This window comes from Danio rerio, chromosome 15 (genome assembly GCF_052040795.2).
Source record: "Danio rerio strain M-AB ecotype USA chromosome 15, GRCz13ab, whole genome shotgun sequence".
NCBI lineage: Eukaryota > Metazoa > Chordata > Actinopteri > Cypriniformes > Danionidae > Danio > Danio rerio.
This window is the reverse complement of record NC_141035.1, coordinates 11,979,691-12,051,779: the sequence shown is the minus strand read 5'-3', so window position 1 is coordinate 12,051,779 and position 72,089 is coordinate 11,979,691. Positions and strand designations below refer to the sequence as shown.

General features: G+C 38.8%; 3 protein-coding genes and 1 pseudogene across 4 annotated transcripts; 3 read left to right on the top strand and 1 right to left on the bottom strand.

The window, feature by feature from the left end:
- Positions 1-17,726: 17,726 nt before the first annotated feature.
- On the top strand, positions 17,727-21,238 carry LOC141377777 (G2/M phase-specific E3 ubiquitin-protein ligase-like). The gene is given in 9 exon segments (XM_087284821.1): positions 17,727-17,736; positions 17,877-17,979; positions 18,527-18,611; positions 18,613-18,732; positions 19,464-19,539; positions 19,731-19,878; positions 19,880-20,000; positions 20,559-20,612; positions 21,158-21,238. Coding segments are annotated over 9 exon segments (798 nt in total).
- Positions 21,239-21,843: 605 nt separating this feature from the next.
- On the top strand, positions 21,844-32,778 carry LOC147840515 (G2/M phase-specific E3 ubiquitin-protein ligase-like). The gene is made up of 3 exons (XM_087283735.1): positions 21,844-21,940; positions 22,021-22,183; positions 30,363-32,778. Exons 1-3 carry the CDS (start codon positions 21,846-21,848, stop codon positions 30,468-30,470), a joined length of 366 nt encoding a protein of 121 aa, XP_087139861.1. The 5' UTR covers positions 21,844-21,845; the 3' UTR covers positions 30,471-32,778.
- LOC147840514 (uncharacterized) lies at positions 30,363-71,387 on the top strand. Its single transcript, XM_087283723.1, has 2 exons — positions 30,363-30,466; positions 69,455-71,387. Exon 2 carries the CDS (start codon positions 69,466-69,468, stop codon positions 70,324-70,326), a length of 861 nt encoding a protein of 286 aa, XP_087139849.1. The 5' UTR covers positions 30,363-30,466; positions 69,455-69,465; the 3' UTR covers positions 70,327-71,387.
- On the bottom strand, positions 31,001-40,016 carry LOC147833599 (uncharacterized; annotated as a pseudogene). The gene is made up of 6 exons (XR_015509063.1): positions 39,424-40,016; positions 38,873-38,918; positions 33,847-33,938; positions 33,664-33,774; positions 33,101-33,376; positions 31,001-33,021 (listed from the first exon to the last, which is right to left on the bottom strand). The product of XR_015509063.1 is annotated as an uncharacterized LOC147833599, transcript variant X1 (transcript).
- Positions 71,388-72,089: the final 702 nt, after the last annotated feature.

Sequence of the window (72,089 nt, the reverse complement as noted above, 5' to 3'; positions counted from 1 at the left end):
AGGTGGAGTGGGGTTCAGTTAGTGCGATAGCGCTGAAGTAATTACTCTAATTATATGACCAATGTTACTGCTGCAAAACAAAGATAATCAGTTCTTTTATTTTGCAGCTCCATACACAAATCACAAGTAGAATGCTGCACAGTGATAGTATCTAATCCTCCATAAAGGAGTGAGTTATCTTGTTGTATAAATCTTCTTGTCTTAAGCTCCGAGCACTTATGGGGCTTCTTCTGGAAAATCATTCTAAATTTCACAGCATGAAGATCGTATGGTTATTTTTTTTTAGGTGTAAGCACTTGTGCTAGGATACAAAATAAAGCATTCGCACACTTGTAATGTAAATACTATTTCTACATATGGCATAAACCAAACTGCCAATGCATTCACTTCAAATGAAAGTCTGTCCATCATAGTTTATTATATTCAATTAAATTCACCTTTATTTGTATAGCACTTTTACAATGTAAATTGTCAAAGCAGCTTCACATAGAAGATCATAGTAAAATAAAACAGTGTCTGTCCAGTTTTCAGCGTTTAAGTTCAGTTCAGTTTAGCTCTGTTCAGTGAGGTTTATTAATCCCTACTGAGAGTCCAAACTAGGCGTCTAGGCGCCGGAGGCTGGAGAATGCTAGACCTCATCGAAGACTCGTCTGTCCCAAGAGATTAACAGGAATCAGTCTCACGCTCTTCACTCCTCCATGATCACCACAGCAGTTGCTCTGTATACAGCCTGGTCCTGGGGCCTCATGTGTCAACGCTGCGTAGGCACAAAAACTTTGCGTACATCAGGTTTCACGCTCAGAATTGCTCACGTTTGGATTTACTAACAATGAACTGAACGTGGGAATGTGCGCAGCTCCATGGCAGCTTTATGGCTGGCGTATGCACATTTTTTTGTGTGTGTCTGTTTTATTTCCATTGGCGACTCCTAGAGGCAGTTGTGTTAAATTCCTCTCTACAAAGTGTCTGAGCCTTGCAATGGCAGCTGTATGAGACGGGTTCATCTAGCAGGTATATAAGGTTTCCATACCATACAGTTGATCAGCTAAACATTAAAGCACAATTTGCAGCGGTCGCCTGTTTTCCCAATGTAATCTGAGCTATCGACTGGACGCACATTGCTTTAAAGACACTATCTGTAGATGAATTTGCATGCGTGAATCAGAAACATTTCCATTCACTAATTGTGCAAATAAAATATGATGCACAAACTTATTAATGATTCCTACTTGTCTTGCTCGTGATAAATAGTAGGCAAAATCTGATATGTAACGGGGGGAGAAGGAGAAAGAGTTCATCAGATGCTGGATTCAAACCGAGTTCATGATCGAACGTGTCAAAACATGTTAACATGCGTCTTGCAAGCTGCGCCACTGAGACTGTTATGGTTGGCGCAACATTTTACACCTGTAAATCACACTATATCTCTTTTAACTCCACAGTGCGATGTTCAGACCCAACTATGTTAACCGCATGAGCAAAACTCTACCCATTCTGTTTTTTTCTTTTGTTGGTAATTCCGGAGGACAAATTTGCAAATAACACCGCTTTTCTCCGGTCTACCTCTGAAAGCAGCACCTCCAATTCACATTCTGTTCAAAGTTTCTCTTCTTGCTTGCTTTTTCCTTTGCTTTTTCGTTGGGTTTTGCCAAAGTAGAGTCATTTGCATATTCATACAGGGGAGGAGGCAGGGAGGGGTTTTGTGCTCGTGCATGTTGCGCTCAGTCTCACGTTCATTCAGATGTACAAAAGAATATGCGTCATACATGTGAATTTTTTTCTGCGTACGCACATTTACAGCTTTGTGCGTACGCAATGTTTTAGTATGATTTCCACGCAAGTCTTAGTACATGAGGCCCCAGGATTGTGGAAATCTTGGGATCATCTCGCTGCTGGTCTTGGATCAAATCAGTGGCGCTGCATAACCTGAAGCCTCAGGATGATTATCCCCAGGTGGAAATAGAGAATAAAGGTAATAATTAGCATAGCTGCTGTTCATAATGTATATAAATGAGATGCAAAAACTTGCGTGGGGCACATTAATGTATCATACCGAAAAGTGATGCACTGAGTGTATGCTTTACTAAAAAGAGAGGTCTTTAATCTAGTTTTGAACTGCGAGAGTGTGTCTGAGCTATGTTGATTGTAGCGAGACAGAAGGTTGGTTAGACAAACATGAGCTAGATTATTTAAAGCTTTATAGGTAAAAAGCAATATTTTAAAATCAATACAAAACAACAGGTAGCCAGTGTATGGAGGATAAAATTGAGGTGATGTGATCATATATTTTCTAGACCTGATAAAAATTCTGGCTGCTGCATTTTGTATTAACTGAAGTTTATCAAGTGGATGCTGGCCAACCAGCAAACAGAGCATTACAGTTGTAGGGCTTCGCACACGTAATACACAATTAAGTAGTGTGTTAAGTTTAAATTATCTCAAAGGGAATATAACAGAACTTAAAGAAAAAGAATAAACTCTCTCGAACTGAACAAACAAATTGTCCATCGCTCGTTCGAACAGACAGGGCTGTTGACTCAACAATGATTATTGCTATTCGAAATAAAGTAAAAGCACTTTAATATTTAAGCAGGGTAACAAGATCTAGGTATAAGGCAATAGATTCATAAGTATACACAGGCGACTTTCCTTTAAATACAAAAGAGACTTTATTGACTACAAACAAAACTAACACAAACACACATACACCCATTCATTTTGGTTGCAGACAAGGAAAAGAAGAGTTTCAGAGAGATGTAATGTATAACCCTTAAGATTTAAAACCTAACCAAAGTGAACCAAATAATCAATTCAACCTTCACTGTTTCTCAGACAGGGTTATCTATCATTTACATGATTAGCAGATCATACACCAGTTCAGCAAAGGATCTGGAGATGTACTTGCGTTTCTTAGGGATGTGGTGAAATACCTCTGTGGAGCTGGATTCCCACATGAGTTCACTGATGGTTGGTTTGCTGTTGAAGTGGCTTCTCTAAGGCTGCTGATAAAGTGAAGTCCAGAAGTTCAAGTTGGAGAAGGCGAAACTGCAGTTGTGTTGACTGGTTTCTTAGCGCAACTTAACTAGACTCTCGACTGAAAGAAAAGAAAAAAAGAGTTAACGGAAGATGGGAAGTTTGAGGTTGGTCTCATCCCATCTTAATGTCCAAGTCCACCTGGACTGGACCTGGAAAAGAGTTGTCCTGGAAGTGGAGCATCTCCACTCCTTAAGAGCTGCTGCTAGTGCGACTCTGTTGGACTCGACTCTACTCTTTTCTGCTGTACTCTGCTCAACTCTGCTCAGAGAGTTTTAGGGTGAAGGGTTTTAACTATTAATGTGTCCGGCCCCTAATAGAGCTGGATCAAAAAGGCATTGTCCATGGTTCTGCGGGACAATCTCATGTTAGCACATGCAGCTTTGGCGTGACTCACTCACATGAGCCATGGAGCTTAGACATATAGTGTTAAGCATACATTCATAATATGAACATGATACAATTTACATATCTATAATTAAAAGAAATGAAAGAAAGGAAAAGAGTTTCACTCATTCATCTCACATGACATACGCATAATGGTACATTAGGGATAAATCAAAGCATAATGGTTACACATGATTAATGCATTGTTAACATACAGGATTCAGGTGTCATATAAGAGCATTAAAATTACATTTATTAAAAGTCTGCTATCATTGTTTCGAGGATGATCTAATGAACTTTAACCATTGGGTGATAGTTTATAAATTTCAGAGAGGATTTTGATTCTCGACGCAGTGGTGGTGCTGTTGCCTCACAGCAAGAAGGTCGCTGGTTCGAACCTCAGCTCAGTTGGCATTTATGTGTGGAGTTTGCATGTTCTCCCTGCGTTCGCGTGGGTTTCCTCCAAATGATCTGTTTTCCTCCAGTCCAAAGACATGTAGTACAGGTGAATTGGGCACACTAAAAATTGTCCATAGTGTATGTGTGTGAATAAGTGTGTATGGGTTTCCCAGTGATGGGTTGCAGCTGGAAGGACATCCGCTGCGTAAAACATATGCTGGATAAGTTTGTGATTCATTCCGCTTTGGTGACCACAGATTAATAAAGGGACTAAACCGAAAAGAAGTTAAATATTTTAAATAATTGTGTAATTTTTGTTATTGGTCTTTAATTTTTAAAGTTACATATACAAATAAAAACAACTAATTGGAGATAATGTGTGCCTTTTGAGAAATAGTTACTGTTTACTTTTTACTCATGAGTACATTTTTAATGCGTTACTTTTTACTTTTGCTTGAGTAGACTTATAGACATGAAACTTAACTTACTTGAGTGGAAGATTTTATTACTCTTTCCACCTCAGCTGTTTTATCTGTTTAACAGAAGAACAATGAAGAAAATTATGCATGTATTCTTTTATTGAACTCAATTGAGTGCACATATTGCACACATTTATGTTTAAAAATGTATGCACATTTGCCATTTCTTACAAAGCTTTATAAAGCTGCATTCTAAAGCTTTAGAAATGTGTGGAAGAAAACACTGTTTACAATATTGACTAAAACATCACTTCCATTGGTTAATTAGATTGTTGTCTTAACTGTCATAATTAAACATCATAGTCAACAGGTTAGGGTTAGGTTAGGGTCACTGCCTTGGTTGGGTCAGTTGGAATTTGCATGTTCTCCCCGAGTTCACATGGGCTTGCTCCGGGTGCTCTAGTTTTCCCCACAAGTCCAAAGACATTAATAATACACCTAATAAACTTGTAAAGTTTTAAAATGGAAATGCAAATGCAATGCAAAAAGTTATCTCATATAATACATAAAATAAAACATTTCAATTTTAATTCATATAAGAATTATAATTCAATAATTAAACTTAAGCAAACATTGTAGGTTCAACTGAAACAGTTACAAAGCATATGCTATGCATTTATATTTATTTTATCATGTAGCAGTGTTTTTAAACATGATCCTATCTGGCTTGGAAACGCTCAGGTTATGGAAGTAACCCTCGTTCCCCGAGGAGAGGAACGGAAATGCTATTAGTGGATTTGAATTTAGAAATCCACGAATTGCGAAAATTTGGTTTAGAAGCCGCTTGTCTGAAAGAGTATTGAACGGGCCAATGAATGCCAATGAATTGGCAGCGTAAGCTTGCGCAGGTGTGCTTCATTGTTAATTAACCCAACATATAAGCACACGTAGAGCAAGCAGACACCATCCTTTTTAAGCTGAAGAGACTTGCTAATAGCTAAGGGACAGTCATTAAATAGATGACTAATGGTAAATAGCCTGGCCCTAACTTATCCCACTTCAAAGGAAGTTTTACGGATTGGGTATATTTTTTGGGAGTCGCTAGCGGCTAGATAATTCTAGAAAATACAACAGTACGTTGGGAAGCGTGCAATCCCGAAAGGGAGGACGCTGCGCAGACCATCCGCACCCAATGGGGGAGATAAGATGGCAATACATATGGACTAGCCCTAAGAAGTGGGAGTGCGCATAAGAAGGTGGTTAGTGGAGAGGGAAGACACGGGTCCACCCAAGAGGGGGGACTGAACCGTGGCGGAATAGGCATATGGGATCACCTAGTGGGGATCATGCATAGCAGACACCTATACCCAAAACACGGGCTGACGAACGGGCAGACCTACAACGTAGTGGGCCAGCAAGTGACTCCTCCACTGAGTCAGTGCTGGGGGCCATGGAGGAATCTGCAGGGCTCACCTCACGGGGAACCTACTGACAGATAAGAAGGTACACATCTCTCAGTTTTAGGGAAAATGGCACCGCAAGCGTGTTACAACACCCTACCGAGTTGTTTCCTCAATCACCAAAGGGTTACCTAATACCCTTGAGGAAATCGGCTCCACTCACAGATTGTAAAACCTAGCAAATGTGTTGGGTGTCGCCCAGCCCGCAGCTTTACAGATGTCTGTTAGAGAGGCACCGCGTGCACGTGCCCAAGAGAATGCAACGCTCCGAGTGGAGTGCGCACGCACTCCCGGGGGACACGGCTCACCTCTGCTCAAATAAGCAAGTGAAATGGCCTCCACAATCCAGTGGGATAATCTTTGTTTCGATAAGGCACTCCCCTGCTGCCGACCACCATAACAGACAAAGAGCTGCTCAGATGATCTAAAGTACTGAGTACGGTCCACATAAATGTGCAGGGCGCGGACTGGACAAAGTAAGGAAAGGGCTTGGTCTGCCTCTTCCGGAGGCAGCGCTTGCAGGTTTACTACCTGGCCTTTAAAGGGAGTGGTAGGAACCTTGGGCACATAACCGGGGCGGGTTCTCAGGATAACATGAGAATAATCCGGCCCGAATTCCAGGCACGAGTCACTGACTGAAATGCCTCCAGGTCCCCGACCCTCTTAATGGAGGCCAACATGACCAGCAGAGCTGTCTTCAGGGACAGAAATCTTAAGGATACTGATTCGAGTGGCTCGAAGGGATCTGTGCGCAAGCTCGTGAGAATGAGGGCAAGATCCCAGGAGGGCATGAGAGGGGGGCGAGTTGGATTAATTCGCCTAGTGCCTCTGAGGGACCGGATGATGAGGTTATGCTTTCCCACGGTGCCGCCAGCTACCGCGTCATAATGAGCGGAGATGGAGGCCACGTAAACCTTGAGAGTGGAGGGCGACAGCCTCTCTTGAAGGAAAGAGAGCACAACACATCTGGCAGGTTCGGGGGTCTTCTCTGCGAGAGATACACCATTCACAGAATAGACTCCACTTTAGGGCGTAGGCGCGGATCGTGGAGGGGGCTCTAGCCTGAGTGATAGTATCAACCACCGCAGTCGGTAGGTTACCCAAGTCTTCCTCACGTCTAGGGACCACACGTGGAGGTTCCAGAGATTGGGGTGAGGGTGCCAGATAGTGCCTTGTCCCTGAGAGAGTAGGTCCTCTCTCAAGGGGATCCCCCAGGGGAGGGCTGTCGCGAGAAGGGAGAGCTCTGATATCCAGGTCCGGTTGGGCCAGAGGGGCGCAACTTGCAGAACCTGTTCCTCGTCCTCCCTGACCTAGCACAGTAACTGCACGAGCAGTCTCACTGGGGCTAGGTGTGGGCCAGTGCATCCTTGCCGAGAGAGCCCTCGGTCAGGGAAAAGAACAACTGGCAATGAGCGTTCTCGGGGAAGCAACAGATCGATTTGAGCCTCCCCGAATCGCGCCCATATCAGCTGGACAGACTCGCGGTGGAGTCTCCATTCTCCAGAGTGTATTTGCTGCCGTGAGAGCACATCGACTGCATGGTTGAGCATACCTGGGATATGAATGGTGCGCAGCGATTTCAGCCGCGGGTGACTCCAGAGGAGCAGACAGCGGGCGAACTGAGACATGCAGCGAGACCGCATACCCCCATACGGTTGATATACGCTGCCGCCACAGTACTGTCCATCCTGACCAGCACGTGTTGCTGCTACAGTACCGGAAAAAAGTGGTAGAGAGCGGGGAACACTGCCAACAGCTCTAGGTGATTGAATGCCAATGCAGCTGGGCACCCTTCCATAGGCCCGCAGCTGCATGCGCGCAACACACGGCCCCCCAGCCTGTGTTGGAAGCATCTGTTGACAACAACATGACTGGACTCTTGTCCCAGAGGCACACCGGCCTGCAGGAACGAGGTATTGTTCCAAGGGCTGAGGGCGCGGCGACACAGCGCAGTGACAGAGACTCGGTGTGTGCCCTCATGCCATGCGCGTCTTGGGACTCGATTGCGAAGCCAGTGCTGAAGTTGTCTCATATGGAGTAATCCGAGTGGCGTGACGGCTGCTGCAGATGCCATATGCCCCAGGAGCCTCTGAAAGTATTTCAGTGGGACCACTATTTTGCTGTCGAGCTCTCAGACAGTTCAGCAACAGGTGAGCGCGCTCTCCGGAGAGGCGTGCTACCATGGTGACCAGTTCCAGTTCCATCCCGATAAAAGAGATCCTCTGCACAGGGATGAGTTTGGTCTTCTCGGTTGACCTGCAACCCCAACAGGCGGAGGTGCCGGAGCACCTTGTCTCTGTGCATGGTCATTTGCTCCCGCAAGTGGGCTAAAATCAGCCAGTCGTCGAGATAATTGAGTATGCGGATCGAAGGCCGAAGTGGCGCTAAAGCACCCTCTGCGAGTTTGGTGAAGACCCACGGAGACAGAGAGAGCCAAAAGGGGAGGACCTTGTATTGCCATCGACCTTTGAACGCAAACCGCAGAAACTGGCAGTGGCGTGGAAGAATGGAGACATGAAAATACGCGTCCTTAAGGTCTATGGCTGCAAACCAATCCAGAGGACGAACGCATCGGAGGATGCACCTCTGCGTAAGCATTCTGAACGGCAGCTTGTGCAGTGGTTCAAAACGCACAGATCTAGGATTGGCTGTGACCCACTGCTCTTTTGGGCACTATGAAGTGCGGGCTGTGAAACCCGCTCTCCATCTCGGCTGAAGTGGCTCGATTGCATCCTTTGCCAGGAGGACAGCAATCTCCTCTTGCAAGACAGGGGCTGACCCTAGTGAATACACACCCGTGAACTTGGGAGGCCGTTTCGCGAACTGAATTGCATAGCTGAGTCTGATTGTTCATATGAGCCTCCGCGAAGGGCTGGCCTGGGCTAACCAGGCAGGCAGAGCTCTCGCTAATAGACTCATCGCTACAATCGCTGACGTACCAGCAGTGTGGCAGCACAGCGTGCTCTCAATCCGCACCCAAGCTCCGGAGGGCAGGCTCGAGGGGTGGAAGAAAGGAGACCGTCCTCCCAGAGCTCGTGAGCCACTGGCGAAACGCACCGAACCTGCGAGCTAGAGAGCACAGTGTCTTAGACTGGGAGATTTCGGGCTGTCACATCTGGGGAAGTAGAAAAGTGCTCTTACATTGATGTTTTCATGGCAGTAAAAAGTGTCGTTGGAAATGGGGCCCCGCCCTCCAGCGGGGAAAGAGCAAGTTCCCTCTTCTCCAGATGACCTGTCCCAGAGACGCTTCGCGGTCCATTGCCGGACTTAGCAGCGTTCTGGGTAGGGGGGCGCTGCCTGCTTCCAAGGTGCTCAACGCGCTCGCCTAGCCAGAGGTGTGTGCGGGGGCGGTGCAGCTCTCGTAGGCGGACGCCTTTGGCGAGGAGCAGATATGGATGGTACGGCAGGCGGAGCAGGCTTACGGCTCCGCCGAAGGTGACATCACTCATCAGACTGCTCTCTCACTGCCTCGAACTCCTGGGTGAATTCACAGACGGTGTCGCCGAACAGGCTAGCTTGGGATATGGTGTCAAGAAAGCGGACTTTGTCGACTTCGCACATATCAGCCAAGTTTTAGCCAGGGGTGGCGCTCCTGGACCACTAGTGTGGACATCGTCCTCCCCAACGCACACCCAGCGGACTTAGTAGTTTGAAGAGCTTAGTCGGCTGCGGTGCAAAGCTCATAAGCCTGGGTTGGACCCATCTTCCAGCCTAAACCACGGCGAATGAAGCTCTGCACAAGACTTTTGGCCAGCGGAGAAATTAAAATGGTCGTGCCCAACTGAGTCTGGTTCTTTCATGGTTTTTTTTCTTCACTCCCATCAGGTGAAGTTTTTTTTCCCTCTCCGCTGTCGCCACTGCCTCGCATGGTTCAGGATTGGTAGAGCTTAGCATCGATGAATTGGCTCTTCAGTGTTTGAACTCTCAGTAATGATTAAATCAAACTGAACTGAGCTAAACTGAACTGAACTGAACTTAAACACTAAAACCTGAACCACACTGTTCCAGTTACTGAACCACACTGTTCCAGTTACTATGACCATTTATGTGAAGCTGCTTTGACACAATCTACATTGTAAAAGCGCTATACAAATAAAGCTGAATTGAACCCTCGTGCAGCTCGGCCAGTGCCTGCGCTTGGTAGCGCTGGTAGGTGGCTATTGCATGCAAGGCGTAAGTAGCCTGGCCCGCAGCCTTGTAAGCTCTAGCTCCGAGGGAGGCAGATAACTTACAGGCTTTGTATGGGAGATGAGATGGACCCTGCCAAGAAGAGGCGCCACGCGGACAAAGATTGACTGCAATCTCGCTCAACCTGAGGAATCGCCACATACCCCCTGGCCGCTCCACCGTCAAGAGTGGTGAGGGTGGAGGGACACGCAGCACGAGCAGAAAAAAGTGCCCTTCAAGACCGTGTGAGCCTACTGTGCACCTCCGGGAAGAAGGGGACGAGAGGCTTCGAAGGCTTTGCCCTCTGGTCCTCTACGTAGCACCCATCTAGTCGGCCCAGCCTGGGAAAGCACGGCTAACATGTCCGTTTCAGGATCCGTTTGCGAGCGGGTCTGGATCCTCATCGGACAATGAAAGCCTACCCTCCGATGCCACGGTGGACGTCTGGTCTCCGGTGTCATCGAGTGCAAGGGCTACCATCTATTAGATGGATCGCTTCCCCCGCCCAAAGCTTGGATGGATCGCTTGGAGGAGCGGGAGGTCCATGGGCCCGTGGGCGACGGATTATCTCTCGCTAAAACCCTCAGATCTGCCCGAGTGCCCGCTGCAGAGCAGGGGACAACTGGGGTGGTTTGCCCTTTTGCAAAGGCTAGCCGCGATCTTTACTGCTCAACAGTCATGGCATCGCAATGACGACATGAACTGCCCGCGAGCAGCGCATTAGCATGCATTCATTGGCCCGTTCAATACTCTTTCAGACAAGCGGCTTCTAAACCGAATCCTCCCAATTCGTGGATTTCTAAATTCAAATCCACTAATAGCATTGGAGTTCCACACCCGAAGGGGAACATGTATAAAGCTAAAAGTAACCTAAACCTGAAGTGCAAATGCTGATATAAAAATACTGTTTATTTATTTGTTTTCAACTTTTTTAGTGGAAAAACACTTGTAGGTAGACGAGGTCACAAGAATATGCTAGATGTCTAAACTATTAACTAAACTATCACTAATTAAACCCAGTTCTAATCATGCAACTAAATAATCACGTGATTATTAAAACTGTGTTTTGAAAGGTTTGCATTTTGTTTGTTTGAAGTCCTTGTTTGTGTGCTGAATTCAAGGGACATTTTTTGCACATTTCTTATAATTACAGGGGCTGTAGCAAGTGTCCAGCATTTGTTATGATTGAATCACTCAAAACTGAAAAAAAATGTGTTTTAAGTATAATTACTGTTTATGATTAAGAATAAATTAATGGCAGTGCGGTGGTGCAGTGGGTAAAGCTGTCGCCACACAGCAAGAAGGTCCTTGGCGGGATCAGTTGGCATTTCTGTGTGGAGTTTGCATGTTCTCCCCGTGTTCACTTGGGTTTCCTCTGGGTGCTCCAGTTTCCCCTAGGATATTTACCAGTGATGTGTTGCAGCTGGAAGGGCATCCACTGTGTAAAACATATGCTGGATAAGTCGTCAGTTCATTCCATTGTGGTGATCCTTGATTAATAAAGGGACTAAGCTGAAAACAAAATGAATGAATGAATGAATGAATAATATTAAAATATATCACCCAATACTCACAATCTTGTTGTGAATAGTATAAAACAGTACTGTACCACACCTAAATGTATCAAAAGCAACACAGTTCCATTGAAAAACTTAATATCTAGATATTGCATAGCATAAATCATTTTTAGTCATTTTACAATCATGTTATTTTTAGATCAAATGTTTAGTTTATTTACTTGTTTATGTCCTGTTTTTGCTTAAGTTCTTGTGCACTTGTAATGGTTTCTGATTAGTTCTGTTTTGTTAATTAGCTGTTTCAGTTTGCTTAACTCTCAGTTTCCTCAGTTCTAGGTCTTAATTTAACAATAGTGTACTTTTTGTATAGTTGTGGTGCACATAATTAAAAAAAAAAAAAAGCATCCACCTGCTCTCAAGATATGTGTTAATCTAGCTCTCTATCACTAGTCAAACCTAGCACTAGCATACAAAACATACAGCCACATTACCCTGCAGCCCAAGACTGGATGCTCACTGAAACTTAGCCAGGCTAATAAGAATGGTTAGTCAGTTTATAGGAGATCACATGGGAAAACTGTAATCCTGGTGTCCTGGCATTATTACCCTACATTTTTACCCTAGGCTAGAATTTACTTTTTAAATGCAAAAAAACTTGTAGTTAGACAAATGCAAAAGAATATGCTAGATGTCTAAACTATAATGTCACTAATTAAACCCAGTTCTAGTCATGCAACTAAATAATCACGTGATTATTCAGGCATGACCTTCCAATCATCCTTATTTACTGAATAGACCCTTTTCACAATAACATCCCTTCACTTCCGCAACGCAATGTAATTTTACTTCTGGTTTACCTTTGAATTAATGGGATACTTTGCTGGAAAGAAATCTGTGATTTAAGACCATCAAAGAATTAGGCATGTGTACAAATGTAGATGCTTTGTTCAGTCTCTACATTTGAGTGACTTAAGATCTTAAGACAGTGTCATACTGCCACCTGCTGGGTGGTTTTAAATGTGATATCTGTATTACCTTTTATTAATAAGTAATAAATTATTTCAGAATCTAATAATAATTAGTAATTCAAAAGTGTTCTTGGTGTTATTTTTGCTATTGTAATGTATTATATTGATTTAGTTTGATTAGTAAGAGTCACATGCACCATTGGTATTCTTTTTCCTATAATGTGAACATTAAATAGCCATAAATGTTATATGCTCATGAATAAAATACCTTTGTATAGAAAAATAGCAAAGAACTGAGTAGCAAAATGTGAATGATATAAGATGAATGTGTAAATTAGCTGTCCACAGTTAACAATCACAGTAAAATTACCCACATTACTTATTCTTCAGGACACAAAAAAGTATTTAAAAATTTAACATAAATGTGCAGAATATGTGTAAACATCTGAAATATTTATTTGACAAATGCTGACAAGTACATCAACTTCATCTGCAGAAAACACACCAACATAAAGCAATACACTCTCTGTTTAAAGTCCCATTTTTCTCAGCTGAAGTGGAAATCTGGCTGATGTGTATGTTTTATTTAGATGTCAGATGTCTCACCTTGAATGCAGACAACAGAAAACAGTCATAGTCACATCTAACAGTATCTGTAGAAAATATACAGCTGACCGGGTGAGTTCTCTATGGGGAGTTCTGTGTAGGCTGAAGTAACGATACACTGCATGGGGTCAAACTGGTCTTTCCTTCACCTGCTGTTGGTTTGTGGTGAGCACACTGGCTCTGTTGTCCTTAGGCTGTGTCACATCACACAGGTGAATGCTGCACGCATGTGAGATAAAACATAATAGCAATGCGATAAATGTTAGTTATACTACATAATAGTGACAGTAATGTTAAAGGGAAAGTTTACACCCCTACAGCACAAAAACTAACAAATAAATCAGTTAACTCATCCCTCACATAAAAACCTGTTTTAAGTAAAACCTGTTTACCTGTAAAACCTGTTTAAGTATTTTTTTCTTCTCTTGAACAAATATTAAGATATTCTGATAAATATTGTGAACAAAAATCCCTACTAAAGATGTCAATTGCAACATATTCATAATTGATGAGTAAAAAAAAAGTAAATAAAATTAAATAATGTAGTTCACCCAATAAGAGCAAGCGCGGTTATTTAAACTGTATTGCATTGACATTATATATTACTATACCTAGTCAATCTAGGGCCATATATACTTGCAAAATAAAATAAAGCTTTGTAAACAAACAAAAAGAAGTCTTGAGCAAAAAAAAAAAAAAAAAAATACAAATCTTCAAAAATCGCAAAGTTAAAATAAAGTTTTGAGAAATACAAATTACATTTGAAAACATAAAACAAACTGCAAATAAAAAATCAATCAATGCAAAAAAAAACAAAAAACTTTTGCATATTAATCGTGAGTTTGTGATGTTGTTTTCACTTTGCACTTTACATTTTTGTGTGTTTCACTTTTTGGCCCTTATTTAACAAGGGGCGGAGCCAAGGGAACTAGACCGAGTACAGCTGTGAACAGGGGTATGTTCTTCATAGCTCGCTTAAATGATCTAAGATGATTTGGCAGATTCTGTATCTTAACTGATGTCTGGCTAATTCGGTTTTTCAAAAAGTTTGTGAATCAGACAGAAATGTCTTTGTGGAGAGATGAGCGTGATCGAACAACCAATAAGGGATGGGGGGGGGGGGGGGGGGTGGAGCATGCTTTGTTGCCCGGCGGCTAATCAGCAGGTCAATCAGAAATTAAGGGAACTTCTTAAGGAGAACTTATTTACTTAGGAGAACTATCTAAGGAGAACTTATTTAACTTAAATATAACTAAGGAGATACTTATTTAAATCGCCGACCCTGTCTTCTTCCCACAACAAGAACGAACTTTACTACAGTGGTGCCGAAGTCAGAGACGAAGAAGAAACATTGCTGCCAGAATGTCTACTCTGTCTACAAGTCTATGTGTGGAAGTCATTGAGGCGCTAGCGCTTCTCAACGAACAACATCAGGCTCTGGTGGAGTTGAAGAAAGACCTACATCAGCGGTTCCAAGTCCTCGTGGAGGCCCAGCGGGAGGACCGAAAGCTAATCCGGAGTCTATTGTCCCAGGAGATCCAGGAAGCTCCGACATCTGCCGCCCACCCTCCCATTGCTTTCCAGAAAATGGTGGTGGAGGACGATCTGTGTTCCTCAATCTGTTCGAGAAGATGGCAGAGGTATGTGCTTGCCGCGGGCAGAGTGGCCGTTAAAAGTTATCCCGCTGCTCTCTTTCCAGATTGCCACACAGCAGCTACCAGACCAGAATCTCCTGGAGTACACTCACCTAAAGTGAGCCATTCTTCAGCGGGCCAGCTGTAATCCGGAGGAGCAACGTCAGCGCTTCTGGTCACTGACTGAAAGCACTGCGACGCCTGCCGCAAATGGCTGGTGCAGGATGGCCGGACCACCGCCCAGCTGGTGGATGCCGTGGTACTGGAACAGTTCATCACACTGCCTCCCCTCCTAACCAACGGAATGGGTCCAGTGCCACCGGCCAGATGATCTGGAGACGGCCATCCAGCTGATGAAGGATCACCTGGTGGCGGGGTCCAGGGTCGGCAAAATAACCTCTCTCTTCTCACCCTCTCTCTCTCCTCCTGTTCCCAGGCCCAGACTGCGGGTCTGCCCTCACCAGCACCTAGATGGCGGTGCATCGAGGTGGATCTGCCGAGCATCCCAAGAGAGACGGGGCTCTATCCAGACAGAGGGATGGAGCCACGACCCCTGGCGGTTCCCCAGACTGCACCAGGTTTCTCGCCAGTTCAATTGGTTGGTCCTGCTGGCCCTGGGGGTATAATGAGAAGGATGGCGGGAAATCAATGCCAATATTAATCGAGCGCAGCGGTGATGTTTACGCGCAAGGAGAAGTGAACCGCGAGCAGATTACAGGCATACACACAAGGAAACTACAGCTCACGAGCGCACAGGGGATCTTCAAGCGCACCTCATCATCTGTGCGCACGATGTACGCTCTCGCGAGCGAGGTCATGTCTACAGCGCGTAATCAGTTCTCTCCGCTCACTCGCTGATTCTTTTCTCTGCTCGCGCGAAACATTTTGGAATTTTGTCAGTCCTGGGGCGGGACTTGGTTCACTTGTTATCTCTTACGCTATTGGCTACCTTCCCTTTTCCGGAAGTTAGTCGGGATTGGACGCTTTGATGATCATTTAAGACCTCAGGCGGGAAAAGCCGTAACGTCGGGTCACCGTGGCGTCGAATTAACGTTAGAAGATGGAAAATCAAAAAGAGGTATGTGGTGGTGATTATTACCATGTAATGTTTACTTTGCTTACCTGTTTGGATACTGAAAGTGTTCAAATTAGCTGACCTTAATTAGATTTCTGTTTGCTTCACGAACCCAGTTAACATTGACTCGTTTTTAGATGTAAAACATTAATATATGGCACTATTTATTTCTTATAACTTTTAGTTCAGTTACCTTACCTTACATATACTGATTTTATGCCATATAGCCTACTGTACATGCAGTAGGCTTGGGCGATATCCAAATTTTAAAACCGTCAAACCGCCTCCATATTTTACCCCGGTATCCGGTATTACCGGCGTAATAAAAAAAAATATGACGTAAGGCTCAGACAGCGTCACCAAACTGTAGGCTTGAGCCTAAACCATTCAGAAACTGCATAACTTCTATGCGACCTTAGGCTCGCGGTCAGAGAGAGAGAGAGAGAGAGAGAGAGAAGAGAGAGAGAGCGCCAAGCGACGCAACGCACAGCATCTCTCTCTCTCTCTCTCTCTCTTACACACACACACACACACATCTCTCCCGCGATTTATTCTGAAATTTGCTCCCACACCGTAAGAAATCTGGCAGGCTCCCGCGGAACAGCAGCGGGAAAGCAGAGAGCTTTAATCGGGCCATAAAAATTATACCCGATAGGTCCCGAGTCCGACAGGTACATTTTGATTGACAGCTTTATCAAGCCCAAACCCGTTTACAGCCCGACATTATTCAAATGTGCTCATGCACACAGCTCTAATGCATTTTTTCAAGAATGAGTCATTTATATGTTTTAACATCATTTATTCGTAACAAACGTAGACTATAGGCCACTTGGAAGTTGGAACAAATAAATAAAATAAGTCCTCTGTAACATCGTAACATCTCAGCACTCTATAGGTCTAGGTACATGCACTAAGCCTTTAAATTGGCCAACACACCAATGAAAAGAAATCTTGCTTAACAAATCAAATTAAAATAAACTCTAAATGATGACGGGTATTTTGGAAATAACGAAATTAAAATAAAGGCTCTGCAAGGTTTGTTTCTCCACTTCTCTTCACAATCTGGCATTAAGGCGGCGGTGAAGCTGAATATTAAAAGAATAATGCCACCATTAGCCTGTATACTCTGTCTACATTATGATTATATGGTTTAATTAATATTTATTCATAATTGAAAAACCATTTACTCACCAAGATTAGGCTACGTGTGTTTGTGGAGGAACATTATTAAATCCACTGGTTTTAGCGCAGTCTTGCGCTCGTGTGCGTCCAGCAGCTGAACACCCTTTCCTGCGGCTACAGGTCGAGATGCAGAGTTCTGTTCTGGCTGATTTTGCAAGTTTTGGGTAGGATTGTTTGGTTATCTTCTACCAGCCAGGAACATCCATTTAATTTTCCATGACAGCGGTTTAGTGTAGCGAGCGGAGTGGCCTCGTCATTTTACCTGTCAGCTTGCGGTTTAGGGCTCTACCGTAATACGCAGTGTATGAGCGACCGCGAAATACCTGCGGCTGGAATAACCGCTCTTTCTGAGCTAGTGACTGGCTTGACCACCGTCAAAATTAGCTTTTTTTACTACTTCATCATCCTTTGTTTCACCTTTGCAGGGATTTATTTTAATGCAGGGATTTGGATTTTTTCGGATCTCGCCGGATTCGGGCAAAGATCTTCAGCTCTAATGCAGACCTCTCGTTCATATTAACCACGTCTCCCTTCTGTTCAGTCGAAACTGCCAAACTGCAGGACACTTTGAAGCGCAACTCGTCACGTCACGTCACCTCTCCCTCTCTCCCCCTCTCTCTCACCCTTCCTCTCTCTCTCTCCTCCACACTGTCCCGTGATGACAACCACATATACGTTTTTGTAGGCATTAAATAAAGGATATTTAATATTTTATGACGGTATAACGGTATTGAAACTGACACCGTTGCTATTTTTAGATCCCGCGGTATACCATAATACCGTATTACCGCCCAAGCCTAACATGCAGTATATACAAGTGCTATTTTAGACCTTAGATTTATTATTGTTTTTTCTATTGAACACAGACAGAGTTGCAGAATGCGGCCAGGCATGTCGTTAATCTTTTGCGTAATGCTCTCGCTGCAACCGAATCAAGCTGTTCCTCACCGGGCATGATTAAGTTAATTGTGTTGTGCTCATTTAGTTTTGAATTGAGACAATATAGACTATTTCTATTTATTTCTGCAGACGAAGGTCAGGTTCAGAGAGAGCAGGGCAGCAGGGTCCAGTCTGCAGTTAGAGCGCAGCAAAGTTTATCTGCACCAGGGACAGTGGACCACAGTATGGCAAGGTTTGCATCTCTTAAAGCAGCCAGCATTATATGTAATTTCTTCTGTCATTTTAAGTGAATCATCTTAAAGAGATAGGTTACCTAAAATAAACATTTATACACCCTTTTAAGTGATTCCATACTTTTGAGTTTCTTCTGTTGAACTTAAAATACTCAAGATATTTTGAAAAATGTTAGAAACTTGTAACCCTTTTTGTCTATAGTATGAAAAACAAATACTATAAATGTAAATGGTTACAGGTTTACAACATATTTCAAAACAGCATGTGTTCAACAGATGAAAGAAATTCAAACAGGCTTTAAACAAGTGTAATTAAATGATGACACATTTTTTTTTAGTTTTGGGTGAACTTCCACTTTAATACCGGAAAACAAAAGCAGCACAGTAGCAGCCCTTAAGTACCATAATTTAAGCATAAATCTAAAGGATAACTCAGATGTTGCAATTGGCCAGAGAATGTCACTTTAGATGAGCAGAGCCCACCTGGATTATTCTTTAAAACATATTAAATATATGGCTGACATATTATTATGCTTTTTCTTTCAGAGCATTTTCTGGTTTGTTTAAGGGTCGAAAAACCCCTACAGCAAATGCCAAAAAAAGACCCAGCAAGTCAACACCAGTGCAGTTTTTTTTTTTTTATAAACAAGACCACTGATAGAACCCCAAAGGCCTCCGATGAGTTAACTCTTTTACAGGCTGGATTAGGACGGAGGACTGTTGCCATCCCAGAAGATGCAAATCACTCAGAGGTTAGACATTTCAAGTTTTTACATACTGTACAGAGAATGGGAATATTGCAGAGCAACGAATTTAAAGAATTTTGAACATGGTGGTTTGGATCTCATTGACCATTCATATATACACTGGTTTGCTATAACATGTAACTGCTCGCACCACAAATAAAGAAGAAAATCATATATTGAAATAAGTCATTGCGACAGCTTATTCATCCCTGTCATTTACAAGCCAATTTATTTATTTGATCCACTCCCTCTGCATCTGTGCTCAGCTTCTGTAGTAGTAGTTCTCTGCAAAGTGTGGAGTGTTAGGTGTTCCTCCTGTAAGAGAACACTGAGGGGGCCCTTTTTAAAGTTACAATTTATTCATCTAAAAGCTGGTATAGTCGTATTTAAAGGGATATTTCACCCAAACATGAAAATTATTTCATTAATTACTCACACTCCACAATTACTCACTTGTTATTCCAAACCTGTAAGAGCCCTGTTTGAAACATTGACATCTTATAGATTATTTTAAAAATGTGTACAATGTTTCTGGAGCTTCACCAAATTTGTACCTTTGCTCTCTATGGGAGGGTCAGAGATCTCTTGATTTTGGAGATCTTGCAGGTTTGGAAGTACATAACTATCTCCAAATAGTATGTAATTTTTAAAGAAAATTGATTATCACTACACAATATTTTATTACTATATATAAGATGTGTTTTAAAGCATAATGTTTTTGCATGTTTACCCACCAGATATCCAAACTTCTTACAGAGACGTATACAAAAATGGCATCTTTGGAAGGAGCCTGGATGCTCTATAAAGCTGTTGGTAAGGTTGCTAGGTTGATTTAAAAATAAAGTTTCACTATGACTTGATATCAACAAATGCAGATGTCTTTACACTGAGTTGATACTTTGAGTGTTATTTATGCTTTAGTACTTTCATGTTAACATTAACTATTCAGTTCCTGAGTGAAATTTAAAAAAAATCTGATGAGGCTTCTAATAATTTTTACTCAGGTGGGTCAGGTCAGCGGAAGTTGAATGTTGTCCCACCAGAAGCTAAAGGATATACAGGATCCTACATCATTAAAACGGCAGGAGGAAAGGGCTCTCTGTATATCCTGCCATTACAGAACAGTCTAGATATCTCCCCTTTACCCTATTCATCAAAAAATGCCAAAAGCACGATGTGCTTAATGCTTTACCGACATGCCAATTCAACTACTGGCTATGCACGTTCAGGAGTGTGAGACAGGGATATGCATTGATAGCAGTGATTGTGAATTGGTAAACTTCATAATCTTTTTAAAAATTTAATTGTTTTATTTATTTTAACACATAAAATTAGTCATATTTCATGAAATAATGGTCAATTATTTTTAATACACAGTTACTGTTTAATTTGTCTCAGGACCCTGAAGTGCCACCCATTTCTACAAAAGTGAATCAATCCAGTGTCAATGTAGGTTGTTCAGTACCATCATTCCTGATTAAGATACTAAAACTGCAAAATTCTTTTATCAATACCTATTGATAAACACATCAGGAACAAGCTAATTGTTTATTTGTTAGTTTGTACCATGCAATTATTTTGGATTACTTTTTAAAATAAGCATAAACAATGTCTTTTTTTAAAATCTACATATAAGAACACCAAAGACCCTGACACTGAAGAAGTTCCATCAACATCCACTAAATTGGATACATTTAGTAGCAATGTAAGTAGTAATTTAATGTTGCATTACATGTATGTTCCGTTTTTTTTTTTTTTTTTTGGGGGGGGGGGGGGGGGGGGGTTCTCTCAAAATGAAATCTTATATCATTTATATATGTTTATATCCACAGTTCAAGGATGAATTGGATACTGTGAATTCATTTGTGTCAGTGATGGATCCAATGGTAATGTTGATGATTGCAGTGCTTAAATGTTTAAATCAGAGGTCACCAAGCTCAGTTATGGAGGAACGGTGTCCTGCAGACATGTTCAGGTGTGATTTATTAGGGATGGAGCTAAACTCTGCAGGATACCAGCCCTTGAGTAACAAGTTTGGTGACCTCTTTTAATTTGAAAATTTGTACATTTCATTTTCAGCTTTTTGCATATGACTTATTATTGTAAGAAATGCATTTATAATTGTATTGATAAATGCTGTCATTAGTTAATGTTCTTGTATTTACTAACATGTACTAATAATGAACGATACTTGTACAAAACTTATTAATCATAGTTCAGCATTAACTAATGCATTATCAACATTCAAATTCATGCTGGCTAACGTTAGCTAATGCACTCAGTTGACATGAACTAACAATGAACAACTTTACTTTCATCAATGTTAACATATATGAATCAATACTGTAATAAATGTAGTGTTCATTGTTTGTTCATACAACCTTATTATAAATTGTTACCATTTGTTTTCTGCATTGTTTTTTTCTGTTAGGTATCTTGTCCAGTGTGTTCTGGCATGTATTCACAAGACTACATTGAAGTACACGCGAGCACCTGCGGGGAAAGGTTATAAATATTGCTTTTTTTTTCTTCTTTTTTTTTATGCTTTGCGGCTTTAATTGAGTTTTAGTTTGTGCAATGTAGTGATATATTTTTATTTAATTTTATATAATATCTCTAGATGTGAAAATAGACCAAACATGGATTTGGACATTACTGTGCAAAACCCAGACAAGCAAAGCAGGTCCTGTCAAGTTTGCTAATCTTTTACTTATATGTTTGTTTGTTTGTTTGTTTACTTGCCTTGGACAAAAAAAACTAAATAATGCATCTATTTAACTTAATTTTTTTAGCATTACAGAAGTAATCCACAAACTCAAAGAAGCAATAGATCCTACAACTATTTTCAGTGTCTGCGTCACAAGGGAGGACATGTTTAATCGAGGCTTGATGCAATGGAAACGTCAGAAGAAGTCTTCTCCAAAGAATCCCCTCAGAGTAACATTCATTGGAGAGCCTGGGATAGACAGTGGTGCCCTTATGAAATAATTCTTGACAGGTATGTTTTAGTTTTCCTCATATAAATTTATTTGTGTTATATAAAATATAGTCAGCATTTTATTTTTCCAAGGCTTTGTTTATTAGTATTCATTTTTTAGTAATAACTTTTTTCGGCAGAAATGATGGCTGGGATTGAGGCAAAATTCTTTGAGGGAGGCAATTCTGGGAAAAATCTGAAGTATTCTACCACAGATTTTCAGAATGACAATTATAGGTATATTTAATAGCATCATATACTAGATTTTGTTTTAAATGTTTCTTGGCCAATTCATCAACTGCCCTTTTTCATTTTAGGACAATTGGTGAAATCATGGCTGTAAGCATTACACAAGATGGCCCTCCCCCTAACTTTTTTCAGGAGTGGATCTACAATTTCATCTCTTCTGGGGAAATTGATAAAGATCAGTTGTCAAAGGCTACAGTTACAGATGCAGATCTGCTAGACCTCATCGAAAAGGTTTTAATTTAAATACTATCCACAGTAATTGTCAAATGTTTGTAAAAATAATAATTTGTTTACGTTTTCTCACCAACAAGGCTGTGTTTGTGTGCTCAAATAATATTGCACAGCTTAATTTTATTTTGTCATAAGAAATGCATTTAGTTCATAATACCTTTATGATTATCAATGTTGAAAAATCAGTCTTTTATAATGATACATTAACCCAGAGGTGGGACCAAGTCATTGTTTGGCCAGTCACAAGTAAGTCTCAATTCATTGCCCTCAAGTCCCGAGTCAAGTCCCGAGTCAAGACAGGCAAGTCCCGAGTCAAGTCCCAAGTCAAAAGCAACAAGTCTCAAGTCAAGTCCAAAGTCATATAGTTTGATTTTCGAGTCTTTTCGAGTCTTTTTAACAGAAAAATAAAATTTAAACAGATTATGTATGGCTGTAAGATCTGTATTTATTAAACAAACCTTTTTTTTATGAAAGAACATTGCTTAGATATATAAAAACACAAATGTAATTTTCTGAAAAAGTGCTGAACAGTGCTGCGTCTCGTCTACACAGCCTATTGCACAAGAATAAGTTCCACCAAAAAAAGAGTCCATTTTGCCTCACATCACACAGAAACTGCAGGTCTACTGCTGTCTAGTTCATTAAGTTTAGTTGTGCTATGTTATGTCTTCGGTGATCAACTTGTGATTAACTAAAACTACATAAACAACCCCAATGAGGCAGCAGTAGACCAACAACTCCTGTATGCTGCAAAGTAAAATTGAGTGAACTTGGTATTTTGTCAATTGAATCTCGTGTGTGCTGAAGAGATGGAGATGCAAATCTGTCTAGCAGCAATGTAAACTTGTGGCACATATTCTCAATGAAGTAGGCTACTTCATACAAACAATAACGTTGTTTTCTTCACATAACAATGAAGAACTTTGCTCTCTACCTTGTGTGATGCTCGTGCACCGATTTCCTCTGTGGACAAAACTGCTTGCGAGCTCTCAAATATACGCTGCTCATGCGCAAATTTTCTCGCTCTCAAATATGCACTGCTAATGCACACATTTTCCTGCGCGCTCTCAGAGATTATATGCAGAATTTGTGTCTTGTGTTTCCTATTCCTTTTGTGCTTTTTGATATGATTTATATTGAGGCACTATTTATTAACAATAACCAAAATACTAAAATAGACTTACATATTAAATTTTTTATCTAATAAACCATAACATTTTGGCTGTATGTTTTATGATGAGATATTTCCAGTTTCAAACACTTAAAGACACAGAGAATAGAGGTTGGATGTAAAGAATGCATTTTGTTTTACAAACATTTATTAAACATCCAAAAGGTGCACCATACTAATCAACTAAAAAAACATTGAAACACAAATATAACTAACGCAAGCAGAAATGTAACTGTGATAAAAATAAGGAAAAACTTGATTAGGTATTATAGCCTACTGTACTATTCACTCTTTAAATAAATCTCACTATCAATCCCATTTTATCATGGCAACTCAAATAAAGTGAACACGTCTCTGCTGTCTTCCACATTATTGATGAGATTGTGGAGGACATTTTCTATGTCATCCTCTTCATTTTGAGAAGCTGTTCCACAGGGCCCCTGAACACATCTATTGGCATGGACAGGGTTTTGAACAGTACTATAGTAAAGTACTTTAATTAATCTGTAGGGGTAATATTATAGTTGCTATGGTAACACAAGTGTAATATAAACAAATGACCCAGTGCTGTAGTTTTTTTTACAATATAGGGTATATTATACTACAATTCACCACACTTTACTTTAGTAAAACTACACTCTGTATTTCATTTTATCAGTTCTTTATTCTTAATACTACAGTATGCTGAAGCATTCATTAACAACTTGTAAATAATACTAGGCTTAAACATAGGCAGTATACCTAACTCTCAAAAACACTAGTATTTATTATAGAATTAACCTTAACCTCATAGTTTTTCGTGTATTGTTACTAAATAGTGTAGCAATATATAAACCATATCAACATTCTGGAATAATCAATTTATCAGGAGGATCTCTGGAGAGCAAAAGCAGGAAAGGTATGAAGCGCCAGTGTGGACAAAACTCAAGCAAACGCAGAGAGACTGAATACGCGCGTGAGAGACCAGCCAATCAGATTGAAGTACCTGCCCACTGGTGAAAGTAATGTCAGAGCCAATCAGATTTTTCTTTCTTTTCATAAAGAACGGGGTTCGAATCCCACTTAGGTACTTGTAAACAATCATTTTAGAACATTTTGTCAAAAATCCCTACTGAAAAAAACTGCTTAAACCAGCCTAGGCTGGTTGGCTGGTTTTAGAGGGGTTTTGGCCATTTCCAGGCTGGTTTCCAGCCTGGTCTTAGCTGGTCAGGCTGGGAGATGACCAGCTAAAACCAGCTATGTCCAGCTTAAACCAGGCTGGTCAAGCTGGTTTTAGCTGGATTTTGCTGGTCAGTTTCCAGCCTGACCAGCTAAGACCAGGCTGGAAATGGCTGGAAACCAGCCTGGAAATGACCGGATGTTTCTGCAGGGATATTGTTATGTTTAACCATTTATTAGAGCCACAAAGTATCTAAACTTGTTTTCATGTTTGAATAGCCAATAAATGTGCTAAATAAGTTAAAATAGAAATACCCACAGTGAAACAGTTATATAAATTTAAATATTAGTTTAAATACATTCATAGTGGTTTTAAATATATTTTAATATGTAAAGTAGAGAAGTTCACATTCAACAAACTGAACAAAACAAGTCTTCGTTTTTAGTTTATTTAAAAACAATTACAAATGGAGTAATTCAACTCACAATTAAATGATCTGATTGAGTGATGGAATGATGTGATTGTTAATTGTATTTTTTATTAGATGGTTGGTTTTAAGTACTTTAAAAATAGTAGATAATCCTTAAATATAGAGGGAGAAATACTGAAAAACGAACAAACAGAAATTCAACAATATAGATGCATTACATTACAATCTCACAATAAAAAATGTAGTTAAAAACCATATAGAGGACTAAAATATTGCTAAGAGGCATAACATCAACAATAATAAAAATACCTTTAAGGTTTTAAATAATAAATAAAATCAATAGTATTAATCCAAAATATGAAAAAGGTAACACTTTACAATAAGGTTGTATTAATTAATTAAGTTTATGTATGTACTAATGTCAACAAACAATGCAGTGCAGTTCATTACAGTATTCATTATTTTATGTTTTAATTAATGGAAATAAAATTATTGGTTAATTCTTGTTAACTCACAGTGCATTAACATTAATGTTAACAAGCATAACTTTAAATTGTAATAATGCAATAGTAAATGTTAAACTATAATTAATAAAGGTTTAGAAGTATAGTTCATTATTAGTTCATGTTAGTACATAGATTAACTAAAGAAACCTTGTTGCAAAATGTCATCAGAAAATAACAAAACACTTTTTTTCACAGTTTTAAGAGCTTTAAAAATTAATTATATATCTAGTTATTATGGCATGTAATTAATGTTACTACTAATTAAATAGTTAGAAAATACTGTCAGAGGATGTGCAAAACACAAAAATAAAACATAATATGCGCATTGACACAAACGACCAAGTGCAAAAACATAAATTACAGCCATGTTCATTCATAATTATATGAAATAAATCACGAGAGGGTAAATTTGGTTTAAAAAAACTGAAGTTCATTGACTTATACACAACAGTAAAACAATGCTTTTGCACAGCAGTAACACATTGCGAGTAGTAAAGTCTCTTACCTTTGACAGATGTTGTAAATCCGCTGAATAAAACAAAAGGAGGATGTGTTTATTTCACTCTCCGAGTCAGAATGAAAATGGCATCTTCAAATTTCCCGCTGGTGCAAAAACACGGAAGTGTATGGAAGCATACGAGTAGCATAATTCAATTCAAAATGTAATATGCAAAATGGCAATGCAATATGTTAAATGGCAATGTATTTCTGTATTTGAATTTGCATTTTCCAAGACATATGAGCAATGTTTGGTGCAGAATGAAAATGTAAATTAAATTACATTGTTTGCATTTCTCATTTCAAACACTGTTTTAATATGTAAATTGTATCCACATTTTAAAGCTTTATAAGTAGCAAAATTAAATTGAAAATGCTATACACAAACTTAATTTGATGTGAATAAAGTACAAGCAGAAACTGTAGCAAAATGATAATTTAAATGTTATTTGTCCTAAATGCATTTACGCTCGCGTCTAGGAAACGCAGGATTACATTTTCAGCATAACAGCATGGGATGTGTGTAGCAAAATTAATTTTGAAATGTAATACGCAAAACGATAATGCAGTATGTAAAAGGCAGTGTATTTCTGCATTTCAATTAGCATTTTCCAAGACATATGTGCAATGTTTGCTGCAGAATGAAAATGAAAATGAAAAAAAAACATAATTCATTTTCATTTAACACATCGCGACGAATGAAAGCCAATTTGAAATTGGAAATGCATTCTGGCCTGGCCACGCCCACAGACGGCCACCGTTGCTGCAAGGCGGGTTTTAGGTTATGTCGTCACAGCTGCCGCGAGGACTATTAGGGACATTTGGCAGCATAAACATGGCGAAGTCTGTTCCTCAGCAGCTTCGTGAAGCTGCACGAGCCCTCGAGCTTGAACTGGGAAATAGTTTAGAAAACCAATCACCTCCTAGCTCAGTAAACTTGGCTTAAGGTTTGATATTCGCGCACGCAGTTTTAGGGATCATCTGCAAATTACATCGACAGAACCTAAAGGGGCTTTAGCTGATGTGTACTGTATGCTTATGACAAGAGCTATTGCCTATTTCTGCATTGTATGTACCATATAGTTAGAGGTATAGTAGCTTTGCTACCTGTATTAAATCAGTCTGGCCTCTAACCATTTATTGGAATCTCCTCAATTTTTTTCTGCTTTGCGTTACTGTGCGTTTTGGTTCTGTTGATGTAAATCGCAGATGATCCCTAAAACTGCATGCGCGAATATCAAACCTAAGGCCAACTTTACTGAGCTAGGAGGTGATTGCTTTTCTAAAGTATTTCCCAGTTCACGCTCGAGGGCTCGTGCAGCTTCACGAAGCCGCTGAGGAACAGACTTCGCCATGTTTATGCTGCCAAATGTCCTTAATAGTCCTCGCGGCAGCTGTGACGACATAACCTAAAACCCGCCTTGCAGCAACGGTGGCCGTCTGTGGGCGTGGCCAGGCCAGAATGCATTTTCAATTTCAAATTGGCTTTCATTCGTCGCGATGTGTTAAATGAAAATGCATTATGTTTTTTTTTCATTTTCATTTTCATTCTGCAGCAAACATTGCACATATGTCTTGGAAAATGCTAATTGAAATGCAGAAATACACTGCCTTTTACATACTGCATTATCGTTTTGCGTATTACATTTCAAAATTAATTTTGCTACACACATCCCATGCTGTTATGCTGAAAATGTAATCCTGCGTTTCCTAGACGCGAGCGTAAATGCATTTAGGACAAATAACATTTAAATTATCATTTTGCTACAGTTTCTGCTTGTACTTTATTCACATCAAATTAAGTTTGTGTATAGCATTTTCAATTTAATTTTGCTACTTATAAAGCTTTAAAATGTGGATACAATTTACATATTAAAACAGTGTTTGAAATGAGAAATGCAAACAATGTAATTTAATTTACATTTTCATTCTGCACCAAACATTGCTCATATGTCTTGGAAAATGCAAATTCAAATACAGAAATACATTGCCATTTAACATATTGCATTGCCATTTTGCATATTACATTTTGAATTGAATTATGCTACTCATATGCTTCCATAGAAGTGCGCCACAAAGCGCTAGTGGTCGAAAGTATGCGTGCATGCTCTGTCACACACACACACACACACACACACACACAGAGATAGAGCGCTCCATGTCAACATACTTTTTATCTTTGGGCTTTTTATAGAAAGTAGCAAGTCTTTACAAGTCAATAGGCGCAAGTCCAAGTGAAAGTCCGAGTCATTTATGTTCAATTCAATTCAATTCAGCTTTATTTGTATAGCGCTTTTACAATGTAGATTGTGTCAAAGCAGCTTCACATAAATGGTCATAGTAACTGGAACAGTGTGGTTCAGTAACTGGAACAGTGTGGTTCAGTTTTTAGTGTTTAAGTTCAGTTCAGTTTAGCTCAGTTCAGTGTGATTTAATCATTACTGAGAGTTCAAACACTGAAGAGCCAATTCATCGATGCGTAGCTCTACCAATCCTGAACCATGCGAGGCAGTGGCGACAGCGGAGAGGGAAAAAAAACTTCACCTGATGGGAGTGAAGAAAAAAAACCTTGAGAGAACCAGACTCAGTTGGGCACGACCATTTTAATTTCTCCGCTGGCCAAAAGTCTAGTGCAGAACTTCATTCGTCGTGGTTTAGGCTGGAAGATGGCCTCAGCGAAGACTCGTCTGTCCCTGGAGCGTCGCTGGAATCAGACTCATGTTCTCCACTCCCCACGACCATCAGCGCAGCAGCAGCTCAGGATATGGCCTGGTCCCGGATATGGAATCCTTGGGATCATCACGTCGCTGGTCTTGGATCCAATCAGTGACTCCGCATAATCTGAGGACCTCGGGATGAGTATCCCCAGGTGAAAATAGAGAATAAAGAAAATAATTAGCGTAGCTGCTGTTCATAGTGTATATAAGCAAGATGTAGGAGCCAGTGTGGAACCCGCTAGGTGATGCATTGAGTGTATGCTTTACTAAACAGATAGGTCTTTAATCTAGTTTTGAACTGGGAGAGTGTGTCTGAGCCTCGGACGTTATCAGGAAGGCTATTCCAGAGTGTAGGAGCCATGAAAGAGAAGGCTCGACCTCCTTTACTTGATTTTGCTATTCTAGGTACTACCAGAAGCCCTGAATTTTGAGATCTTAAAGAGCGAGTTGGTTTGTAGCGAGACAGAAGGTTGGTTAGATAAACAGGAGCTAGATTATTTAGAGCTTTATAGGTGAGAAGTAATATTTTAAATTCAATACGAAACTTAACAGGCAGCCAGTGTAAGGAGGATAAAATTGGGGTTATATGATCATATTTTCTAGACCTGGTCAGAACTCTGGCTGCTGCATTTTGTACTAATTGAAGTTTGTTAATAGAGGATGCTGGGCAGCCAGCAAATAGAGCATTACAGTAATCCAGTCTCGAAGTCATAAAAGCATGGACTAGCTTTTCTGCATCTGAGATGGATAGCATATTTCGTAATTTAGCGATATTTCTCAGATGAAAGAAGGCAGTTTTAGTGACATGGGATATATGGTTTTTAAAAGTTAGATTGCTGTCAAATATGACACCCAGATCTTTTATATTAGAGCTAAAGCTAACTTTGTATCCTTCTAATTGTAAATTGAGTTGCGAGATCTGCTGTGTGCAAGATTTAGGCCCAATAAGTAACAATTCTGTTTTGTCTGAGTTTAAGAGAAGAAAATTGTTGGTCATCCAGTCTTTGATGTCTTTGAAACACTCAGTTAGTTTAGAAAGTTCAGACGTCTCGTCAGGTTTAGTTGAAATATATAATTGAGTATCATCTGCATAGCAGTGAAAGCTGATCCCATGTCTTCTAATAATGTCTCCCAGAGGTAGCATATAAATTGTAAACAGTAAAGGGCCTAAAACTGATCCTTGAGGCACCCCATACTTTACTGGGCAGATTTGTGAAGGCTGTCCATTAAGATTCACAAACTGGTAGCGGTCAGTTAAGTATGACTTAAACCATTGTAGAGCCTGTTCAAGTCCAAGTCGAGTTGCAAGTCTTTTGATATTTTGTCAAGTCGAGTCTGAAGTCATCAAATTCATGACTGGAGTCTGACTCGAGTCCAAGTCACATGACTCGAGTCCACACCTCTGCATTAACCATATACTTTTAGAATGTTTGCGTTCCATCAAATTGGTCTTTATATACAGTTGTTTTGTTAATAAATCTGATTAATCATGAGAAAGGTGACATGATGGTTAAATTCTGCTTCGAATAATACAAATAAATTACATTTTGAAATGTTAATTTTATATTTCATTTGTGTTCCTGTTCACTAAACAATAATGTTCAATATTTTCAGCAGTACTTACACTGTACATTTTATGTATATTTAAGTTTTAGCCAAAACTACAGATAAGAACAAGCACTGATTTCATTATTTCAGATTGAGACAGCGGACGCTACAGCTCTTCTTGACCTTTTTGAAAGAATCCTCGGATGTGGGTACACTGGACCTCTAACATGTGAAAGAAAGGAGGACATTCAAAGGTAAATATTATTCTACAATGTTTTTCACGTTTTTTTGCAATCTTTGGATCTGCCTTTATAGTTTTTCTATTTTTTGAATCTTTAATACACCACCGGTCAAACATTTGGGGTCAGTAGGATTTTTAAATGTTTTAAAATAAGCTTCTCCTACTCACCAAGACTGCATTTATTTAATCAAAAATACAGAACAAATGGTAAAATTGTAAAATGTTATTGCACTATAAAATAACTGTTCAAAAGTAGTTTCTAACCAAATTTAATGATTTATTTCAGTGATTTTAAAGATTAATTTTCAGCTTCATTACTCCAGTCTTCAAAGTCACATAATCCAGGGGTGGGGAACCTTTTTTCCATCAAGGGCCATTTACATTTTGTAACATTGTTTAGGGGCCATACTAAATTATAAGGCTGCTTGATTATGGGAAAAATCATAATAGCGGTTATTTTGGTCAAAATTGTAATCACAATTATTTAAAACGATTATCAGTTGAAGTCAAAATTATTCGCCCACCTGTGAATTTTAATTTTTTTTTTACATATAAATATTTCCCAAATAAAGTTTAACAGAGGAATTTTTCACAGGATTTTCTTATAGTATTTTTTTCTTCTGGAGAAAGTCTTATTTGTTTTATTTCAGCTAGAATAAAAGCAGGTTTAAATATTTTGAAACCCATTGTAATAGCTCAATATTATTAGCCCTCTTAAGCAATATTTTTGATTGTCTGCAGAAGAAACTACTGTTAAACAATGACTTGCTTAATTACCCTTATTAATTTTTTGAATGTCAGTTTAAGCTGAATACTAGTATCTTGAAAAATATCTTGTAAAATATAATGTCCTGTCATCATAGCAAAGATAAAAGAAATCAGTTATTAGAAATGAGTTATTAAATCTGTTGTTTAAAAATGGGTTGAAAATAAATCTTTCCATTAAACTGAAACTGGGGGGAAAGGGTCGCTAATAATTCAGGAGGGCAAATAAATCTGATTTTATATATGCACAGTTATTTTCCTCCCTGTAAATAAGGAAAGGGAAATAAATACAATAAAATAAAAATATAAAACAAACTGCTTTAAGCATCTTCACTGTCAAAAAAAAAAAACTTCAGCTACAAAAGTCCTTCAGTCAAGAGCAGTGAGAGATTTTGTCATGTTGTCAGCAGCAGGAATATTGCGCACTGCCACTTTAAGAATAGACTCAGATAGGCTCAGATATGGTTTCTCTTTCTCGTGTCTTTTGATTCTCAACTTGATTGTTTTTTACACAAATGAGAGTTTATATGACTAATCACTAAACACAGCGCTCTGACACAAATGTGCATGTATTTGACCATTAAAGCGCTCGCATTAAGATGGCATTAGATGCGTGTGCTCTGCTCGTCTCCGAGGCTAAGTGCGCGCACACACAGTAGTGTGTTTAGAACTGTGTTGAAAAAAAATCTTCTCTCCGTTAAAGAGAAATTGTGAGAAAAAATAAACATGGGGGCTAATTCTGACTTCAACTGTATATATAATAATAATAATACAACAACAACATGTAGACCTGCTAGACCTTTTTTAAAGCTGTTTTTTTACCCCAGAGGTTGCAAATTTTAGTTATGCACAGTTTCAATAATCAATATGAGTTGCTGTAGTTGTGCTTTTTAAATATTTGGTAGCACTTTAATTTAGTGTCTGTGTCACAAAAATGACTTCTAAGTGTAGCAATAACAGTCAAGTATGCATAATTACAACTAACTTTAAAACAAACCTATTTCTAGCCATATTGTTAGTACATTGTTAATTTTACTCTGTACTTAAATGTTACATCTTAAAAACTGTCCGATTTGAAAGTATATGGTATGTAGAGCACTGTAAACTAAAGTGTAACCTAAATATCAAAATTACATGTTGAATTTGACCATGACTGTCTGCTGCGATATGGTAAACACAGCATATGCTACCCGCTTGCACATGCATGTTCCCGTACCATCACCTTGCCTGCACAGCACTTAGGGACTTACAAAGACTTTTTTAGCATTATGCAGCAGGCTGTTAGCAAAAGCAAAGAATTTGGTCGTTCTTGAGATCAATTTATAGAATACGAAGTAAACACTATACTGTTTCTGTTACAACGTTATCAATATTTTAAAAGAACAGAGATGTAGCACCTTTTAGATAATAAAATGAATAAACTACAGTATATTATTTTATTTATTTTTTTGTTAGTATGTGATGTACTGAGTGGTTCCAGTATGTTGTTCATTGAATTAAGAAAAGACATATACAATTTGTAATTAAGCCTCAACAAAATAAATTTCTTTCTGATGCGTTTATACTGTATGTGCTTGGTGTTTTTGCTTCAAATTACATGACATTTGAAGAAACAATCCCCAGACAAAGTAAATAGAGTTCTTTGACCTCAAGAGTGGGATCAGTTGAATTCAGTTGAATTTCGAGTAACCTCAATCCATCTGAACTCAAAGGGCATTCGAATTCTGGAACAACAACTCTGACATCTTCACAAGCATCATAAGACGCTGCTATGTCCCAATCCACATCTGGCTCTTCAATATTCTGGAGATATAGGAGTTAAACATACTGTTAAACAATAATCTCAATTAATACCTTAAAAAGTAATGCAGGGTTACATTACCTCATGATTCTCTGATTGGCTGGTATTTCTTTGCATCAGTCCAACCTGCCATAGCTGTTCTGGACTTCGATTGCTCTCTGAGGAGAGTGGATGATGATTCCACGATTCTGTGAAAGTGTCCAAGTCTGCCTGAAGTCTTGGGAGGAAGGTGTAGTGAAGACAGAACAGGTCTACAACCGCTGATAAATCCAGCAATCCTTCAGCTTCCAGGAGTGTAGCATGGCTAAGTACTTGTTTATCACAACAACTCTGACATCACGCCAAAGGCGTTCAATCCTATTAGAAACACAATGATATAAAAAAGCAACAAAGAGAAGACATCTAAAATGATCAAAATACTAATATATTAAATAGTTTTTACTAACAAGCTGCTATACCCACTGATGTACTAATTCAAAAAATAAAACTACATGCAATGTCATGTTGTATAAAGTTAATAACATACTAAAAACATTTTGGTCAAAGTATAAGTAAGTTCACTAAAATAATATTTATGAAGCAATTACATTTTATAAAATAAAAAAATGAAAACATTTTATAAAATTTAGACAATTGTACTTTACCTTTGATTATGGACACTTTTACCAGCTATGAAACTTCCACGGTCAGTGCCCCTTGAAGAAAACATGAACCTGGCTATATTCACGTTTTCCACTCCATGGTCTCATCTTACCCTTATGTGAGAAGAATATTAAACATTTAAAAAAAAAAGCTGCTTTTGTTTGTATTTATACAACTACGCACACCTTGACGGTAAGTCAAATTTTTGAACTGCTTCTTTGAAGAAGTGAAATGCTGTTGATGCCAGGTTGTTGTTTGCTGCATTCAAATACATAATCTGCAAATAAAAACAATAAGTACACATTTGTAGAAATACATACAAATTTGTATGTATTTCGACAATCCAAGATGGCGGCGCGTGCACAACGCGAGGCTCAGTGTCTCTCCAGTTTCTGCATTTTTGCAGTATTATTCCTGCTCATTTCGGGTCTGTTCGTGCAGAACAGTGGTGCCTTTACATCGTACACCCGATAAGAGCTTTTGGATATTGGTTTGTGCATTCCGGACAGTTTTATCAGCAATCTTCGACTCATCCATGAAATCGCCAGAGCACCCCGGGCTGGGCGTCCTGCCCGGCCGGGCGGAAGTGCTCGCAGACCGCGCAGAGAACATAAACAAAGACCGGGGAAGCGCGGCGGGCTAAGAGCTAAGCTAAAGCTAACACCACACCGGCTCTCTTTACCCAGCATCTTTCTCGCCAATGTACGGTCACTGGTGAACAAAATGGATGAGATTCGACTGCGCATCAACCACAGCAAAAGATTATGGAACTTTAACGTCATGATTTTCACAGAAACATGGCTAAACAGCGGGATACCAGACAACGCTGTATCGCTAACGGAGCACCACACATTCTGAGCGGACAGAACGGCGGATGACTCCGGTAAGACCAGAGGCGGAGGATTATGCATTTATATTAACAAAGCTTGGTGCACAAACTCTGTCGTCGTTGGGAGACATTGCTCTGCTAACCTGGAATTCCTAATGGTTAAATGTAGACCTTTTTACCTACCACGGGAGTTCACATCCACCATAATATCTGCTGCTTATATTCCTCCCGACGCTGATGCAAAGCTGGCTATGAGCGAACTTCATGCAGCCATCAGCAAACAACAGACTGCTCACCTGGAGGCTGCTGTTATTGTTGCGGGGGATTTTAATCACTCAAACTTAAAGACAGTGCTCCCTAAATTCCATCAAAACATTCTCTGCCAGACAAGGGGAAATAAAACATTGGACCATGTTTACACAAACATAGCTGAAGCCTATGCTGTGACCCCCCTCCCCCACCTGGGTCAGTCAGATCACCTTTCTTTGTTCCTTACCCCCAAATACTCAACCCTCATCGACCGTGTGAAGCCATCAGTGAGGACCATCAAAGTGTGGCCAGCGGGGGTAGACTCCACACTCCAGGAAAGGTTTCAACACACAGACTGGGGTATGTTTGCTTCCCAGGCCACACATGGCTCTCACACAGACATTGACAGTTACACTTCCTCTGTTCTGGAGTATATCAACACCACCATAGACAGTGTTACAACCCAGAAACAAATCACCACATACCCAAATCAGAAGCCATGCATGAACAAGGAGGTGCGCCTCCTGCTGAAGGCACGCAACACTGCCTTCAGATCAGGGGATGCACAGGCCTACAGCACTTCCAGGGCTAATCTGAAGAGGGGGATCAAAAAGGCCAAGCACTGCTACAAGCTTTAGCTAGAGGAGCACTTTTCCAACTCTGATCTTTGGCGCATGTGGCAGGGCATCCAGGCCATCACCAATTACAAACCCAGCCAGTCCACACCCACAGCCACTGACGTCTCCTTCCTGAACGAGCTAAATGACTTTTATGCCCGCTTTGATAGAGACAATAAAGAACCCTACACCAGGATCACTTTCTTCACCGACCACTCACCTATCACACTCACCTCCTCAGAAGTACACACCGCACTGAGTCGTATCAATGGGCGTAAGGCTGCCGGACCAGACGGTATTCCTGGGCGTGTCCTCAAAGTATGTGCAGAACAGCTCGCTGGGGTATTCACAGACATTTTCAACCTGTCGCTCAACCTAGCAGCTGTGCCAACATGCTTTAAAACCACCTCTATTGTGCCAGTGCCCAAACACTCCAGCCCAACATGCCTGAATGACTACCGGCCTGTAGCACTCACACCCCTCCTTATGAAGTGCTGCGAGCGGTTGGTCCTGGCACATCTAAAAGACTCTCTGCCACCCACACTGGACCCACATCAGTTTGCCTACCGTGGCAACAGGAGCACAGATGATGCAGTCTCTATAGCACTGCACTCTGTACTCACACACCTGGGGCCTCATGTACGAAGACTTGCGTGGAAATCTTACTAAAACATTGCGTACGCACAAAGCTGTAAATGTGCGTACGCAGAAAAAATTTCAGATGTATGAAACACTGCGTACGCCGAATCTCACGCATATTCTTTTGTACATCCGAATGAACGTGAAACTGAGCGCAACATGCACGAGCGCAAAACCCCTCCCTGCCTCCTCCCCCGTATGAATATGCTAATGACTATCCTAATGGCAAAACCCAACGAAAAAGCAACGGCAAAATCAAACAAAAAGAAAAACTTTGAACAGAATGTGAATTGGAGGTGCTGCTTTCGGAGGTAGAACGGAGAAAAGCGGTGTTATTTGCAAGTTTGTTCTCCGGAATTAACAACAAAAGAAAAAAATAGAGTGGGAGAGTTTAGCTGATACGGTTAACACAGTTGGGTCTGAACATCGCACTGAGTGCATTTACAAAAGAAATAGTGTGGTTTATAACTGAAAAATGTTGCAGTACCCTTAGCAGTCTCAGTGGCGCAGCTCGTAAGAAGCATATGATCATATACTGACACGTTCTAGCACAAACTCGGTTCGAATCCAGCGTCTGATGAATTCTTTCTTCTTTTTTTCCCGCTACATATCAGATTTTGCCCCCTATTTATCACGAGAAAGACAAGTAGGAATCATTAATAAGTTTGTGCATCATATTTTATTTGCACATTTATTGAATGGAAATGTTTCTGATTCACGCATGCAAATTTATCTTCAGATAGTGTCTTTATAGCAATGTGCGTGCAGTAGATAGCTCAGATTACATTGGGAAAACAGGCGACCGCTGCAAATTGTGCTTTAATGTTTAGCTGGTCAACTGTATGGTATGGAAATCTTACATACCTACTATATGAACCCGTCTCATACAGCTGCCATTGCAAGGATCTGACACTTTGTAGAGAAGAATTTAACACAACTGCCTCTAGGAGTCGCCAATGGAAATAAAACAGACACGCACAAAAAATGTGCGTACGCCTGCCAGAAACCTGCCGTGAACCTGCGCACATTCCCACGTTCAGTTCATTGTTAGTAAATCCAAACGTGAGCGATTCTGAGCGTGAAATCTGGCGTACGCAAAGTTTTTGTGCGTACGCAGCGTTGATACATGAGGCCCCTGGACAATAAAAACACTTATGCACGAATGCTGTTTGTGGACTTCAGCTCAGCATTCATCACTGTCATACCCTCCAAGTTACTGATCAAACTAAGGAACCTGGATATCGACACATCACTCTGCAACTGGATTATGGACTTTTTGACTAACAGACCTCAGAATGTTAGATCAGGTCACATCTGCTCCACCACCGTCACACTCAACACTGGTGTACCACAGGGCTGTGTGCTGAGCCCCTTCCTCTACTCCCTTTTTACCGTTGTCTGTAGGCCTGTTAATACATCCAACACCATCATCAAATTTGCAGATGACACCACAGTGATTGGTCTAATCAGCAACAATGATGAGACGGCCTACAGGGAGGAGATACAGCATCTGGCCACTTGGTGCACCGACAATAATCTGCTCCTTAACACCAACAAGACCAAGGAGCCCATTGTGGACTTCAGAAAGGGACGAACAGGCTCACATGATCCCATCCACATCAATGGTATGGCCGTTGAGCCTGTCTCATCCTTTAAGTTCCTGGGGATCCACATCTCAAAGGACCTTTCCTGGTCCACCAACACGTCCAGCCTGATCAAGAAGGCTCACCAGCGCCTATTCTTCTTAAGGCAACTGAAGAAGAACCAGCTTTCATCAGCCGTCTTGGTGAACTTCTACCGCTGCACAATAGAGAGCATTCTGACAAACTGTGTCACAGTCCGGTATGGAAGCTGCTCTGTTGCTGAGCGTAAGGCACTGCAGCGGGTGGTGAAAACTGCCCAACGCATCAGAGGGACCACACTGCCAGCCATAGAGGACATCCAGAAGAAACACTGTTTGCGCCGAGCACGCAGTATTCTGAAGGACACCTTTCACCCCGCTCACAGACAGTTTTCTCTCCTCCCCTCCGGCAGGCGCTTCAGGCTCCCTCGGACAAAAACCAGCAGACTGAGGAACAGCGTTTTCCCCAGAGCTGTCTCCCTCCTGAACTCTGCCCCACACTGACTCTTTTGCCCCCCCAATACACCCCCACTCTCCTCTAACTTAAACTCCTCGCAATACCTGCACTGTTTAACATTTGCACGTTTAAAATTTGCACATTCACTGCACCACATTGAACTGTTTACTTATTGAACTGTACGTACCCACTGCATATGGGCATTTGTGATTACGTACACTCCCACTATACATATACACTTGTAATCATGCTTATTTATCTGCATAATACTGATTATTAATAGTCCTGTATATATATATATATATATATATATATATATATATATATATATATATATATATATATATATATATATATATTGTAACATATACACTTGTAATCATGTCTATCTATCCCTGTACATATATTCATATATTGTAACATATACACTTGTAATCATGTTTATCTATCTGCACACTACTGATTATTAATAGCAACCTGCACATATATTCATATATTGTAAATCTGTTCTTAGCTTATCCAACCTGTATATAATGTTCAAAGTACATCCATCTGTAAATATCACCATAGTTTTTCTATAACTGCACTTTATAACTTATTCCTGTATCCTGCACTTGCTGCTTTTGCACTGCTGGTTAGACCTAAACTGCATTTTCGTTGCATTGTACTTGTACATGTGTAATGACAATAAAGTTGAATCTAATCTAATCTAATCTAAAAAAAAATTTCGTAGTGAATTTGTAATGGAAATAGGTTTAATATCAGGTGACATCATTAAAAAAAAAAAAAAAAAACATACCTTCCTGGAATAACCATCCAGATCACCAAATATCACAATGTTGTATCTATTTCCAAGATAGAAAAAAATAGCAATACAAACGTTTTGAATTTTTAAAAAGTTATTGTCATTTTCAATCATTTATTTTCTTTTCATCGTAGTCCCTTTATTAATCTTGGGTCGCCTCAGCGGAATGAACCACCAACTTATACAGCATATGTTTTTATGCAGCGGAGGACATTCCAGCTGCAACCCATCACTGGGAAACACTCATACACACTCATTCACTATGGACAATTTAGCCTACCCAATTCACCTGTACCACATTTCTTTGGACTTGTGGGGGAAACCGGAGCACCCAGAGGAAACCTACGTAACACATGCAAACTAAACACAGAAACACCTACTGAACCAACTGAGGCTTAAACCAGCGACCTTCTTGCTGTGTGGCGAGAGCGCTGTTATTGTAATTTTGTTTGGCTAACTTTATAATCCAAGGCTTTTAAATACTTTTCTATTGCTAGAAAAAAATATGCAATTCAAAATAAATAAATTTAAACTTAAAAACTTACCGTATCAATTTGTGATTGGTGTCTACATGCACAAGAGACAGGGGCCCTGGAACGGAGTATGTTCTTCGCACAACACATCCCAATCTAGCCATTCTAGACAGGATTCCCCTGAATCAACTCTGTGCAAAGAGGCAGCTATCCTCTGCCACTGCACACGCATGCCTAAAGACAACAGCCTGCCTCTGACCATTCTGTAGCCAGCAGCAGGCATGTCATCTTTAATGGCTTTTACAGTATTATCCAACTCCTCATCAGTAATGCTGCTGTACAGCCCTGAGACGAAAAGGCCAAACTCACTCATCCTTCTGAAGACCGTTCTAGTAGAAATGCCTATTATTTTTGCAATGCAGGGCACAGGAAGGTTTGTCTGCAGCAACTCCTCCAATTCTTTTCTCCCAATAGCAAACTTTGGACGACCTCTCAGGCCAGTTAATTCCATCACTGCTCGGGAAACCATGAAGTTTGATGGTTGTTGTGCCAATTCAAACACTTGCTGCAAAGCCTGCATTATTTCCTGGGAAATTTCCAAATGCCTTGAAAGTGCTTGCGTGGTAATCCACATCAAGTGGAGATCTCAAAAGTGTTCTCTCAAACTTGGAAAGAATGTCTTCCAAAAAATGCTTTTTTAGAATCTGCTGCAAAATACAGATTAGCAAAATATGTAATCCATCAGAAACAGAAATTACTCTTTGTAAACTATCAAAATCATAATAAATAATGCTGTAGGTATACTCACTGCAAAAAATGCTTTTCTTACTTAGATTTTTTGTCTTGTTTCTAGTCCAAATGTCTAAAAATTCCTAAATCAAGAAGAATTTTCTAAACAAGCAAAACATATTGTCTTGTTTTGAGAAATAATATGTTAATATTAATTGAGTTTTTGCCAATGGGGTAAGCAAAATAATCTTATGTCAAAAGAAAAAACAAGATTAATTTGCTTACCCCATTGGCAAAAACTCAATTAATATTAACATATTATTTCTCAAAACAAGACAATATGTTTTGCTTGTTTAGAAAATTCTTCTTGATTTAGGAATTTTTTTGGCAGATTATTTTGCTTGTTTTAAGGAAAAACTCATTTAATATTGGCATATTATTTCTCAAAACAAGACAATATGTTTTGCTCGTCAAGAAAATTATTCTTGATATTAGAGATTTTAGATATTTAGACTAGAAACAAGACAAAATCTAAACAAGAAAAGCATTTTTTTGCAGTGCTCCCTCTAAACAAAATGTATATAATGAAAACTTAAATGTGAAATAAAAATACAGAGTGCAATGCTATATACTTTATTTGAGCAGAATACCAAATATAAAGTATACACTAGTTTGTGAATAATGTAGTTTTACTACCTTCAAGGGTGCAATTGCATATATTGATGAAGTATTGACACTTTGACTACAAAGTAAGCATAATAAAAATTTTAATTTGCTTTGTGTAAATTAAATATAAATTAAAGATTAAGTAGATTAATTGATTTAACAAGACAATGTGTCAGTAAACAGGGCGCCTGTTAATAAAGTTTCTAATAACTACCTTTTCTAACAAAGGCAATCATTTTCATAATAAATGAAATGATAACTTACGTGCTGGTCCGTTGAAGCAATGTTTGTTAAGGTGATGATAAGATCACGTGAATTATGGTTCGTCGTTTAATCTGCGTCCAATCCTGGCTAACTTCCGGAAAGGTAGAGTAGCTAATAGCGCTAGAGATAACAAGTGAACCAAGTCCCGCCCCAGGACTGACAAAATTCCAAAATGTTTCGCGCAAGCAGAGAGAAGAACCAGCGAGCGAGCGGAGAGAACTTGTCGCGGGACTTGTTTTTTTTCGAGCTGGATCAGTTGAGCACGCACGTGAAGATCCCCTGTGCGCTCGCGAGCTGTAGTTTCCTTGTGTGTATGCCTGTAATCTGCTCGCGGTTCACTTCTCCTCGCACGTAAACATCACCGCTGCGCTCAATTAATATTGGCATTGATTTGCCGCCATAGAGAAGGGCTTGGCCGATGTTTTGGCGCCGCAGGGATGAGGATAGTGCACAAAAGGTCTGCTTCGTGAAGGAGGTGAGTGCGCTAATTTGCGTCCCTGCCACAGCAGTCGTCGCCCCCGGTCGCGACGGGCTATACCGGATACCAGAGGGAATAAAAGAGTAGATATCAAGCTTTGGTGGGTTCACGGTGTTACCAAACCTCCATCCACCAAAGCCTGCTTCAAGACCCAGCATTGGATATGAGCCCCACGGTAAGGGTAAGGTGTTTACACTGGGATGTAATTCACTACCCGCCAACTCTGATATTCAATTCTGGGGTAAAAAGCATAGTGTAGAGGTAGCAGTTAACCCGCACATCAAACACCCGCTGATTCTGGGAACCAATTGACCTGGATATAATAGATTATTAGGGGTCTTATGTGCAGGTGTTTCTTGGGAAAAGAAATTGCCGGAGAGGGGGCAGGTCGCTTAGCTGGGGGAATCCCAAGCAGTGACATCACGCGCTGACTCAGAGGTAGGGCCGTGCATTTCCCGGTGTAAAGACTTTCCCCTTGAGCAGTTGCATGATGACATGCTCAGACATGCTCAGACATGCACTGGAAAGAGTGCAGGTCATTGACGGGCAAGTCCTCCAGCCTGATCAGCCCCTCCTATCCGTATCTTGCGATTATTACTGATAGGGTGTATCAAGTGACCCAGATACAACCCAATTATTAGTACTAAAGAGTCAATGGGAAATGCTTTTCCAGGCAGCTCATTCTAATCCTATGGCCGAACATTTAGATCAGTCAGCCACACTAAATCCCCTCATGACCTGATTCTTTTGGCTGGGCATTCACGGTGATGTCAGCAGAAGGGTGCGCTGCGTGCTGTGAATCTCAGTTGGTGAATCCACCAGCCACCCCAAAAGCGCCATTGCGCCCTCTACTAATTATGGAGATCCCCTTCGAGAGAATTGGTATGGATCTCATCAGGCCATTAGAGCGATGCGCACACGGGCACCAGTTTACATTAGTCCTAGTGGATTATGCAACCCGCTACCCGGAAGCAGTAGCGCTCCGTAACATTTCAGCAAAGAGTGTTGCGGAAGCTCTGTTTCATATAATCTCCCGAGTGGGAATCCCCAAGAAGAGTCTCACTGATCAAGGCACCACATTCATGTCACACACAATGCGCAAGCTTTACAGATTATTGGGCAATAAGTCTATTCACACCAGCGTCTATCACCCACAGATGGGCTGTTGGAAATGTTTAATTTAATTCAATATATTCTGGACCTAAGAGCAAAACTCCACACACTGGGGCGGCTCTCTAAGGAGCATTTGCTTAAGGCCCAGGATGACCAACACCGGCATTGTGACAGGGGCACTAAACAGCGAAAATTTTCACAGGGAGATAAAGTACTTGTATTGCTACTCACTTTCAGCTCCAAATTACTTGCAAGTGGCAAGGGCTGATGAGATCACACGACGAGTTAGCGATCTTGATTATGAGGTGGTCCGTTCGGATAGGGCTGGTTCACGTCATATATATCACATTAATCTGCTGAAGCAGTAGAGGGAGCTGGAGGAGGTGATGCTGGCTATGCTGGTTACAAATGAGGCCAGAGAGCAGCGGCCGGTCGCTCTGGTCACAGGGGGCAATCTTCTCTCGGCTAGCCAGCTCATCGATATCCAGCACCTTCATCGTGAGCATTCTGACGATTTCTCACCCCTTCCTGGTCGAACTAATTTGATTCAGCACCATATCGAGACCGAACCGGGCGTGGTCGTTAGGACCCGGCCGTATCGCCTGCCTGAACACAAGAAAAAAGTGATTCAGGAAGAATTGAGTAATATTTTGAAAATGGGTGCGACTAGGCCAGCCTGATTGTCTTGATACCCAAGACTGAAGGCTCGGTCATGTTCTGTGTGGATTATCGTTAGGTAAATGCTGTGTCGTAATTTGACTCCTATCTTATGCCGAGTATTGACAAGTTACTTGACCGGTTAGGTGCTGCTCAGTATTACTTGACATCAGAATTAACAAAGGGGTATTGGAAGATCCCATTATCTCCAATATCCAGCGAAAAAACAGCCTTCACTACGCCGTTCGTATTACACCAATTTGTGACACTTCCACTCGGGCTGTTCGGGGCACCGTCGACTTTTCAGTGTCTAATTGATAAAATTTTCATGCAGCATATGCCGCTGCTTATTTAGATGACATCATCATTTACAGTGTAGGAACTCGCCATGTTTATAGCAGAATTAAAAATCAGCAGTCATGGAAGCCTCATTGCGCCCCCTTTGTCTCCTTCCTAATTAACTATCACCAGGAGCTTAATTACAAACACACACTCTTCTCAAACCTTTATAAGATAAAGGACATGTTGTCACCATGGGTTACTAAGTAATGGCCCATCGGTAAAAATCCGGCCATTTTGTTCCTCACATGACTACGTAAATTAAATTCTACCCCCAAAGGATGAAAAGACATATGTGTGTCTTTCCGGGGGCGTTGTCTCCTGCCCCTCTTCCTGTTCGGAGCAAATAGCTCCTTTATTGTCAAGGCACAAAAGCCCACACTATTTTCTGACATTTCACATTTAAAAGTGTATAATTTAATGTTTTATTGCTAATAGTTGTGTATGTTTTACTATTTATCTAAGCAAGTGTTTTCATTATAGAGTGCATGTAAATAAAATGTTGTAGCGAGTGTAACGCGTGTAATTAACTGTATTTGATAAAGGCTGTGATGTTTGGTGTCAAACTGAAGCTATAAGGCTTAAGAGAACATTGGTTTAAATGATGTAACTGAGCTATACAGATCTTTATTGAATTTTTGACAGTAAGTGAAGTTTTATGCCCAAGTGTAATCATGGGTCTCCCCCTCCCTGGGCTTAGACAACCAGGGAAAAGAGATGCATGGTCCCGTTCAGTAGCCACGGCCATTGGACAGTCACAGAATGGGCTGGGCTGAACTCTGCCCACTATAAAACTTTAAACCCTCTTCAACGAAGGACCTCCCAGCCAAGTCAACGCGCTGCAACCAATCATCTTTGCCTGGGTTTCCATCAACCAGCTGATGAGTGAGACTGGTCATCAAAATTCAAAAAACTACAAACCAACTTTACACTCCTTGCTAAAGCTGGTGTTAAATTTAAGCAGTACACCTTAGCAAGTGCAAATGTTTGGGACTTTTAGTTGTTCATCCTCAGTCATTCACTCATTCCAGAACTGTGTGTGTGCCTATCTGTATCTTTGTCTGTTTTACGTAGAGTAGTTTACTGTGTGTAGCTTAATAAACTTGTGTTTTATTTTAAAATCCTTGTTGGAGTTTTATGTGTTTCTAATTTACTGCCTCAGCTATATGGTCTTGCTACCTTGCTTGTGTAAATACTGAAATCCTGTTGTATATTATTGTTGGCCACGTAATAATATAACATCGATTTATTAAAGATAAAGTTATGCTGGGAGTATATTGCTGTAGGCTGGATAGCTCCCTGGCCTGAGTTGGGCGGTGGGGGTATGTGGAGAGGTGAGCGTGATCGAACACTGAAATGAAATGAACTTTACTCCGGAAAAATGAACTTTACTACAGTGTGGATGAACTGATCTGAGATCGCTGCGTGTATTGTGAAGGACTGATTTATCAATCCTCTAAATCATGATCAGCAGCTCAACGATTGGCTAATGGCATCATCTAATTAATATTCATTTATCCATGTGAGCTAAATTACATTCAAATTCATAGTAAATGGTTTGTTAAATATGATACGCAATAACTTTACACCTTGTTGATGACTGCATGATTGGCCCTTTCATGTGTCAAGATCAATTTATTTAGTTTTACAGTTAGAGCGAATTTTTCTTATAGTAGGCATCGTAGTATTATTGTAGCTGGTTTTTTAATCGGTGTAAAAAATAACTGGGTTTACAAAAGATTGTGATATTGGTAAAGGTTTCAAATCACCATCATATTAACTGTCAAAACATGTTTATCACTGCATAAATGTATTATTGCTTTTAAAAAAGTCACATATTGTGCATGTCTATTATCATACACAAATTGTACCAAAGGGATCTAAAAAGTTTATATCAATAAATTTTCTTTTTGCACCACCAGGTGGCAGTCTTTACTTTCATTTTTGGAGTGCAGATTGTATATATATATATATATATATATATATATATATATATATATATATATATATATATATATAGTTTAAAAATATTTACTATTTTCCCAATTGTATATAACTACTACTGTAAGATACTTTCAGTATTTTCTTTGCTTGAATTGACCCGATCTAATCCTGTTTATATGTTTTTATGATTAACGAAACAATCCTGGATCGTGTCAAATCGTCAATAACCAAATCCAGCTACCGGATCCCTCCAAAGTAAAAACAGCATCGCAGACTAACGGTTGACTAAAAAGCAAATAAAAAAAAAAACATTGCTATTGACTGGACGTGTTTTGTAAAGGCATTACATATGTAGTTTATTACACTGCTTAATTTTTAATTGCAGTTCTTTTTTGTTTGCAAGTTTCATTTTCAGTTTCAAGCTTAATTTTCCAGTTGTTTATTTTTGTTAGCAAAATAAATTTTTATTACTCAAAAATGTATTTTCACTTTGAAATGTTTGTTCTATACTATATATATATATATATATATATATATATATATATATATATATATATATATATATATATATATATATGCAGTTGAAGTCAGAATTATTAGCCCCCCTTTGACTTATTTTCTGTTTAAAATATTTTCACAGTATATCTATTGAAAGTCATATGTGTTTTATTTTGACTAGAATAAAAGTAGTTTGGAATTTTTTAAACACCATTTTAAGGTCAAAATTATTAGCCCCTTAAAGCTATATATTTTTTCGTTAGTCTACAGAACAAACCATCATTATACAATAACTTGCCTAATTACCCTAACCTGCCTAGTTAACCAAATTAACCTAGTTAAGCCTTTAAATGTCACTTTAAGCTGTATAGAAGTGTCTTGAAAAATAACTAATAAAATAGTATGTACTATCATCATGGCAAAGATAAAAAAAAAAGTTATTAGAAATGATGTATTAAAACCATTGTTTAGAAATGTGTTAAAAGAATATTCTCAGTTAGACAGACACACACACACACACACACACACACACACACATATATTGCAAATAGTTTAGGTGTTTTTTAATACTTTATTTTTTTAAATCTATCTATCTATCTATCTATTTATCTATCTATCTATCTATCTATCTATCTATCTATCTATCTATCTATCTATCTATCTATCTATCTATCTATCTATCTATCTATCTATCTATCTATCTATCTCTCTCTCTCTCTCTCTCTCTCTCTCTCTCTCTCTCTCTCTCTCTCTATATATATATATATATATATATATATATATATATATATAGCAAATATTTTATTGCAAATAGTAAAATAGATTAGTTTTTTTTGCAGTACTTGATTTTTATTTACAGTTTTTTTTTTTTTTTTTGCAAAATTCTTGTCATAGAAATTAATTACTGTAGCTGACTATACATAGATGATTTTACAGTGCCCACCGGAAACACTTCATTTACTAGCCACTAGGCTTGCCACGATAGACGGCGTTGACGGTGATACTGGTTTTAAGACGCAACACCGGTGACATCACTTTTCCACCGTGAAGCCGTTCCCAGATTTGTTTTATTTTTAAGTATTCTTTTTTTTTTTTTTATTAAACATTTATTTGAATTTAATGGAAAATATATTTATAAATAATTGACTTATTATAAAGCATGCTCTATAATTAAAATCTGAACATTGCTACGATCAGTCATATTTCATTTGTCACGTGAGGAGAAAAGAGGAGTCAAATTTATAGAAAGAGGATGGGGATGATTTATTGTCAAAACGTAAGGCAAAAGCGCCTGTTTGGCAATATTTTGGGTTCAAACCAAATGCAAAAGAGAACCTAAAGAGGCAATCTGCAAACTTTGCCTGACAAAGGTGGCAGTATCTAGAGGAAACATACTAATTTATACACACACCTTCAATGCACCTTTATGTTTAACTATGGGTGGGTCGCGGATAGATGAATGGCCATATATACGCAACGCATACTCTCATTTTAAAAATCACGTGACCATCATCTCAAAATGTTTTATAATAAATATTTTATTTTTTAATTAAAACGAGTGATTAGCAATGCCGCGCCATTGACAATCCAACTGCAGAGAAACAACATTGTGGCAACGTGAGCACTTTGTCCGAAGTTCAGCTGTTCTTTTTCCACTTTTTTCCACTTGATTATGTGTTTAATGTAAAAAAAAAAATCAATAATGAATAGGCCGACAAGAGTGCATCTTGTGTGTGCGCGCGCAATCTTTATAACTGAGGCCGCTCTCTTCAAAAACTGAAAGTTGCTTCGTCTGTCTGGCAATATTTCGGCTTTTAATCATATGAAAAGTTCATTTACATGAGCCAGTATTAAAAATTGCAATAAAGTAACTGAGATGTGCGGCCACACATCGAATCTGAGGTCTGATCTCTCTCTCATTCAGACATCGAGCCGCAACACAAGTCAAGGCGCAAAACTTACGCTGGTGCAGCTAACAGGTAGAAGAGCTGAAGCCTTTGTGAAATCTGTCAAAATAAACCACTGAAATTAACAGGCATAAATGTCTTTGAGCCAAAAGACTCTATTGGTAGGATATCTGAAAAATGTAATTGAAGCCAAAGATATGTAGGAGTTGTGTAGCCTATTAATTATATTAATTCTAATAAAATGAAAACCAAAATAAAAAATTCATTGCATTTTTCATTTGATAAAAATATACGTACACGAAAAAAAAAAATCAAAGGGTGGCTAGTTTGTATTAATGTGTTTTAATATTAATGAAAATATGCTTAGCCTATTTAATTAAAATAGGCTATATATGCCATCAATAGACAAGCCATTCAAAACATATTATTTTACTGTTTACTGGGTTATAATGTATATTTTACAATAAAAACTAAACGTAGCATGTCTCGCTGTCATTTAAAACATGTAATTCATACCACACCAGAGCTGTGGACCTGTACAGTCTATGCAGTGTGTAAACTTACAGGGCGGTGTTGGTCAATAGTCTTACTGTGCACCGAACTCCAATCCAAGGGAGATTATGTTACTCGATAGACAACATTAACTTGAGAGATTTTAAAAATATAATTTTTTAAAAGAAACAACATGCAAATCTGCAACAAATAAAACTCAAAATAAAACCTCTTGCCAGTGCTGTGTGTATTCCGCCACTGACAGTTTAAGACGCCCTTATGCAGCGACTTTAAACTGCTGCTTGTAAGAGAGATCAAAGCTGTATCGATATAACCAAAAAGCAAGATCATATAGTTATAAATATTCCATAACAATACTTATTAAAATATTTATACATTTACATGTTGTTTACTGAGATTGTGTGATCTGTAGGTCTGATCTTTACAGAAGCTGTCAACTGACACGTGTGCGGTGATGTTTAGCTCTGACGAGGCGCTTTTATTTAGCCTGTAGTCTTTAAATTTTTTTAAATAATGTTCCAATTCTTAACATTTGTTTTTTTATTTATAGTTTATATATAAAATGAGTGCTAGTTTGTTTAGTTGTGATCATTATGCAAGGATCATATTTCATATTCGGTTTATTCTTCAATAGCCTATAGATTTGTTAATAATGTATTTTATAAATGGATTGTTCATAAGGACTAAGCTGTTAATATATATTATAGGCGTTTATGGTTATTATTTGTATGTTTCCAACTTTCACAGTTTTTTCAGCCTGTAGCCTTGTTGTGTTTTATTTGTTATGTCAATAAATTTTTTTTTGTAGTTTCCTTTTCGTCCATTCAAACAATTGACGCCAAATTGGCAACTCCCGAAAAACTGAAAGTGAAAGTATTATACGCACGCATTTATAAGCTATTTAAAAGCAGAAAAAAAAGAGGAAAAGAAGAAACGCCCACTCCCCTTGTGATACCGGTATTACCAGTGTTGTCACATGTCGATTAACCGGTGGGGAAATTTCCTCATCGTCACAACCCTACTCGCCACTAAACCTAACATTATGTCTTCAGTCTGTGATTTTTCAAATTGTAATACAACCCAAGCTTTAAAATTGTTGACTCATAAATATCTAAGGGTTGTTATCGACAATATGTTGACATTTCAATCTAACACTCAGCCTGTCTAAAAATGCAGAGGATCTTTACAACAAGATTATTTTCATAGAACAAAGGCATCAAATCAAACCAGTGGAAAAAGGTAATTTTACATAATAAAAATATTGGATACATTCTAATTAGATTTCTTATTGCTAGATGTGGGAGAAAATAAATGTGTTCAGTTCTGTGTAAATGATAGTTTGACTTGCTTCTTGTTAGTGGATCGATTAATACTTATTTTAAGAACTAGAATTTATCCAGTTTATTCATAGAAAAATACTCATAGACAAGATGCATTTTCATTAATATCTTCTGGAATAGCAACCCATCTTATTAACTGAGAGGTAATTTGTACCTTGGATTTATTTAGTTTCCATTTTAATAACAATGTGAACTGCAGAAAATTACCAAAGCTTAATTTATTGCAACTGTGGAAACCGGAGCACCCAGAGGAAACCCACGCGAACACGGGGAGAACCTCCGAACTCCACACAGAAACACCAACTGACCTAGTCGAGGCTCCAACCAGTGACCTTCTTGCTGTAAGGTGACAGCATTACCTACTGCACCACTACGTCACCGTTGTGTAACATGCTATGAGAAATGCAATTGAATTTTCACTCTGGTAACTTTTGCTTAGGGCTCCAAAGAGCTAAGAATCACCTCTGAATGCATATGTATGTCAGACTAGAAGGCTGTGGATCTGTAAAATGAAATGCTGCTGCACCGTTTATCTTTATATTGCATTGAGTTTCCCCTTCACGCCTGGAACACATGATTTACGCATCAGTTCCCTTTGAGATAACTGCAAATTAAAATGGCTCTGTTTCATTATCTTTATTGAACTATGTTCCCATTGCAGCTTGAAATCTTTCACATCCAAGCAGACTCACAGAAGTAGACATTGAGACGGCACAAGCTTGTTTAAAGTTGATGTAATTATTTCAATTTTAAAATACTTTATTCTATTCCTATGTAATATGCAGATAAGGGTAAAAGTGAAGAATTTATAAGGGTCGTTTGGCCAAAAATGACTAAACAATTGGGGATATTATTGGGAGAAAAGCTCTAAAAGTCTTTGACTTTGGATTGTAACTTTTCTGTACTGTTATGACTAATATGGGGCAGCACGGTGGTGCAGTGGCTAGCACAATCAACAAATTATATTTTGTTTTTTGTTTTTTTCTCCACCAGCATGATTTTGTGACCTGGCTCAAAATGATTTAATGACTGATTTCTTTTATCTTAGCCATGATGACAAAACATAATATTTTACTAGATATTTTTCAAGATACTAGTATTCAACTTAAAGTGCAATGTAAAGGCTTAACTAGGTAAGTTTTTGGTAATTAGTTAATATTAGATAAGTTAGGGTAATTAGGTTAACCATTATATAATAGTGGTTTGTTCCGTAGACAATAAAAAATATATATATTAAAAATATATATTATTAATTTTGACTTTGACTTCAAGTATACAGTGCATCCAGGATGTATTCATACCACTTCACTTTTTCCACATTTTTTTCTCTGTTGTTACAGCTTTATGCCAAAATTAATTTAATTCATTTATCTCTTCAAAATTCTGCCCAAATAGCCCATGTAGTGATCAGCGGTAAAGCCAGGAACTTGTGGAAATTAACTTGTGGAAATTAATTTGCAATATAAACAAATGCTGCAGAGTTAACACTAAACTCTGACCCTTTTCTTAAGCTCATCAGAAAGTGGCAATTGAGACAGTGACCATCTGTCTTTTGTTTATCTGAAAGACAAAGGTGTTAAGAGCCCAGAACTTGCTTCTTGATCCAATCAACTTTTGACATCATCTCAAACTCAGAGATACACATGGATCAGTAAACTTGCATTTCACAAAAGAGACACAAATGGAAAATGTCACTTCATATACCTGTATATTCAAATAATCATGTATATATTTAATATGCACTGCTTGATATACTTCACTGTATGAAACTTTGCTTATTAAGTTTTTTATATGAATGCTTGGGTAAAGATCAACATTACATAGTGATGTTTAGACTCTATATATTGCAAATAATGCCTTGGGTTAATTAGATGTGGTTTGGAAAGTGAATTATGCATAGGAAAATATTTAAAACTCTTAAATATTATATTAGTTAACCGGTGGACTATGACTATGCAAATGCAGGCCACATTATGGATGACACTTCCCAGTGACCAACTCACAGGTAACGTCTGAAACCATAGCTTCAAGACCACCACCTCCAGAAATCTGCATGTCCCAGATTTCCAGGAACTCTACCTTCAAAGGAAAGACCTCGGCGTGTCCCTGACATCGAACCGCCACCTCCAGAAATCTCCAATTTCTGCATGTTCCAGAAGATACAGATTTCTACGCTCTAGGGTATTGACGTCGGCGTGTCCCCGACATCAGACCTCCACCTCCAGAAATCTCCAATTTCTGCGTGTTCCAGAAGATACAGATTTCTACGCTCAAGGGTAAAGACGTCGGCGTGTTCCCGACCTCGAATCACCACTTCCAGAAATCTCCAGTCTGCGTGTTCCAGAAACTACAGATTTCGTCCACTCAAAGCTCAGGAGAGCCAAGTCTGCTCGTTTCATGCTTTAAGATCTGCAGGAAGATCCAACTTATTCCATCCACTGCATCAAAGGCAGAAACGTAAATATTCCACTTTCCAACCTTTCAAATTAGACCTTGGCATAGTGTTTCAGTATAAAATATTCTAATGAATCAGATGTTTTTAACTGATCGTAATTAATAACAAAGCCTTCCTCAGTTCTTTGTTATTGTAGAATAAGGTTTACCTTACCTTAACTTAATCACCTTCATCACCTATTCATCGCCTATTCACTTCATTTATTGTACATTTAGTAATTGTAGTTACCCTTGATTACTATTTTGTTAATAAATACACATTTATTACAATTGTGTCTTCCTTGTGTTGTAATACAGAAAAAGGCTCTACAAGTCAAACAATCTCATTATCCATCAGATTTGGCCAGATAATAAACTCCTCATTTGTATAATTTAACTAACAATATTTTATTGTTAATTATTTTGACAGTGGAAAGCTGTCTGGTGCCCCGTTTAAAAGGAGTTATTTATCTGTTATTTCTACATTAATTGGTGCCCCCACGTGAGGCTAAAATACCAATATTAATATCAATAACAAGATATTGATTTTAATATTTGATAAATCCAATTATCACTACACCCATAATGACAATGATTTTAAATTTTTTTTTTAAATGTTGCAAATTTATTAAAAATAAAAAAAACCCTGAAAAATCACATGTACATTTTATGGCCTTCGCAGAATTCACAGCCTTCATCATCTTCCACTTTAGGATGATGGAGGCCCTTGTTTCCATCGGAACTTTCAGAGCAGCAGACATTTTTTTCTGTAACCTTCCAAAGCCTTGTGCCACAAGACAATCCTGTCTTGGAAGTCTACAGACAATTCCTTTGTCTTCATGATTGGTTTGTGCTTTGACATGCACTGTCAAACCTGGGACCTTATATCAAGTGTATGCCTCTTCACCTTCAAATTTATTTGATTGGACATGATTTGAACTCCAATTAAGCTGCTGAAACATCTCAAGAATGATCAGTGGAAACAAAATGTACCTGAGCTCAGAATACTTATATACATGTGATTTTCAGTGTTTTTTTACTGTGTGTAGTATTTTGAGGAAATCCATTAATTTAATCCATATATATATAATCCATATTCACTTGCATCATAAAGGCTGAATCAGATACTATTGAAAAAAATGGAAAAAAGTAAAGCTCTATGAATACTTTCTGGATTATATATATATATATATATATATATATATATATATATATATATATATATATATATATATATATATACACATACACACTTTTATAAAATTTGAGTGGTGGATCTGTTCAGCAAACTGTGTCACTGCATCCCAAATAACTTAAAATTACACAAAACTATTAAACTAAATCTCTACTGTACTGAGCGAGAGCACTTCTAACTAAACAGTCACATTATCGACGACGTAAGCGTGCTCAGGCTCAGAAGGTAAATTTGAGTGCTTGTGCAAGTAAAATCTTCATATTTATCCTACTGCAGTCATATAACCTGAATCAGGAGTTTTTGACCACTCTGTATAGGCTGGAGTATTATTAATTAAATATTTGTGTTTCATATATTTTGCTACTTTGACATCTTATTTTTTTCCTCATCAATAACTATACAGCACAGATATATAGACTATACCTGCAGATCAACTATTGGCATTTACAACAGCTAATTAAGTATTGTAGGTATTACCACCGTAGGCGTAACCAGGGATGTGACACTGACAACAGAGGTGCGGATCCACATGCAGGTTTATTAGCAAGGTCAGACCAGCAATGGTCAACACAGGGGCAAATAGATGTATACAGGCAATCCAGAATTATAGTGAATAGGCAGGCAGCAAACAGGATTAAACAAATAAACAAGGCAAGGATAAAAAAAACGCAGTAAAGCAAGACAACGGAAAACGCGTTGTAGTGTCACTAAAACAGAAGACATGACTCAGCCACAGTGTTTGTGTTGAGCAATAGTTTTAGTCCATGAATCAGTCCTAGAGCAGCTTTAGCTGTGAAAGTCTAATCAAAGGAGATTTGGAGCAGGTGTGTGTGTGTGCTGCATGACTGAATATGTAGTCCATAATATGGTGGATTTGTAGTTCATGTGAAAGGAAGTGTTTACTAGCGATCTCAAGTTGTAGATCGCTAGTGATTGTGAAAAGACTTACTTTTATGTAGATTGCTTTTATTGCTTGTTTTATTTTATTACTATTTGAACAGAACACTCATTCTCCCAAGATTGTTTCAGTTTTTTTTTAAATAGAAGGGTCTCTGTTTATCCTCTTAGGGACAACCAGTACACCAGACTAAATATGATCATGTTCTGAAAGCTCCACATCACTGACTTGAGTACCAATCTCGAGAAGGCTCCAATCACTGAAGGCTCCAATCACTGACTTGAGTACCAATCATGAGATTTTATTCCATCTCATTTCCTAAGAAAGATGCTGACACCAATTTTACATTATTCTGGAATTATATATTCCTGTTCTTTGCATTGTGCACACAGTATACTATTTTAAGATCGTTAACTTGTTCCTGAATTTACCCCTGGCATATCTTTGTTTATATGCAATGCATAACTTCAATTCGTACTGATCTTAAGCCCAGGCAAAAAACAAAGCACCAATAAGAGGCTACATTTTTTGATGTCATCATATACTGAAGTGAAGTTTCCTCCCACACAACTTCAGTGATGTTATTTAGATTGCTCTGCATATTGAGGAATGCCTTTGCTGCCGCCATCACCACATGGCTGTCTCCCCATCCTGAAGAGTGGAGAATGCTCTTCCCATGGCCTTGTGGAAATATAAATTTATATCATCTAATTTCAAATTAACAATAATCTACGTATAACTAAAAAGTTATATTCTCTGGTTTTTAATTATATTATTTCATTGACATGCCAGCTAGGAGGGTCATTTAACCTTTGTCTTTCTGATTACAAGCTAAGCCAAAGTAATGCAAATTGTCAGTTTCACAGTATGGGGTGTCTATTGTTTACTCTTTTCAATCAAATGGTCAGAAGGTTTTGTCTCCAGAACATGATAAGAATCCCCTCCTCCTAAGAACACAATATAGACATGAAATCTTTGTCTCAATTCTGACTTGTGTGAGACTTGTGAAAGAACTTGCAGACTGCGGACCTCTAGTAGGCTCTTGCAGACACATGGACATCTTAAAGACGCTGTATGACTGCAGATTAACCAACACGTCTCAATAAAGGAATTCTGCTTGTTTCGAGTCTCCTGGACTGGGTTCTCTCTTCTTTTCACTCATTCATTTATTTTTTTACAACAGCCTCTTCAGACACACGTAACACCTCACTTATTTTGTGCCCATATTATGTTTATACAACAGTTCGGGGTGGCACGGTAGCTCAGTGGTTAGCACAGTTGCCTCACAGCAAGGTCAGTAGTTCGAGTTCCGGCTAGGCCAGTTGGCATTTCTATGTTCACGATCCAAAGACATGCGTTACAAGTTAATTAATTCAATTCAATTCAGCTTTATTTGGATAGCGCTTTTACAATGTAAATTGTGTCAAAGCAGCTTCACATAAATGGGCATAGTAACTGGATAAGGGTTGTTTAGTTTTTAGTGTTAAAGTTCAGTTCAGTTTAGCTCAGTTCAGTGTGGTTTGAAATCATAACTGAGAGTCCAAACACTGAAGAGCAAATTCATCGATGTGTAGCTTTTCAGATCCTGAACCATGCAAGCCAGTGGCGACATCGGAAAGGTAAAAAAAACTTTACCAAAAGGATAGTGAAGAAAAAAATCCTTGAGAGAACCAGACTCATATCACCTTGACCATTTTAATTTCTCCGCTGGCCAAAAGTCTTGTGCAGAGCTGCAGTCTCAGCACATTAGCTGCAGTCTCAGCTCATTAGGTAAAACAAAAATAAGCTTTAGTGTGTAAGTGTGTAAGATCCCTAATAAATAAAGGACAAAGCTAAAGGAAAATGAATGAATGTCTAAGGATGGCTCTCCATAACACAAGACCCCAAGAACTGTTATGGAATTCTATGATTCAAGACTACAAGAATTGTCATGCAATAAATAAACTTTCTAGTCTGAGCAGCAGATTTGCAAAGAAGCATCATGTGCCCCACTCTCTACCCTCCACTTTACCTCTTCATAAAATTATTAAAGGGCACCTATTGTGAAAAATCTACTTTTCAAGCAGTTTGGACAGATATGTGTGTAGGTATAGTGTATAGACCATCATATAGGGTTGATATAAACACACCCAGTCCTTTTTTTTTAACTTAACAACATAAAATGATCGACCAATTGGAAGGGCTTTCAGAATGACCGCAACTTGACGCAGGAGTGCGTCAAGTTGTCCAATATCGATTGACAGGCACTCATCACCATATTCTCAGTTTGTTGTTTCATGTCCACCATTTTCAGCGTGTGAGTCAAAGCAATGTCACTAAAGTAACACTCTATTTGCTCTATTTTTAGATGTAAGGCTCATTGAGCTCAACACAAGATCAACATTTACCACATGATCGCTGTAATCGGAATTACTGTTTGTAACTTTAGGTGGGTTTGCAAACATGTACTTTTCATTCACCCTAAACTTTAGCTGACGATCTGTAAACACGCGTCGCGTTTTCAACTTGACTTTACACACGATATGAGAATATAAAAAGTTAACCTGATACAGGACATGCGGTTACAAGTAACAAAACACAACTAAATAAATAATTTGCAAGCTAGAGTAAACGAGGCAACAATTTTAATCGCATGTACTAACACTTGTGAAATGGAGGAAGAACTGATCCTAAAACTGATGATGCACTGATCCATGTTCTGACATAGTCCCTTATAATCTTTTTTGATCCTTCCTTCCTAAGCATGTAGTTTCCAGAAGCACTGCACAAGGCTGGGCTATAATGCTTGTGTATTGTGTTTATATCCATAATATAAATAAGGTATTTTTGCAAAAATAAACCTCAACCACTGACTCTTCACAGTTTAATCATTGTGTAGAGACTGTCAATGATATCCATCTGAGCACAGCGTGACTTTATTCGACCGGTGTGGTGAGAAATCGGGTCCCCCTTGTGTGTGTGTGTGTGGCTTTTTTTTGTGTTAGTGGGCGGGCATTGTGTTTTGTAGCCGCGTCATAGTGAAACACCTAATGACTCGTTATCAAGATGAATTGTTTGAAGCATTATGAGTCGACTCTTTTATTGATGAATCAAAAGTTTTAAACACTGTACACTTACAGATTTAAGCCTTAGCTAGTTATTTCATTTCACAGGTCATTTTCAAAAACCCATAATATGGGCTCTTTAATGACTGTAAAAAATGTAGAACCGTTACACCCCTAATATATATATATATATATATATATATATATATATATATATATATATATATATATATATATATATTAGGGGTGTAACGGTTCACAAAAATCCCGGTTCGGTTCGACTACCTGTTGATGGTTAATAATTGATTCTTAGTATGAAATTATTATTTAGTGTTATCAACATTTGCCACTGTGACGACACATGAAAAGACACATTCCACCAGAAACATACATTTTAACTTATAAAAAATCATGGCAGGGCCTGACATAAGTTGTCTTCCTCAAAAAAAACTCTAAAAAACACAAATATAAAAGCATAGAATTCAATGGTTCAACGCATCATTGATCATTGTAAGCTTCTTCTCTGTCAAATGGTGTCACTTTCAAGTCATAGCCTTAAACGTCTATAGCACGCATTTTATGATCAAATGACAGGAATGGGGATAATTGTATATTTATTTGTATTATGTTTGTAGTAGTTATTTGTAGAATTTATAATTTTATGTTTTTAATTAATTGACGTGAATGACAACAGCTTACTTGCTATACCTCCTATTTCAGATTATTATTTTTTTTTTATAACAGTTTTTAGCATAACAAAACAATTAAAGCTGTAGGTTCAATTAGGCTGGTTTGACGGGGACAATGACTGGGTTTGTGAATTCGTAAAGTGTATTTTAATAAAGAACAAAAATCTGAGAACCAAATGAATGACATATTCCTTTACATATCAACTCAAAGAAATCAACCATCTCTCCATATTAAATATTTTTGGAACGAAATTTGTAATCACTGTAATTTGGTCTATTTCAGGGACCAATAATGTTCATGTCTGATAGAATGTCCTATAAAGTAGGAAAAAGGCTGAAGGAAAGTCAGCGAGTGAGTGTTTATATGTATACTAAAACCCTTTTTTTTGTCCACTGCTTTTGATATCACACTTTTGTTAATATTAACAAGTTTTGTTAAATAACCCGATCACAAATGGCACTCTAAACTGTTTTGTTTTTTATGTCACTTTTCTGTCATGAATGACAGATAAAAATCTACTGTGAAGTAGGTAAAATGATACAGAGTAAGATGCTGTGGACTTAACAGCTATGTGAATGCTGCATGTCACTTTAATTCCACAAGTTAACATAAGGTTTGTCAATAGACCCTTTACTAAGCCTTGCCCTCTTTAGTTACTGTTGCTACAAGCATTCGTGCCTAGGACAGCTTTTACAATGTATAAGCGCTGGTGTCAGACATTGCCAGGCATATAATGTTATTTTTGGCTAACAGGTGAGATATCTGACAAAACCAGACAAAAAAGGACTGCAGTATGCATTACAAGAGCATATTCACAACAAAATAGGCAACCGACTAAAGAATTATTCAATCAAAATTGAAGCTAGCTTAGCCAAGCCGCCTCATACGCTGACCATTCAACAGCTTAGTTCATGCACAGCAGGAGAGGTAAAATTTAAAAATAATCTAATAATAACAATTAAACCATGATTACTCTATTTTTAGCCAAAAAGCCTGGTAGACTAATTGTTGTGCAATTAAATATAGCCTTACTAAACGACAAGGAAACATGCATGGACAGAGCTTTTACATAGTTATTCATAGAAAGAGCAGCCATAAAGAGAGAATTGATGGATTTGTGCCGAATATTAGCATCACTGACTCATAACAATGTACAGTAAGTTTTTGTGTGCTCTTTATAAATTACTGAAAAACAGCTGCTGGTAAAGTATACTGATTGCTCAATTAGTGATCACATCTCTGTTTTGTTCTGTTGGTATTTAATTTCAAATATTTGTAGCTTGACATAGATGGAAATATGAATTTCAGTAAAGTTAGCAACAGATTCGCAGAATCATAGTTTGCGGCTTAATAACTCATGTCATTATGACCTAACGTTATTCGCTATTAGCGATAGTCATGGCGAAGGCTTAAACAGAGCATTGTTCATTATATTGAGTGAAAAAAAAAGAAAAAGACAGCTGTGAAACATAACCTGCTTTGTATTTTTGTATGAAACACAGTGTAGATCTGTTCAGGGTATGAGGTGTGTGAGTTATTGCCATCAGTCACTGAATGTGTCAGGAATATCAAAACAAAATCAACTTTACTCCGCTCTTTTAGCGCCCCTCACAGAGTTTGATCCATGCTGGTATTTCTCCTCTTGGAATTTGGCTTTGAAAAGGGGAAACATTCCACCATCCCGTCCAAACTTTTAGGATACTGGCTATCAGTTTTGTACAATCCAAAAGCACAACGGTGTGGCCTGTTTCCCTCGCTCTAAAGCTTGACAGAGCCCCTCCACTTAGCTACGGTTGCTAAGCCACGATTGGTGGGTGACGTTTTTTGGGTGTGGCTTAGCGAAGGGTCAATTGGCAATGGGCTTCAAAGCATTACGGTGGTGCTATTCAGTCAATGTCCCTACATGTTAGAACTGAAAAAGATATGGATGTAGTATCTGTGAGGTCACCCATAGGTTTCTGAAGAACTCAAAAGAAGCTACCAGTTGGCATGGCCAACCGCAGCCACACACATTTTGTCTGCATGTCATCGCAACGACCGGGGGATATCACATCAAAGGTCAAAGAGGCAGAACGTGAGCGGAGTTACAGATGCATACTATCATTTTGCTTAGTCTTTTCTTTGAGAGAAATGCTTAATACTCCATTACCTGCAACTCCTTTGTGTTCTGACCACATGCTTATTTGTATACTATATCAATGAAGTGTTTAGTCTTTTAAAAACACAGTTGTAATACATTCAGCCACTAAGCATTGTTGTTATGACGTTTTTCTACAGGAGGAAAATAAAAATTACTTCCAAACACTTAAAATATAGTCTGTGTTAATAAATGCAAGGCTGTTTATGAAATCTATCCATAACACTGTATGACAATGTGTTAGATGACTGTTAGTCTACAGCTAGTAAATCTTACAGATTCTAGAGTGCATACAAATTGTAAAAAAATAAAATAATAATAATAAATAAAAAAGATAAATAATCTTAAATAAAACAAATAAATTGATAGATCTGATATAAGTATATGTCACCGACTCGGTCCCAGTCACTCCCCTCGCTGGCCAGCAGAGGCCGCCATCTCCGGACTTCTAGCATTACATCATCCACATACGCTGATTGTGCACACACCTGTTCTGAATCAAGCTAACGACCCACGTACCCTTTATAAGCCAGTTCCAAACACTCAGTCAGTGCGAAGTCTTGTTTAGCCCCAGCCAGCATTTCTGAGCGTTATTTCCAGCCTGATTCTTCGTGCATTACTCCAGCCTGTTTCTGACTCTGCCTTCTGCCTGCCCACGACCCACGCCTGATACACGGACTCTGATACTCGCTACCTGCCCACATAATTGCATAATTGAGTGCACACAGCATGCTATACATGCTAATAATTTTAAGAAATAATTCCAAAAAGCTACTGACTGTTTAAAGTCACATACAACAAAACAAAAATAAGATGTATATGATGAGCTCAGCGGCTAATCGCTGAGGTTAAGTGATGGCGACCAGCGAGACCTAGCTGTCACTCAAATGGCTGTACCTTTAATTTTGCAGACTTAAAGGGCACCTAGGTTAACCCTTTTTTTCAGATTTAATATAAGTCTTTTGCGTCTCTAGAATGTGTATATAAAGTTTCAGCTCAAAACACCCATCAGATTTTTCATTATACCTTTTACAAGATGCTGTTTTATACTGATTTCCAGCAGGGGGTGGTTTTGTTGTACTGCGCCTTTTAAGGCGAGTTCTGCCCGCCTACTGTTTCTACATGCCTTCCCGCGTGCTTTAATCTCCTCCCTCGGCTGCGTCAGACAACAGACAGACTTAATAATAATAATAATAATAATAATTCCTTTTATATAGCGCTTTTCTGGGCACTCAAAGCGCTTTACACACAGTGGTGGGATCTCCTCATCCACCACCTGTGTGCAGCATCCACCTGGATGATGCGACGGCAGCCATTTTGCACCAGACCGCACACCACACACCAGCTGATTGGTGGAGAGGAGACAGGGATGAAGCCAATTGGAATATGGGGATGGTTAGGAGGCCATGATGGACAGAGGCCAGTGGGCAGATTTGGCCAGGATGCCGGGGTTATACCCCTACTCTTTTCGAAGGACATCCTGGGATTTTTAACGACCACAGAGAGTCGGGACCTCGGTTTAACGTCTCATCCGAAAGACGGCGCTCACTGAGCAGTATAGCGTCCCCGTCACTATATTGGGGCATTAGGACCCACACAGACTGCAGGTTGAGCGCCCCCTGCTGGCCTCACTAACACCACTTCCGGCAGCAACCTAGCTTTCCCATGTGGTCTCCCATCCAGGTACTGACCGGGCGCAGCCCTGCTTAGCTTCAGTGGGCAACCATGTGAGAGTTGCAGAGAGCTAGCTGCCGGCTAAAAGGACTTAAAGGAAGAAGGTCTCATGTAGCGTTTGTGAGAAATACTACAGTAAGAACTAATCTTTACTAATCAGTATTGTGAAGTTGCATTGAGTCACACAATATCGTTGCACACACACACACACACACACACACTATAATACACACGCACAGCGCAGCTGACACACACAAAAACACACACATAGGCAGACAGGCAGACAGAGGGTGCTTAGCTTAGCACTGTTTTTGCACTAAAATGTGACAGGATAGTGGCTAACCTCCAGTGCTGGGTGGATATCTGTTATGCTAGTGTACAAAATAAACTTGATTTAACTTCCGCAAACCAGGATTAAAGCATCTTTTGTAATTGTTTTGACACGCGGCTGTGCTGATGAAGTAAAGCTGAAGTGAATCGCTTTAATTAATTACACACTTGCACTGTTTTAAAACACTTTAAACATGAGAAACTTACTCTTAATCAAAATTGATGATGATTGCTGATCCTAGCGAACAGAACAGACCTTTTATTCCCAGTTGCTTTGCGTATGTCTGTCTGGTCTTGTTGACATACACGTGACTACCGGAACATGTTAATGTGCGCAGCTGTCAATCAATTCAGTGGGTGGGGGGACCGCACTCATACATAAAGTTGCGGTCTGTCTGAAAATCGCTCTAATTGGTCCACCGGTTTTTTTGTTGTTAAATTGAAAAAAAAAAGGCCTGGGTGTGTTTATTTCACCCCAATATGATTGTCTATACACTATATATACACCTATGTTTGTCCAAACAGCTTGAAAAGTAGATTTTTCACCATAGGTGCCTTTTAATATAACTTAATACAAACAACACTCTGTTATGGAGCCAGGACTAGTGCAATATTGATGAATTGCAGTTTCAGTTACTTCCGTTTTTGCTTCACGAGGGAGAGCAGGAGGTCCTAACCCATCCACATGGCATACACAGCTCAAATTATTAGATTTAAACCATTGTGCAGATAGTACACATAGATTAGTAACACTAATTCTAATGAATAGTTTTCTCCAGGTGTTACAGTCCTCCTATGTTTGACCCCTCTGACATTCGCTGACAAAAATGTTTTCTTACAACCTGATCAGGCCTAGAATGTTTCCCTGAGGAAAGCCAGTCAGATATAATAGTTGTACATCAGTCGTGCTGTCTGTCATACCCTGAGACACGAACATTATTTACAGCTAACAACTGAAGGACCTATCTTTTCCATCGTTTGAAATTACATTCCGTTTAGCACTAATTGAGTTGCCCCATGTTTCATAAGATTGATTGAATAATCCAATTTTGATCTGTGCACTTTGTAGAAGCAATAAATAATCCATTATTATTTGATCCCTATCAATTCCCCTTGTTCTGGGAATAGCAGCTTCTCCTTTGTTTCTTTCAGTAATATTATGATTGCGCTGCAGCAAGCTGAAAATGTAAGTAATTAAATGACACAGAAACAGCCCATTCATCATATCACCTCCATACTGTCACACAGTCAATGGGGAGCCTCTTCTAGTGCACTGGTTCACTCACTTTAGGCAGGTAGCTGACACATGCACACATACCTTCTCCATGCAGATTGCAGATCTAGGCTAGGCCCTCTGAGCTTTTTCAAAGGCTGTACTGTATAGTCATGTGGCCTAGATACCCCCATCAAGAAAATCTGAGATAATTACACACTTCTTAAGGTCAACTTTTAATACAATGACTTTTTATGATGTCAATATAGTCAATACATTTTTACATTGCATCACATACAATAATATCTATCTTTAGAGCTTTTAGGTTTGAATCTGTACAGCAGTTTGGCAGAATAAAAAAAAAAAAAGGTAAATGCAATTTAATCATGTTTTTAGAACTTTCATTTACTTTGAGTTTTATGTAAAGGGCTTAGTGTTTAGTGCATCAATTTATCTTTATAAATTAACATAAACAATGTATCCTCATAAAGAGTAAACAATCTTTGATATCCATTTTTTTCTAGTCTTTACACTATTGACTGGACAATTCTAGACAAAAAGCAACAGCAGGTTTTTAGACAAGAGAATTTCTTTATGATCAGATTATTTTTAAACTAGCAACTGGTAGTGAAGTGTTCTGTCCAACGATCCAGAAAGCAAATGTAATCAAGTTTTCAGTTCAAAATGGATGTGTAAAAAACCTGGCTAATTGCATCAGAGTGGAAATTGTAATGAATCAAGTCAAGGTTTTAGTAACTCATTAATTTCATTATTGCATTTATCTGAAAAGAAATCTCGGTAACAATTTATAGTAACTACACACTATAATTAATTTATTAAGCATTAGCATCTAGTAAATTCATTATCTGTTTAGCATTAACTCTACATTAATAAGCGTTAGTAAGCAGTTTATAACTGCAGCCATAAATGCTCTATTCTTGACTTACAAACATATTTAAAATGTGCTTAATAATTGTACTTTCATACATTAATAATGATTTATTTTTCATTACTTAATGAAATATTGCATTATTTACAAACCATTTGTATTTAAAAGTTGTTTAGGGTTTTTAGGATCATTCAGAATGAGTTAGTAAATGATTAATAAACTATTGAAATCAGAGTTTATATATCTTAATTTTCAGACATTAATGGTTACTCTGTATGTTAATAAATGCTTAATAACTCAACTTCATGCAGTTTTGTGACCTAATCTAAAGTGAGCACTATTTATGCTTTATAAATCTCTTATAAATGGCAAATAAAGGTTAAGTTAAATTCTAAACAGGAAAAATGACATAAACTACTGTATGAAACTGTACTTCAAATGAAAAATAAATCTGCAACCTTATCTAAAATCACTGTAGAGTTTAAACATTGCATCTTTTATTATATGGTAAATTATTATATTGTTGTTGTTTTACCCAGTTTTAAGTCGTATTTTGACACTCCTGTTATTTGCCTTGTTTAAACTTTACGGTAATTTTACCTTTTAGAAAAGATTTCAAAGATAATTGTTCATTTGATTCTGAGTCTTTAAATGTCATTTATAAGGGATTTATAAAGCATGAATAGTCCTCACGTTAGATTAGGTCACAAAACTGCATGAAGTTGAGTTAATAAAGCCTATATTAACACATTAGTTAGCTATTAGTGTATGCCTGAATAATAAGATATGTAAATGTTGATTTCAATAGTTTATTAATCATTTACTAACTCATTCTGAATGATCCTAAAAACCCTCAACTACTCAAATACAAATGGGTATTAAATAATGCGATACTTAATTTAGTAATGATAAATAAACCACTAAGTATGAAAATACAATTATTAAGCACATTATATAGTTGCTTATAAGTCAAGAATAGAGCATTTGTAGCTGCAGTTATAAACTGCTTACTAACATTTATTAATGTAGAGTTAATGCTTGACAAATAATGAATTCACTAGATGCTAATGCCTTATAAATGATTTATAGTGTGTAGTTATTATAAAGTGTTATATTCTTATATTTTATGATTACTGTTGTGGTCTATGTTGCTGAACTTAAATGCATAATATGATAACATCCTTCCAGTAAAGTTTAGGTCTACAACAATGGACAAATAAAAAATAAACCATAAAAAAAAAAAACGTTTAGGATTTAACAGTATTTACTTGGTTTATTTTATTAAGTTTAGACAAAATTAAAAATTAGTTGAAACCACTATTTCATTTTACATCTTTACAAATCAAACCGATGGTGATATACTGTTGCCCCTACTGTCAAATCTGTATTTACAGCCAAGAGAAAAAAAAAATTCACAGTATACTTTTTCAGTCTTAAAGTCATGCATGCACACCAACAAACAGTACAGGCCTGTTGTGGTATTTCATTGCGGAGCAAAGTGATATATCACTATTTGTATCCACTAGGAGTCATTATTAACATGCAACAACATGCTGCTTGATTTGTCTCCCCTAATGTTAATATTACAGTGCATCAGTAATATGAACAGTGAGAAAGCAATCAGTGGTTGAACTAGCTGGGCTTTATTGCCCATGTCCAGAGAAATTTGAATATATATGTACAGGGCCGGAGTGGGATATCTTTTCAGCCCTGAAGTTTCAAGCCTCAGACCGACCCACCTCAGTTCACGACTGACTATATTAAAATAAGGTCATTTCCAAATCAGTTTCTAATGACACTATCACGTCTTTTTTGAGAAAACAGCTGCTTTAGAACTTCAAATGTTCAACAACCCTACCAGTATTATGTCTTAACAATAAATATGAAAAAAAAAAATTACTTTAACGAGGATCGAACCCAGGACAGTGACGTCTTAACCTAACGAGCTAACCACTGGACCACAACCTATATATAAATCTGGCTTATTAACATGCAGGCTGCATATTGCTCACGAAGCTGCGAAAAAATAGGTAAAATAATGAATAAAAAGGCTGTGGTCAAGTAAATAAATAAATAAATTTTAAAAGTGTGACTGCTGAGAGCAACAGATTCTGGAGCTAGGGACACCGGCCCTCGCGGTCAAAAAACAGACCGGCCCACTGGGAATTCTCCCGGTCCTCCCGATTAGCCAATCCGGGCCTGTATATGTATATAGGGGCAGCACGGCGGGACATTGGGTAGCGATGTTGCCTCACAGCAAGAAGGGTACTGGTTCAAGCCTCGGCTGGGTCATATGCCATTTCTGTGTGGAGCTTGCATGTTCTCCCCGTGTTGGCAGGGGTTTCCTCGGGGTGCTCCAGTTTCCCTCAGTCCAAAGAAGTGGTATAAGTTATTCAGGTAAGCTAAAATGTCAGTAGTGTATGTGTGTGAATAAGAGTGTATAGGTACTTCCCAGTGATGTTGCAACTGGAAGGGCATCCGCTTAGTAAAACATACTGTATGCTGTATACATTTCTGTTTCATTCTGCTGTGGCGACTCCTGATTAATAATAAAGGGACTAAACTGAAAAAAAAAAAAAAAAAATATATATATATATATATATATATATATATATATATATATATATATATATATATATATATACATTTATATTAGGGATGTGCGGAGCAGCCGGTATTTGTATTTGTTAAGGGGGGAAAAGTATTTGTATTTGTATTCGAGTAAAATTCAAAATGGCGCAAAAATATATATTTTTTCTATTACACTTCTAATTTACGTTATAGTGAAAGTATTGTTTAATTATACCCATTATATAAATTATAGACATGCAATATTGGCTGTTGTTTTTGAACATGTGACAAGAAATGTCATAGAAAAGAAAATAACATAGAAGCCATTATCTCATCCATGGTTAAACCAACAACTAATAAAATCCCATTGTGAATATTATGAACCCCACCACCACCGTTCTTGTTGAAGGACACTGAATAGACAGAATAGAAACAAATAATACTTCAAAAAACTGTTCTTCTTCAGAAAGAACTTTTTTCCAATGGACAGAATTCCAAAAACTAAAATTAACTAAATAAATCTGAATAAAACCCTGCCTGGGAGATCTGGCAGAACAAAAGTATTCTATATAATACTAAAAGATACAGCCCTGCTATTGTCATCTGCCTGCCACAAAACAGACACAAAGTTTTTTTTTTTTTTTTTTTTTTTTTTTTAATGTTTGAAACTGACTTGCTGGGGCAGAATGTGGCTGTGTTGATAGTTTGATGCTTGTGAAGGATTTAGTAGAACATAGCTGTGCTGATTGAGGGGATTGATGCTTGTGGGGGGTTCACAGACAGTATCAGGAGAGGATGCTTTTAGTGCATGTGATAATACATTACATAGAAGGTTGCGCGGTGGCACAGTGAGTAGCACTGTCGCCTGACAGCAAGAAGGTTGCTGGTTCGAGCCTCGACTGGGTTCTCCCCATGTTGGCGTGGGTTTCCTCCAGGTGCTCAGGTTTCCCCCACAGTCCAAACACGTGCAATACAGGTGAATTGGGTAAGCTAAATTGTCCCTATTGTATGTGTGTGAAAGAGAGTTTATGGATGTTTCCCAGTGCTGGGTAGCAGCTGGAAGGGCAGCCACTGCGTAAATCATATGCTGGATAAGTTGGTGGTTCATTCCACTGTGGCAACCCCAGATTGATAAAGGGATTTAGCGGAAAAGAAATGAATGAATGATTATGGATAGAAGATGTTGACAGATGTTTAATATCTCTGCCTCTGCTGATTTCACATTTGTAACTATTATACAGTATCAGTTTGTTTTATCTGCAGCACCACTGACTGTAAAATGCTTCCACACAGAACCTGAAGGTTTTTTTTTTTCTTTTGACTTGTGAAGGACCAAGAAATGGCTCAGCAGTAGTCTTTTTCTGGGTGCCCAAATGTATTTGAGGAGTTTCAAGTTAATAAAAAGTGACGGGAAGCTATGCTAAGGTTAACTAGCCTATAGCATATATCTTGCTGTGTGCAAAAGACAGTAATTTAGACGTACCATATAACTCCCACAAGTGCATACTATTCGACACAACTGCAAAAGCATCGTTTAAACCTTTATAAACGAACGTTAACGTTACTCTGTCAACAGACTATTGTCTAAATTACCGCGCTAACAGAGCTAACGTTGCGGATACAGAGCACCCGGTTGCAGACGTCAATGCAGCGTAATAGAATATCCCCATCAAACTTCGCTACAAGTTTATAAACTGCCTTTGGAACCCAATTAAGGTACAAAAATCTATTTAACAAAAATAGTGATGCAGTGAAGTATTTTTCGCTCAGCCGAGCCTTCTGTCTGTTGCTGTGGAGAAGCTTGCCTGACACCTTTTATCTCCGCCCCGCCCTCCGACTACTGAGCGTCTCTCTCCCTCTCTCTCTCTCTCTCTCTCTCTCTCTCTCTCTCTCTCTCACTCACGCAGGCATGCACTGTTGTCTCATGAGGAAACGCTGCTTTTTGATAGTGTTTTTCTTGCTCCCGAATACAAATAATTTTTCAAGTATTTGTTCGAATCAAGTATTCGTAAAAACATGCTATTCGTGCCTTTCCGAAAACTGTATTCGGGTTCGGCTCCACCCTTAATATATATATATATATATATATATATATATATATATATATATATATATATATATATATTTATGACAACATTTTAGGGACAAAATTTTTACCTCCCTAATATAGCTAATATATATAAAAATGAATAAATAAATATAAATATATATATATAGTCACTGGCGTCACTGTCTCCGTTGGTCACTGGCGTCACTGTCTCCGTTCGGTCACACACTGTGTGTGCTTGAAGTTTGGACTTGCTATTTACTCGCAATTTAAATCTTAATCATTAAATTCTTCCTCATTCGCTAAGTATTTGTCTCTCCTACTTAGGGTGACCAAACCCTTAATACATTTATACAAACAAAACTGCTTTAAAAACGGTCTGTCCCTCGAGCATCCGCCTGTTGTTTGTAGCTTTAGCCTGCTAGCGCCGCTGGTCAGCTAAAGCTACCGACTTCTTTAACCATACACTTTTGACTTACTGGCTTTGCTCTTTACCCCGTAAAATGTCGCTTCCATCTCTGTCCTTGTGTGCAGGAGAAGCATCGATGGAGGCGTTGGAGCTGGAAGAAGTGGAGTCCCAGATCCGCGCGCTGGTGGTAAGACGGTCGCGGCTACGGGAACGACTTCTCGTTGTACCTAATGCTAAGGCCGTCTCATCACCTAAGGTACGTGGAAATTACAACCACATCATTCCCTCTACCTCAACCCCGCGTCCTTCTCTGTCCAGGCCCAGCGCACCCGGGGCGCGGCTCAGCCAGGCGTCGTTCACGCCGACACCCGGCTACCACGGCGCCTGGGTGCAGCCGCGCAAGGTGCTTCCCAGATCCCGGGGCAGAACGTCTCCTCCTGTGTTCGAGATCTCCACGGAGAACCGCTTCTCCCCTCTCCGCGAGTCGGGTCCCGATGTGGCCATCATCGGTGACTCGATCGTTCGTCACGTCCGTGCCGCCTCCTCAAAAGGTAATAAAGTACGTACTTTCTGCTTTCCTGGTGCCCGTGTGAGAAATATTTCTACACAGATTCCAACCATCCTGGGCGCTGCCAAGAGCCCTGGTGCAGCTGTCCTCCACGTGGGGACAAACGACACCGGGCTCCGGCAGTCGGAGATCCTGAAGAAGGACTTCACGAGCCTGATCGAGACGGTTCGACGCACCTCGCCCGCCACGCAGATCATCGTTTCTGGGCCGCTTCCTACCTACCGCCGAGGAAATGAAAGGTTCAGTAGACTTTTAGCTCTGAATGAATTGCTAATAACATGGTGTAAAGAACAGAAATTGCTCTTTGCTAATAACTGGAATCTTTTCTGGGAGCGTCCTAGGCTCTTCCGTCCTGACGGCCTGCACCCCAGTCGAGCCGGAGCTGAACTCCTGTCGGACAACATCTCCAGATTACTTAGCACCATCTGACTAGCAGGTAAAAATTCACAAAACTCACATTATAGCCACCTAGACTCTTGTTCACCCCACTTAAACATCAGTAACGCATATCTGGCGAATCCTATAGAGACTGTTTCTGTTCCTCGTATTATTAGATTAAGAAATAAACGTACTGTGTGCTCCAGAAAAAATCTAGTAAGAATCAAACCAGAAAAACCAGTAGAAAGTGAAAATACAAATTTCGTAAAACTTGGTCTCCTAAACATCAGGTCACTTGCACCTAAAGCACTTATCATAAATGAAATAATAACAGAAAACAATCTTAATGCACTCTGTCTCACTGAAACCTGGCTGAAACAAAATGACTATATTAGCTTAAATGAAGCAACTCCTCAGGGATTCTTATATAAACATGAGGCTCGTCAAACTGGTCGTGGTGGTGGAGTTGCATCAATCTTTAGTGATTTCCTTAATATTAAACAGAGAAACGGACTTATGCTTAGCTCCTTTGAAGTATTATCGCTTAATGTTCAGCTTCCAGATACTATACAAAAACCTATGTTATCTCTCGCTTTAATCACCATATATAGACCACCAGGACCCTATGTCAAATTTCTAAAAGAATTTTCTGATTTTATTTCTGACTTGTCAAAACTGATAAAATGCTAATTGTAGGTGACTTTAACATCCACATAGATGACGCTAATGATACATTAGGGCTTGCGTTTATGGATTTAATACACTCACTTGGGATAAAGCAAAACGTTGTGGGTCCAACCCATCGCTTAAAGCATACATTAGATCTAATTCTGTCTTATGGAATCGAGGTTATTGACGTAGACATTATACCACAAAGTGATGATATTACAGATCACTACCTCTTACTATATAAGCTATGTTTACCTGAAATCAGCAAACCCGCTCCAATACTCCGCCCTAGTAGAACTATTGTTCCGTCAACTAAAGATGAATTTATAAATAACTTACCTGATCTTTCTCTATTTCGTAATGCACCCGCAAACTCAAATGATCTTGATGTAGTAACCAGCAGTATGGATGCCATCTTTACTAGCACACTAAATACTGTGGCACCCATCAAATTAAAAAAGGCTAGAGAGATTAAAACTGTACCATGGTATAATAGTCATACTCGTGCGCTCAAAACAGCAACCCGCGCCCTGGAACGTAAATGGAAAAAAACTAATTTAGAGGTCTTTAGAATCGCGTACAAAGACAGTATGTCCAGCTATAGGAGGGCTCTAAAATCTGCCAGGACCGAGCACCTGCGCAAACTGATAGAAAATAATCATAACAATCCTAGATTTTTATTTAACACCATCTCTAAATTAGCAAATAATTGGTCATCCTTGGAACAAACTACTCCACCGCAAATTAGTAGTGATGACTTCATGAATTTTTTCAGTAATAAAATAGAAGGCTTTAGACAGAAAATAGGAGATGCCAAACTTTCTGCACCGGCTTATACTCCAAATCCTGTAAATATTTCATTAAATCATAATAATAACCTACACTGCTTCAAAATCATAGAACATGAAGAGTTAGTAAAAATTATAAATAGCTCTAAACCAGCTACGTGTATGCTGGACTCAATTCCAACAAAATTACTGAAAGAGCTGCTACCTGCTATAGGAGAACCTCTTCTTAACATTATCAACTCTTCTTTATCTATAGGCCATGTTCCAAACTCTTACAAGCTAGCTGTTATTAAGCCTATTATTAAGAAACCGCAACTAGACACCAACAACTTAGCTAACTATAGGCCTATTTCAAAT

Bases quoted from the DNA above. Each gene is read 5' to 3' on its own strand.
- LOC147840514 (XM_087283723.1), top strand. From the start codon at position 69,466: ATGGAGGCGTTGGAGCTGGAAGAAGTGGAGTCCCAGATCCGCGCGCTG.
- LOC147840515 (XM_087283735.1), top strand. From the start codon at position 21,846: ATGATGGCTGGGATTGAGGCAAAATTCTTTGAGGGAGGCAATTCTGGG. The intron at 21,941-22,020 runs GTATATTTAATA...TTTTCATTTTAG, and splicing joins TTTCAGAATGACAATTATAG to GACAATTGGTGAAATCATGG. The intron at 22,184-30,362 runs GTTTTAATTTAA...TCATTATTTCAG, and splicing joins TGCTAGACCTCATCGAAAAG to ATTGAGACAGCGGACGCTAC.